The sequence below is a fragment of the Condylostylus longicornis genome, unplaced genomic scaffold (genome assembly GCF_029603195.1).
Source record: "Condylostylus longicornis isolate FDR11 unplaced genomic scaffold, ASM2960319v2 ptg000064l, whole genome shotgun sequence".
Classification (NCBI taxonomy): Eukaryota; Metazoa; Arthropoda; class Insecta; order Diptera; family Dolichopodidae; genus Condylostylus; species Condylostylus longicornis.
The window spans coordinates 2,481,901-2,553,989 of NW_026578032.1; the positions used below are offsets into that span (position 1 = coordinate 2,481,901).

Sequence of the window (72,089 nt, forward strand, 5' to 3'; positions counted from 1 at the left end):
ACTTTAACAATGCGGACACTTTAACTAATTATGTACTGTTCACATTTGATTTTCAAGAAAATTTTGATATCTAATAAGTGAGGTAAATCTCAATTTATATATCCTAATAATTTATATATTGTGCACACATTTGTAAAATAGAGTAGACAAACGTGTATGTGTCTATTTTATAAAATATACCTATACATTCACTATATAAGTCCTGAAAATTCAAAGAAAAATAAAGTGAAATTTGGAATCTGTTTTGTTTCTTTTCTTTAATATTATTTCTTATTTTGGGGGGGGGGTCCAAGAATAAAATCAAAAAACAATTTCAAATTAAAATTTTCCATATCCATAATTTCAGGAAATCTTTTTCATTTTCTACATAATATTATTAATTTTTTTATTAATAGTATGTGAAATTATGTTGGGATTTCGCAAGGACATTTTCAGTTTTTTTTTTTTTTAAAAAACCATACATGAAATCACAATATATTTTATATGTAATATTATTAATGTACAAAAATTTTGTACAATATTACATTTATAGGAAAGAATATACAAGAATTTATGGAAAGATCAAATAAGTGTTTTGAACTGAAAAGGTGGAACCAAAAGCATATTCAGAAAAATATTCGGAAAAATAATAAAATTTTTTTTTTCTTTTCATTTTTTATTCCCATAAGCATCAATATGAAATGAATTAAATCAAGATATTTTTAGAAATTTTGAATAAAAGGAATACACAGCAACACACATACATACATAATTTTTTATTTCTAATTTTTTTTTTCCTTTTACTAGAAATACAATATTCTTTGATAGATATCTATTTCAAAAAAAAATTTGTTTTTTTTTCTTCCTTTGTTGTTTTGTTCTCTTTATTTTTTTTTGTGAGTGTGTGTCTTAATACCCAATAGCATTAGCTAATTATACTATTAAAATTAATTTTATACAAAAAAAAAAAATTAATTTAAGTATATCGAATACATATACATACTTATATTATTATTACTCCTATAATTGTATGTATGTATGTATATGCATGAAAGGATCAAATGAAATTCTACGAAAACGAATAAAATAAAATAATAATTAATGACTTGTAATGTTTATCAAATTTCAAGAAAATTTTTAGAAAAAAAAACAAAAAAAATAATTGAAATTCAATTTTATAATGAAAAGCAACAGTTGAATGAATTTTAGCAGCTCATTTCCCTTGAGAAGGTTTTTAAATTTCAATAAAAAATAATTTTTTTTTTTTTTATTTTTACATCTCCTTATGATATAGCTAGTACTTAATAATGATGTAGACAATATTTTCTTATACAAATTTTTTAATAGATTTGGAAAAACTTATAAAAATAGTATACTAAGAATTCGAATTTTTATTTTCAGATTAAATTTTATGAAGAAAAGGATGTTTTGAGCAGAATTGTTTAAAATAAATGAAGAATTTTAATTTAGGTTTTTAATAGTTTGTTGTCAGTCTGTAATATGCATAGATCCGGAATAAAGAGAAAATGTTATTTTATTTGTTATTAGATTTCACACGCAAGACAATTAATTTAAGAGACATATAGAATTTAAGAGAAATATAGAAAAAACGAGAAAAAAATAGAGTTGTTATCCTATGTGCGAATAACTAATGTGCCATAACTAACTATAGGGCAGACTATGACTTCAAGTTGCCGTAGCATATTAATTTATGCAAAATTTCAGTACTATGTGTTATTCAAAATACTGGTTGTGCCAAACTACTATTGATGTTGTATGGCAGCTACCAGAAAGAGCCAAGAAATTTTAGCGAATTTTATCAAGCACATCGGCCCTACTAATATACTCACTTGTGTGAAATCTCAATGTCACAGCTTTTATAGTTTCTGAGATATAGTCAAATAACTTTTGAAGTTGTATGGCATGTACCAGAAGGAGCCAAGTAATTTCAACGACTTTTATGAGACACATTGGCCCTACTAATATATTCGTTTGTGTGAAATTTCAATACCATAGCTTTAATAGTTTCTGAAATATAGTCAAATAACTTTTGAAGTTGTATGGCAGGTACCAGAAGGAGCCAAGTAATTTGAACGACTTTTACCAGACACATCGGCCCTACTAATATATTCACTTGTGTGAAATCTCAATACCACATCTTTTATAGTTTCTGAGATATAGCCAAATAACTTTTGAAGTTGTATGGCAGGTACCAGAAGGAGCCAAGTAATTTCAACGACTTTTATGGGGCATATTGGCCCTACTAATATATTCGTTTATTTGAAATTTCAATACCATAACTTTTATAGTTTCTGAGATATAGCCAAATAACTTTTGAAGTTGTATGGCAGGTACCAGAAGGAGCCAAGTAATTTGAACGACTTTTACCAGACACATCGGCCCTACTAATATATTCACTTGTGTGAAATCTCAATACCACATCTTTTATAGTTTCTGAGATATAGCCAAATAACTTTTGAAGTTGTATGGCAGGTACCAGAAGGAGCCAAGTAATTTCAACGACTTTTATGGGGCATATTGGCCCTACTAATATATTCGTTTATTTGAAATTTCAATACCATAACTTTTATAGTTTCTGAGATATAGCCAAATAAATTTTGAAGTTGTATGGCAGCTACCCGAACCGGTACCCCGATCATGTCCAATTTAAATAGGGTTCTGGCACTTACTACAATAAATCATTTGTGAAAATTTGGTGTACTTAGCTCAATTAGTTTTTGAGTTATCGTTCGGACGGACGGACGGACGGACGGACGGACGGACGGACGGACGGACGGACAGACAAAGCTAAATCAACTCAGAATTTGACGCTGATCAAAAACATACACTTGAGTCTATATCTAACACCGTTATTTCTTAGCGTTACAAACGGTAAGGCAAATTTAGTATACCCTTCGAACATACGTTCGTACGGGTATAAAAATTGCAATAAAGCTGAAATTTTTAATTTGCCATTAACCCAGAACGTGAAACAAATTCAGTGTAGAAACATTAGTAAAATAAAATGTAAAAGAATAAATAGGATGCAAGTTTCAGTAATTTATTCAGATTTACTTGTGACCAACTAATTATAATATTATTTAAGTAATTATAACGCTTTGAAAATAATGAAAACTACTTAATGAATTATCGCAAAGTCGAGTTGGTATGATATACTCGTAATGCTTAGTTCGGTATGATTCTTCTGTGGAAACTTTATAGTATAAGGAACAAATGGGTAATTATATAGTGGAAATCGTGTTATTTATAAAATCACGCTTATATTTTTAGAAAATCTTAGACTTCTTTTAAGCAATTCCAAATCGTAATGTGATTAAAATGTGATGAAATAAAAAATGTGATGAAGAGCCCTATCTAATCTTCACGAAGTACAAGAAGTACTTCAATTATTTTAATAAAAAATTTCTTACACCAATAAAAAATTCTTAAAATTTTATTGACTACCCATAAAAATATTGGTTTTAGTCAAAAAAATATTTAATAAATTTTAACTATAAACATTTACAAAAAATTTTATATTTATTCAATATAAATAAATTCTTTTCATTGTATAATTATATAAATTAATGTGCGTATAACAATTTTTATACCCTGCACTTCGTGAAGGGTATATTAACTTTGGTATGGAGTTTGTAACTACTTGAAGGAGTCATCTGCGGTATGGACATATATATATATTCTTGCTCAGCGTAAAATTCTGCGTCGATTTAGACATGTCCGTCCGTCCGTCCGTCCGTCCGTCCGTCCGTCCGTCCGTCCGTCCGCCCGATCGCACGATAACTCAAAAACGAATAATGCAATCGACACCAAACTTTCACAAGTTTTTTCTTTTGTGCCAAGGACGAACCCTATTGTTATTGGACTAAGTCGGACAACGGGTTCGGGTAGCTGCCATACAACTCCAAGAGTTTATTTTAAATATTTCAAAAACTAATAAGGCTATAAATATAAAATTTTGTATACATGTGTCCAATTACATTCTACATATGCTCTGAAAATTATAATGGGATAGCTGCACCGGTTCGGGTGGCTGTCATACAACTCCAACAGCAAATTTTTTATATTCGGAAAAATAATAAAGTCAGATTCATGAAACTTGGCAGTCATGTGTCCAATTATAGATCAAATATATTTCTGAAGTTTTAAAGGAATCGCTTGACAGGTTCTGGTACCTGCCATACAACTCCAGAAGCTAATTTTAAATATTTGGAAAAATAATAAAGTCAGATTCATGAAACTTGGCAGTCATGTGTCCAATTATGGCTCAAATATATTTCTGAAGTTTTGGTGGAATTGCTTGACAGGTTCGAGTAGCTCCCATACAAGTCTAAAAGCTTATTTTAAATATTTGGAAAAATAATGAAGTCAAATTCATTAGACTTGGCAGTCGTGTGTCCAATTATAGGTCACACATATTTCTAAAGTTTTGGTGCGATTGCTTGACAGGTTCGGGTACTTGCCATACAACTCCAAAAGCTAATTCTTAACATTTGGAAAAATAATAAAGTCAGATTCATGAAACTTGGCAGTTGTGTGTCCGATTATAGATCAGATATATTTGTGAAGTTTTAGTAGAATTGCTTGACAGGTTCAGGTACTTACCATACAACTCCAAAAGTTAATTTTAAATATTTGGAAAAATTATAAGGTCAGATTCATGAAACTGGGCAGTCGGATGTCCAATTATAGGTCAGACACGTCCGAGAAGTTTCTATAGAATGATTTCAGAGGTTCAAGTAATTGCTACACAATAACGAAAAGTGCAGGGTATAATTCAATCGGTTTATACCGACTGAAACGTTTTTACTTGTTTTGTATTTAATTGAATTCAAAAATTTGTAAAAAAAATTCTATTGTTGTATATACACGCCATAACAATAATTACCCTTAAACTATATCATTTTTATAATATCAATATATTTGTATGTATATATGTGTATTTACACATAGAAATTGATTTTCAATGTTAACTTTTATAATTTGTGTACACTATTAAAAAAAAAAAACAGAAAAATTGATTGAATATCAAATTTCGTTTGGCATTTTATTTTTAATGGCACTAAAATGGCATGTGTGACTGAATATTTTTATTTTTATTACAAATAAACTTGATTTAGTCTGTTGCTTGTAAAGCACACATTGCTTTACAGAACTGATACATATATTATCTATGAGGGTGTTTATAGGACTTATATGGTGTAATATAAAAGAAAAGCTAAAATGTAACATCCATGTATTGATTTTTTATTTTCTCAACTAGACCCATTAATTGACCAGAAATTATTTTCAAAATATCGTGTTAGTAGTGGAATTTTTTTTTATATTCTTCTCTAATTTTATGATAATATAATTAAAGCCTATTAAATATTGAAATTAAAATTTAAATGGGAAATTTTACAGAAATGATCTGGGGAATATAATATTAATGAGGTTATTTTCATCTGGTTTAGTTTCATTTTTTCTTTTAAATGGAATCAGTCGCAATTTTAAAGACTTATTGGAAATATCGTTTACCTAATAGGAATTATGAGGGGGATATTTAAAATAAAATGATGGTAATATTAGCTAATTCGCATGACTTACAATTATGTACCAAGCTACTACTTTTATTTTAATTTTTATCGCTAATGCGACTACTACTACTAATAATACGACGACTGTTTCTGCTACTATATACAACTACTACTATTATTACAACTAAGATTACTAGTGCTACAACTACTACTAATCTACTACAACTTCTACTACTACTCCTACTATTACTTCTAATAATGCTATTACTATTACTACTACTACTGCTATTACTAATGCTACTTTTGCTATTACTACTATTACTAACACTACTACGGCTAGTATTACTACTAGTACTACTGCAACTGCTACTACTACTACTACCAGTACTACTACTACTGCCACTATTATTACTACTAATAATGCTTCTATAATTACTACTGCCGCTACAATTAGTACTATTACTACTGCTATTACAATTTATAATGATATTACAATTATTACTAGCATTGCTGCAACTACTACTACTACTACTAATAATATTACTTCTTCTACTACTACTACTACTACTGCTACTACTATTGTCACTAATAATAATGTTACTACTAATAATGCTACTATAATTACTACTACTACTACTGCTACTACCATTACTAATAATAATGCTACAATTACTACTACTGCTACTACTACTAAAAGTACTACTAGTATTACTACTACTATTAGAACTAATAATAATATTACAAACACTACTACTGCTGTAACTGGTACTACTACTAATAATACTACTTTTACTACTACAACTACTGCTGCTACTAGTTTTTTTTTCATTTCTCAGTTTAATTTCAGTTAAATACGTTATACGTCTCTCTACGAAATATTATTTATTTAATTGCAAATTTAATTTACAATCAATTTTAATTTTTACAAATTATTCAAATTATAAAGTGTCAGACAAATTTAAGTGCCAGACAAAAAACAAAACTACTTTTTACTAAATAATCTTCATTTCAGTGGTTTAGTGCGAATGACTATGCTGTAACTTAAGTTCCACACCATCTCTGTTCATCTTCTCGTATATAGGTACTCATTTATGGCAATAAAATTCAACAATATTGTGTAGTAGTTTTAATTTCTATAATATTTTTGTAAAAAAATTTATATCCTATAGAAAATGAATATCGAAAGTGTATGAAATCTATAAAAAATATGCTTTTTCGGAAAATTGCCGGAAGGAAAATAAAAATAGAAATGAATGTACACAATGTGATGGCAACATTATATAAAACGGGAAAAAAGATGGTTGAGAAGATAAAAAAAAACTAAGTAAACTAAGTTAAATTTTTTTATTCTTTTGGTTGTGATTAGAATTTTTCTATTTGAGTTTTTTTTTTTAATTTTTACGATATACAGTGTTCAAAATATGTTTTTTTTTTCTAATAAAAAGAACTCTAATCTCACTGAGAAAAGAGTTCACTTTTTCCCAAGTGAACTCTTTTCTCAGTGAGAAAACGAGGTGCTCATATGGGAAAACTGACAAAATTTATTTTAGTTGCAATGAAGTTGTCATTCGAAATTGGTTTTACCATTGTCCGGACCTTATAATATTTTTAGTTTTCAATTAACATTAATGTTAATTTTTTACTACTATCACTTGTAAATTGAAATTGAAATGATATTAATAATTTGTAAATTTTTTCCATCTTCTAAATTATGATACTTAATCGAACTCGAAACGGTAATTTATTTAATACAACATCATTTTAAAAAGTGACCGGTAATTGTGTCTATGTTTCAAACATACTTATCATAAACGTGAATATTGCAAAGTAAATCCAATACAATTAAAAAAAAAATCATAAATAAAATGTCGAACCCCCCCAATCAAAATTATTTGATTCAATAGCAATCTAATGTACGTATACGCAGGAGATTTATGATTAGACCACTGACAAACTGAAATTCTTCTTAAAGAGAAAATTGTTGGTATGCTAGTTTAAATCTCTCTCCTCGCTCTTACCACTCATATTTTTAATTCAAAACTGCAAATCACTTAAATCAACAAAAATTTATAAAAATTATCTAATTTTCAATTAACATTAATAATTTTTATCCGACATTGTATATATTATGACGTATATTGTGTAATAATATAATTATAATATTATTATAGTAAATGGTATGATAATAAAATTTTTATGTATACTCATTACTGAATATTTTGATCTCATATTTGTTCAACTAGAAAATGTTCTTTGACATAAAAATGTACATTGTAATACTCTACTTTTGGAGTAGGGTACAAAATACATACATGTCTACATATTTAGTATATATATATGTATATTGTACATGCCAATATCACTTACTCTATAATATATCTATGATAACAAACGATAATGTATGTATATTTCAGAAATTAGATATCGGCACAAGGTTAATAAGAAAAAACTGGCATAACAGAACACAAGAATACCAAAAAAAAAAAAATACAAAAAATACAAACTTAAATCAACAAGAGAAAAAAGAGAGAAAAGCAACAATAGAGAATGGAATAAAAAAAAAACAGAAAATCAAATTTCATGAAAAAAATTTTCGGGCTACAAAAAACAACAACATAAAAAAATAGAAAAGAAAAGAAAGAACGAAAGTGACAAAGGGAGAAATGGAGATAGAAGAAGAAGAAAAAAAAATTATCCTGTAACAACACAAGATTATAATACCATTATCCTTTTGTGATGGCTGCCACGTTTTAAACTTTTTTTCTTTCTTTTTCTTTTTTGTTTTAATTTTTGCTTCTTTTGTTATATTCAAAGTTATCAGTAAAAAATTATCAGAACATTAAAGTTTTTTTTTTTTTTTAATTTTTCTTGTGTTGGTGTTTGTGTTCTTGCATTACTTGTTCTTATATATTTTTTTTGTGTGTGTTCTAACCCTTTTATATCGACTCATTTTTGAAATTAGAAAAAAAAAAAATGTTTAAAACCAAAAACAAGAAAACAACAAAAAAAAAAATAAAGCAGAAAAGGATAAAAAAACATGGAATCCTTTGGATTTGTATTTTATTTTACATTTTGTTTTTTCTTTTCGTGTCTTTCTTATTTTTGGAGTTTTGAAACAGAAGAAGAAAAAAAATTTTTTTTTTTAAAAAAACCTTTCTAAAACAGACAATATTCATCTTTTTATATTGTTTAATATCCTTGAATATACAAGAGTAATGCATATAACATTGCTTTTGTGTGTGGCTTTATATATATATATAAACATATAAAGGATATTCAGAGTATATATAAGAATATTATTATGAATATTAAAACTAATTCTATGAATAGTTCATTTTCCATAATAAAATCTGAAATATGTACACGTAAGCAACGTATATATAACAGTAATTGTTGTTGTTTTAAGTTTTTAGAAGAACAAGTGTTGGGAATAGAGAAAAAAAAACACAATAAGTTAGAAAAGTTTTTGGTGTGGATTAGTTAAAGGTTTTTGGTTGGGATGAAAAAAAAAATCTTGAAATTTTTGAAATGTGCGGTTCTTGTAATATTTAAATTGTTTTATTTTTCATAGATCTTAGATCTTAGAATTAAAAATTCCTTGAAAAAAGTTTTAAATGACATGAAGGACTTATTTTGTCAACGTTATATCGAATTGACTGAATGCTTGCTATCTTTGATAATAATAGATGGTCTATTTAGTCTAATAAATTTTTAATAATCAAATGATTATTAATGTGATATGTAAAGAAGAGATGAAAATGAATCCACCAATTACTGGAATATTATTAACCATTAATACTAGTCTCCCAGTAAGAGGACATTACTTAAATTTAATGTGTCCGTTCATTAGCAATTTATTATAAAACAGTAAATTATTGTGTAGGGCGTAATACCATTACAACTGTAGGCTTCTTAAAATATTTATGATTTTTTCTATTCTCTTCTGCTCCACTACGAGTACAAGAGAAAAATTCTACTATTGTTTTTTCTCTCATATTTGAAATCAGTTTTAATTTTTTTTTTCTTTTATGTTTAATCTCTTTAAAGATAAATTTTTTTCTGATATTGTTTTCAAAAAATTTCATTATAATTTTTTTTTTTCATTTTAATTTTTATAAAATCCTTATTGGTTAGTTGATATCTGAATTTTAGATTAACTTCAAAACAAGCAGTCAAATTTTTTTCAAGTTTACCATACAATAAATGAAAAAGGATATTTTAAGAGAGGAAAAAACTTAATTTTTTTTTTATTTGTGTTTAAATAAAAGAAGATTATCAGCCGAAAATAATTCTAATTGATAAATATTATGGAAAAGACAGTTAAAGATTGTAATTCGTAGTTTGAATACAAGATATTTTATTATGGTATAGTGAAAATATGAGAGAGATAAGTAAAGAAAAATTGGGAGAAAAAAAAAAAAGAAAAACAGACGAGGCGAAATGAAGTTAATCTTAGATAAATATGAGCATGTGATTTGCATTTCTTGATTTGAAAGGTTGAAAAGTGGATTATGAAAATAATAAAAAGTTTTTTTTTTTTTTTTGTTAGAAAAATTATTTTTCTATAATGAAGAGAAGATTAAGTAAAGATTTTAATGGTTTTTGACTTAGTTTTTCCTTATGTGAAACGAATTACTAGTGAAGAAGACAAAGAAGAAGATGGAGAAGAAGAAGAAAAGTAAGAAGCAGAGGAGAAGAAGGAAAAGAATAGGAAGAGGAGAAGAAGAGAAAAAGAAAGAAAAGAAAAAGAAAATGATGAAAAGATGAAGAAGAAGAAGAGGTAGAGGAAGAAAAAGGAAAGCGAAAGAAAAGAAAAGTCGAAAAACGATGGGACCACAAAAAAGAATAAGAAAAATAACATAAAGAGGAAAGAAAGCGTACGAAAAAGAAATTTCAGAAGAAGAAATAAATTCTGAAAGGAAACAAAACAAACAAGAAAAAGTGGAAGGAGAAATATAAGAAGCATTTGAAAAGGAGTGAGGCACTGAAGAAGAACAATGAGAGGGAAATAAATTGCTTTAGGTTTATTTGAAGCTACCAACAGAATAAGATCAAATTACCAAATTGCTAATACAACAAAAGCAAAACCACTCCCTCGCTCTCCCTTAACCATTTGTAAGAGAATTTCTATTCAAATTAGCAAAAGGAAACCATTCTCTGTGCCTGTCTCTGTGCATTTTTATTCCAATAAAACTCAAATTTTCCAAGAGATATCTTTGGTGCTACATTTGTAAATACAGGAATCGGATTAGTTTCTTTGTTCTGCAATTTAATGCAAATAAATTAATTGTGTTTAATACGATTGCTCTGCAATTTAATCCAAATCAATATTCACGATTGATTCAAGCAAATTTTGGATTTTTCAAAATTAATTTTGATAAATTTGTGATTGAAAATTTCTTTACTTTTGTTAAGTATGTTTAGGAATATGAAATTTTTCCAGATTTTTCATTGTAATTTTAAGAAATGCTGGTTTTTTTTTCAGAAGGAAAAATTTGTTACAATCCAAACTTAGAGTTTTTTTCGTATTTAGTGAGAAAACCAGTTCTAAAGTTAATATTATTTTTTTGGAATGAACTCAGTAATAAAGAACGTTACAAAACCGAAATATTTTCTAGTTTCTTCGTATGATTATTGTTTTCTCTTTAGCCTAACCCACAATCTAAATTTTGTGTGTTAGTATATGTAAGTTTCAAAAAAAAAAACAAAAATTTGTTAATAATACGCAAAATAAGAAGAGAAAAAAATTTCTTTTTTTCGTTTGTTCAGAAATCTTCAAGACAAAATGTTGCCTGTGGTCTCGAAAATGATCTAAAGGAAATTTTTGAAATTTTTTTTTTATTTTAAACATGAAAAATGTTTATTTCTTGTTGATACTTGGAATTTCTTTTTTTTTTTTTTGTTCTGCCTCAAGGCTTACCTTTAAAAGCTACTTAAATTATACGTTTTCTTTTTGTTTTTTGTGTTTCTAATTTTTTCTTTTTATTTTTAAGAAAATTAATTTTGATAATATCAATAAGGTATGAGAATTTGAGTGACACAATGAAGGACGATAAAGTATGTGTATAATTGTTGATTCAAGTTGAGTATATCAAGTATTTCGGGAAAAAAAAAATATCATTTTTTTATTATTGAACCCGCGTGGTTGTACTGATCGTTTAGTGTACATGTTTTTGTGATTTTTTATTATTTTTTTTTATAATATTAGGAAAATTTTGATGTTGAGAACATGTTTTTTTTTAAAATATTTTACGTAAAACCTATCATATTATCAATAGGTGAAAGACAATTTAAAGCATTCATAATTTCCAGAATATAATCAGTTCTGAGATTTGAGTACTTCTTATACGCAATTAAGGGAAAGTTGAAAAGTTTTTCCGGGTCTTGAAAGCCTTGGAGAGCCACCATCTTTTATATTTGAAATTTCTGAATTTTAGAGTAAATTTTCATGGCAAGAAATGATCCCCCCAGATATCGATAATTTCAAGTTATTCTAGTTTTCTCTTAAGAATATGTTGATTCAAAGAATTTGTTGGATGCCATAATAAATCATTTTTTAACTACAGTATTATCCTAATTACAAAAGAAAACTTCTTAAATACTCAGATATATTTCAAACTTTTATTTATTTTCTAAAAATTTAAAATTTCAGCATTTCAAGGAATTTACCAAATAAAATGTAAATCAAAAAATTTACTTTAACATGAAAATTTCGAAAACTTTATCATAGATGGAATATGGGGCCTATAAGATTTCTCTACTTCCTATTAGGCTATTCCATAATACTTCCATAATAGTACATGCTTCAGAAAACCTGAAAAATATTAAAAGAAATTCTCTTACAAAAAAAATTAGAATGAAAAAAAAAATTTAAACGCAAGGGTCATTTTTAGTGTGTTACTCTCCGAATAATTCTTTAATATCTATTTTGTTTTTTTTTTCTTCTATTATTTTTATTTTTACTCCTTGCTTTTGTTCTATAATGTTTTTTGTTTTTTGTATTATCTGAATTAAAAATTGTTTGCTACCTTTTATATAATATGCTGTAACATTGTTTTCTTAGATTATAAAACAATATAAGAAAAGGAAACATTATTTTGAATTCTGTATGTAAGTATATATAAAGTTAATAATTATGGTATATAAGATATAAACACACATTTATACGTGTATATTGAAAAATTCTTTGTATCTTTTAATCAGACCCTGACATTGCTTAAATCTGGACCAAAAAAAAAAAGAAAACAAAATAAAAAAGGTGATAAAGAAAATATGCTATATAAGATACTCTTTGTGAATAAGCCCGAAAAGGATAACAATTTCCAGTGACATGCAATAAAAGGAATATGTTATATTAAAGGAAACGGAAAGAAAAAAAACACGTAGGTGACCTTAACATTTTAAGAATATCTACAATATTTTTGTATAATTCAAAAAAAAAATTTTTTTTTTTTCAACAATTTATATTGTTATACAAAACTATTCAAAATAGTTTTTCTTTTATATAAAAAGGTGTACTAAATTTTTATTATGGCAAAACAACATGTACATTATGTATAAGTATAACAATATTATATACAGCCTAGAAATTAATTTTAAGTATTCGATTATTCAGTTCGAACCAAATTAGAATCACATAGCCAATTGAGATTATATTTTAAGTCATTATGCTCTTCCATGTAATCATTTAGCTACTAGGCCTCGTACTTCGAAAATTTTAGTTTTTTTTAGCGTCTTAATATGTAGTTTTGCAATAATCTTTAATATTTCTCATGAAAGTGCAGTATTTTTGCTGGATTAGATTAAATTACATTGCATATTGGCAGGAGCCAACCTCAGACCACCGATATAGCGCCAGTCAGGCTTATAATTTTCACAAAATTATAGTTTCCTCTATGTGTTACCTCGCACAAGTCCGAAGGTACCACCATATATCCGCCCAAATGAACCAATTGTCTCTTAGCCAATGCTTCACAAAAGCAAATAGTAATTATATGGTGGTAAAATCTACACAAACGATCCCCAAGTTGTCTCAATTTCTGCAAATGATAGCCAAGACTACAGTTCCAAGTGAGGAGGTCCACCACAAGCCTGGTTTCGCTCCTTCTAGACCCCAACAGAACAGACCCTGGCCGTTACGGGAGACGGACCAAGAATAAAGAGCCTCCACTGCCTCATTCCCGACGACTGATCCCATCACACTTGTTGTAAGCGACCAATTCGTTGAACCCCATACACTTTCATATGACAGTATTTTTGTTAAGTTTTGCGCTATAAAGTTTTCATATCCAGTTTTGTATTTGAATTTAAATCTTTTATACAATAAAATTAATTGAAAATAGGGTCCATTTAAGTTTAGTGGCTCGAATGTCGCCTGTTTGAACAAATATGATACTAGTCTTCATTTTGGTAGAATTTTCCATATTTCATCAAATTATTAAAATAAATCTTCATCAAATTTCCTATCAGTCGAAATAAGGCAATGCAATCGAAAATGATTAGAATTACAAAATTTTTAAATGTAGATCAATTTCGCTTATGTAGGCGGAAAAAGTTTTTTTTTCTTTTTAAAAAAATATCAAATTTAATATCATTTTACAAAATTCTTTATAATTCCACGTTTTTATTAAAAATTTGACATTTTAATTCAGTTGATTTTAAAATTAAATGTTATAATCAAAAATGGATAATTAAATTGAAAATATTTTTTATTTTGACTCTTAAGTGAATTTAAGGATATTTAAGGCATTTTCGAATAAAACTTTCAAAATAATAAAATTATAAGTGATGATGTTTTTTTGTTTGTGTATATTCGGAAAATAAATTTAATATTTCTGTTATATTGATTTTATTTTTTCGGGACTACACATAATGTGAAGTAAAATTTAATATAAAGTCTTCCTTTTTTCTTCTCGTTTTCACCACCTACATTATTTATGTATATGGTTAAAAAAATATGTGGAGGAAAACGTTTAGAGGAGTAGGTAATAATATTAGAATTGCCTTGAATGTTAAGTGGAAAACGTGGCAGCTGATAAAAAAATTCCCAAAAAATTGTCCTCTGCATATTTTTTTTTTTTCAAAAAAAAAAAATATGTTTTTTTTTGTTTTGTTTAAATGGAATTTTTTTAATTTTATATTTTGTTTTCTTTTTTATTCTATTTTGCTTTTGTGTATGGTTTTCCTGGCAGTAAAATAAGGAGGAATGAATTTTAAATTTAGGAAATGCTTATAAAGTTGAAATGATTAATTTCGGAAGAATAGAGGGAAAACCTAATAAATTATTGATATTTTGGTCAGTTACCATTGGCATGTAAGTCATTGGCATTCAGAAAATAATTCTTGTGAATATTATTTACGACGCGTATAACAATTTGATTCGAATAAATTTTCCAGAATTAAAATTATTTCCTTTAATTACTGATTATTAAAAACATTTTAATCAGAATTAAAATTATCTCTGGAATATCCAGTTGCTTAAGAGAAATTCAATTCAAAACCACGAGCACGGTCGATAAAATAAATTTTCATTTCCGTTCCTTTAAAATATTTTGCTATGAGAGTCGCTCAATATTTGAATAACATAGTCCTGAATATAAGAGAATTCACAACATTCGGGAAAATTACCAAACATAAGTGTTGGTTATCGTTTGTTTGTTTGTTTGTTTATTATTATTATTATTATTATTTTTTTTTGCTCTTTTTCTTTTTCGTAGGTATATCAGTTTTCAAATTACTTCTAAAGATCGTTTAGAGAATTTTTTATTAAGTTAAATAAACTACATGGGTTTCATATATATTACTGTGCATATTATGTTTGTATGTGAAAATATGGTGTACAGAATGAAAACAAAATAAAGAATGGCTAAATCTATAGCTAAAAGGAGTCATGTATGTGTCCATATAATATAAATATGTACACATGTCTGTATAATAGATGATAATGTTATACATACATAGAAATAAACAAAAAATATTCTTGAATTTTAACAAAAAAAAATATTTTCATGTGAATATTTTGTTAAAAATTTGAAAAATAAGTGCTTACGCCCATCCGTCGACCCGACCATGGAGCAGTTTACAAAGCTTTTACACCCCTTTTACCGTAGGAAAAGATTTTTATGTATCTCCCCTGTTCCAAAAGTTATAAAGCACCTAAAGAACCGAAAAGTTCGAATTTTTTTGGCTATTTATTATGACGACACCAAAAACATTTTTTAAATTCTTTAAACGCAAAAAGGTAGTGGCTAGTTTCTTCTACCTTTTATACCATATTAATAATTATTTTTGCATATTAATAAGTTATTTTATTAGAAGAAGATTTTGTTTTTATTTCCACCCTCTCTTAAATTATTGCCATTACAAATTTTGTCATATTTGAATTTTTCTTAGCTTACGCAATAATTAACCCGTGAATTCGAGGATTTTGCTAACGTTTCATTTAATTTTTCTTCGCTTCATCCTAAATGTATGCAATTTTGGAAATATTTTAGTTTATAAATGAAAGTAACTTTAATTATGTAGTAGATTGCTTTTAGAAGCCTTATTTCACTTGATTCACTCATCTTTACAAATCATTGATTTAACCCAACTTTATTTTTCTTGTTCTTAGTTCTATACTTGCTATTGTTACTTTTTTGATATACTATTGTTGTAGCACAGTAATTCTACACTTTCAATCTACATAATATGTATATACAAATATAACGCCATTTGTATAAATGTAAATATTTAAGTGTATGTATGTAATAGTAACTGTTATACTGTCATTTAAGTTCCATTTTGTAAGAAAAATTTTGATTTAAAATTCTATGAAATATTTTCAAACACAAAAAAAAAAATAAAAATAAATTTATTTGAATAATTTTTTTTTCTGTTTTGTTTGTTTCCCTTAAATTTTTAACTCTTTTAAAAAGACCAAAAATGCCTTAGTTTAATAGAATTTTTACGTGTTATTAGATCCTTTCAAGATAATTTTGAATTTTATTTTAGTTTTTTTTTTTTTTTTTGTTTTCTATATATTGTGTGTTCAGTCATGAAGATACTGAATCAAAGGGATTCATCTAATAAATTGCATAATATTCTAAGAATTTTTTTTTTCTTCATATTACATAATATTTTCGGTATTTTTAAGTTATATACATACGTATACATGTGTTAGGTCAAAAAAATATCTATTTTTTAATTTATTTTAAGGGGAAAAACAGAGAAAAAATTCAATAGTCCTGGAAAAAAAAAAATATTTAATTTTGTGTCCTTTTAATATGAATAAATGCTTGTGTATAACATTATGAAAATCTTCAGCTTTTTCTCTACCATGTTATTATTGTTATACAATGAAGATGTGCACCTTTATTATATAAGATCAAATTATTTTTATTTCATTTTACAAAAAAACAAATTACCAAAATTTTTGTGTACGAAATTATTATTATAAATGAGGTGGTAAGAATTTCGTTTTGCATGAAAAAAATTTTATGAAGTTTATTCCAAATTTAAATTTAAAGAATTTTTAATCAAATTAAATAACAAAACTGTTGAAAATATTTTCGGAATGTAATTTTTTCTTATTTCTTCGATTTTTAATATGTTACCCCTAAAAGTATGCAATCTACGCATTATGAAAATTTTTGTTCTTTTAATATTTTTGCTATTTTCTTATACATAGAGCTTTAAATTGGTCTATATACGAAACAAGTAATGAATTTTTAATTTAAAATTGAAAAAATTCAAGTAGTTTTGTTAATAGAGTGTGTAATAATAAATTAATAAAAAATTTAATTATAGAAAACTGAAATTGTTGTACAGCCTACATATAAGGGTCACGGATTCTTGATCATCATGATATTATTTTGTAATTTGGCATATAAGAATTATGAATGCCAAAAATAATATTAATTTTCCTAAAACTGCACTATTAATTTTAAAGTTCTCATGCTGATTAGCTTTTCTGTAATGATATCAGAATATAAAGAAAAAAGGATTCTATATTTTCTAATTAATTTAAATATTTTAAAGGTATTAAATATAAAAAACATTTATATTTATTAAGAATTCATTATATAAAATAAGGATAATAAAAGAAAATAAAAATTACACGTACATTCAATCATAATATTTTTTCTACCAATGCTTTTATATTATGCATTCAATGAAAATCAATGCGTAGGAGTATGAATACAAGTTTCGAAATCATATTAAAATTCTCTGCTATAATAAACATATAGATATCACAAAAAGTTACTTACATTTTAAAAATTTAAAATAAATGTATGTATTTTAACATGGTGTGAATCCATTTTAGTCATGGAAAACATACCCAGGAGATGTTTTAATGCTACTTTATAGATTTTTGATCGATTCGCTGGTATGCTAGTAAAAATATCAACAATTATATTGTAATAATTGCCAACAATCACGCCTTAATATTGTTGATCTAATCAATGATGCAGTGATTATGGCGCCAGTCTTTTAATCGAACGGTTTCGGATTCAAACTCTGGTCAGATCACTCTAATAATATTATACTTAACATTATATAACTTAGTTTATAATATTATAAAATAAAATAAAATGTTAATATAAAAAATAATTAGCCATATGTCCTTAATATTCGATATTAAGAATATATCAATAACCTTCAATATTTAATATAAAGAAAACACTACGGTAGGCTGGTCACCGCCTAATTAACTCAATAATCTGTAAAACTTAAGCTTGATTTCAAAATCAAATGGAAGGTCCTAATGCTTCCAAATGGAATAAGGGAACAAAAAAAAGTCACGTCTTCAAGTCTATGAAGTTTTATAATTGTGATTATTAAGGCAGGATGGGTATACTTTGTATTGAGTTGAACAAAATGTGTTAAAGAACCATAAATGGTTCTTGAAAGGCTTTTACATTTTTTTTGTAGCAGACATGTAGGAAATCTCCTAGTCCAATCCCTGTGTCTATTAGCATGCAAATTTATTCAGTTCGCTAATATCCGGAATTTCTTTCTACAAAAGAATAGTAACTCCGGGGGGGGGAGGGGGGTTTTTAGTAAGAGCCCAATTTGGAACTGAATCAAATTAATATTTGATTTCGATTGATTCGAAAATTTAGTCTTATATTATCATAGCCTCATTCTATTGATGGCCACAGCTAATCTGAAGAATATTAATTTAATTCTTATCATATTGTGTGTGTTATAATTGTTAAGAATATTTTCCTTAGATCAAGAACATTAGCAAAAGTCTATATGGGTATAAATATGTTATTCACAATATGTAGATGTTTTTGAATTTGAAATTATTTCATGTCATTTTGAATGAATTTAATTTATTATATAAGTAAAAGGAATTGCTGCTTTTCTTTTTGTTGTTCTTCATTCGAAATATCTCTCACGCATAGTAAGCAACATTAATTTTTATCAAAATAATAATAAAAAGAGCAAAAAAGAAAAAAAAACATAAAAAAGTTTTTCAACCCGAACTTTGAATTTCATTTACTTTCGTTTTTCTTTTTTTCATATTTTGGCATTCTGAACAAAAAAAACAGAGAGCCATGCACGAAGAATGTCCTCAAAGGGAATAAAAAGATATTATTTTTTTTCTTTTCTTTTTGAATATTTTTTCATTTTACAAATTTAATTTTGTTGTAACCTCAAACCTACGCGATTTTCTGTTCTGTTTTTTTTCTTAAATCTCAATTTTGTTCTTACCACGTCGTATATTACACATACCATATACTCGTATTTGACCTTATTCACGTATGTGGATGCTATTTGAGAGTAATAATAAAAAGAGACTTTAAACATAAACTAATTTACGAAATGAATAAAAAGAAAAAAAAAATCCTTTCATTTTTACTGGAATTCATATATTGTACCTATTTACTGGTTATGTACACGTCATGTAAGCATGGGAATGTATATTGTGGTATATTTAGGGAAAAAAAAAAACATTTTCTTTTTTTAAAGTTTAACATTCTACGTGGTGTATGGTTTAAGAAAGATTTAATAGCAAAAATTTAAATATGATCGTGATATTAGTGTAATAATACAAAATTGTAAATAATGTTATACATTATAGGCTGGCTCCCTTTAGGTATTTTTAATGAAATATTTTAATTAGCTAGCTACTATCAGGATATTTTTTGTTTTTGTATAAGTAAAGTGCAAATTTAATTAAAATAGTAAATGTTTTAAGATCATATACGCAACGACAATAATCTTATTATTTTATTGTTTGTAATAAAAACTATTTTTGTAAAATAACTTATGTAACATTTTGTAAAAAAGTCTGATTCCAATGATCTCATACATTTTTTGTATGGAAGGAAGTGAAAATTTAATGACTTTGAAGAGGAATTTCAAGAAACAAAATCTAATAAGCGAATGTCAATTTCATGGACACTAGTAAGCTTTTAGTTAACATTCCTCGAAAAATGTAAATTTGGCTCTAAGTAGAGTTTCGCTTTGTGCTACACGAGTTCTCTGAAAAATTTAATAGTTATTTCAGGTAGCAAACAGAATTCAAATATTAAATTTCAAGAAAATTCAACAATTATTTTCGAAGATACGATAAATAAAGTTGGGTCAAACCAATGGTTTGTATTGTAGCACTTTTCCCTTCAACAAGTGAAAATTCTGCTTTTAAATATAGTCTATGTATACCTATCACACTATTAAAATTATTTTCGTTCATATACAAAGCTATTTCTAGGATTGCATATATTTAGGATGACCGATTTATGCAGTATTTGAAATAGAGCAAAAATTAATATAAAGAGGGGTTAACATAATGCTCGATTTTAAGGGTTAATTGTGTGAGTTAAGAAAAATAATTATATTTTTTAATGACATGGAATTTGTCGCTAGCTTTTTGTGTTTATAGAAATTTGAAAACGTTTGCGGTTTCGAAAATATAAGGCGCCAAAAATTCAAATTTTACAAATTTCAAGAGGCGATAACTTGAGAAGGGATGGAGATGGAAAAAAATTTTCTTCTAACGAAACTACTATTAATATCTATAAGCCCCTAAAATTTCAAGCTTCTATAGGCTGGGGTCTAGAAGAAACACGAAATCAAAAATTTGAAAAAAAAGCCTTTAGATAACGGTAAATTTGAACGGCTATTTTGTTTTTCTAAAGTTTAAATATAGTATACCGTGCTAGGGGAAGCAAGCCGCTGCCTTTCTGCGTTTGCAAAATTTCAAAAATGCTTATGGTTTCATTGCAACAAATAATTAAAAAAGGCCATTTTTAAGGTTTTGGGGGGGTTTAACTTCTAGAGGGGGTGAGATAGGTAAAAATTTTGTTCTACGGAAATAAGTTTCTAGTAAAGATCTATTTACATGCAAAATTTTAGCTTTCTATCTTCAAGGGTGTAGAAGTTTTGTAAACCAACACACGGACAGACAGACGGACGGACGGACAGAGTGAAACTAATAAGCACTTTTTTTCAAAATTTTTTTGGAAAAGTGCTAAAAATATAAAATCGGCCCCTAGTTCGCTTTCTGAACCCTGAGCTTTCCAAAAAATTTATAGGTTCACTGCTTTAACGCTTCAAATAAATCCGCAAGAAGTTCCATAATGGCCGGGTATATTCCAAAAGTTGATAAATTTTGGCATAGCCGAAATAAACTCACATAAAATTTCATCTAGATCGCACATATAGACTGATAGTCAAACTGCCAGTTTGTATTTCCGCTTCCCCACTATGAAGACCTCTAATGTCTGCACAGAATTTCTCTTATTGCCTGAAGAAAAGAGAGTCAAGTAACAGCAGTTCAGTGTTTTTAAGTAAAATAATATTATTTAATACAATTACATAATTTATTTCTGGTTTTTTACTCCAATTTCCTTAATATTCCAGAATCATCATAATTATAATGCAAACACTTAAATGTATCATATCAAATCACTTATATTATTATAAAAGTTATAACACATTAAATTACTATTAAATAAATTTAATATGATTTTCTTAGAAAAAGAGAAAAATAGTGAAAAAAAAATATACCCAATAGCTCATACCACACACCCTAATGTGCGTGATAACAACATATGAATTCACATAACAATTAAATTGTATATTGATAGTTTTATGTCTGTATGACAAACTTAAAATTGTTATACTTATTAATAATATACAAAATAGAATATATTATTAAAAACACAAGGTGATAAAAAAAACGTGGCAGTATTAAAAAAAACGATTTGTCTATACATGAATTTTGTATATAAATTATGTTTTCCACCATGTCACATGAATATAAAAATTAAATTTTCTGAATAGTATTTTCGAATTGGGTTTCGAATTACATTTCGGATTGCATTTGTTATTTTAGTAAATTTATAATTTATTTATTAAAATAGTTTCTTCGGATTTGTTGTGCTAAAACCGTTCTATTTTCATGTAAGCTGCTTTTTTATTACATGATTTAGAATTAAATGTATTAGAATTAAATGTATATAGAAACAATGTAGAATAAGCAACACTTGAAGCAATAACACGAAATATATTTTCTAGAATATCTTTATATTGAATAAAACGCAGAAACAACTAGAAATTTTTTAGTGTCCAAACTGATTTTTTGATGCAGTATTAACTAATAATCCGAAAATTTCAAAATAAGAACATAATAGACCTGGTTCCACTAAAATAACAATTCGTATAACAGAATAATTTAACATTTTAATCGATTTTTTTTTTAATTTATTCTATAATGTATACTTCATCATAGCTCAAATACTTTATTCAGCAGAACAGCGCTTTTAATTCTATAAAATCACGTTATGCCAGAAAATTTATGTTATCCCAAAATTTCCACTTCGAAAACAATTAAATATAAATTTAACTATTATAAAATTCCTAAAATAATTATTCTCACAATAGCATAGAAATTTTTAAAATCCTATTTTCTATTAAAAAATTTTCACTAAAAAGTTTTCTGTCCAACCTCAACATATTTTGTATAACATTTTAAAATACAATTTAATTATATTGATTTTTTTAAATTTAAATCATTTTAAGCCCCATAATTGCTTTTACCACTAAAATTACATGTTTTTGACTATATGTATATAGGTTATATTTGATTTTATAGATATCCCTTTAATATTTAAGGTATGTATAAGAAATGTGGGTGTTGTCATACAAAATTTACGAGCCTATAATTTTTAATCAATATTTACATAAGCGATACAAACCTGTTAATAATTACAGTTTAACTACCATGTTATATATATTAATAAATATAGAAAGGAAGAATAAATATTGATGTTTTTAACCTTGTGTTATTTAACTATAAAATGACTGTACGTGTGTTGTTCTTACGCATAGCTATGTCTATAAATTATGACATAAATTATTATAACACGTTAAAGATTTATATCGAAGATTAAATAATAATTGTAATTTTTTCGAATATTGAATGACATTGAGCATATTAAAATATTGTATATAGGATAAGTATCAGGAAATAAATTTTTTTTTTGAATAATATTATGGTATTATTAATGTACGTGCACGTATGTATGCATTGATATCTACATACTTACTATAATATATTTTATAAGTCTAGAATACTTTATTTTCAGAAAATTTGTGTTCTGATTGATAGCATTAAATTATATTGGAATTATTATGTTGTTGATATTTAAAAAAATTTTATTATAGGTTACATGATTGCTAAAGATATAAAAGGTAAAATTAAGAATTGATAAAAATGACTGTAATCGTTGAACCAAAATTATATTGTACAATTATTAGTGAACATTAAATATTCAAGAATAGATGGCATACAAGGACATGCTACAGTTTATATTATTTAAAAACATTATCATAAAAGATTATCGCGTATTCCAATTATTAGCGTTATTCCATCAAATTATTCTAACATTTTTTAATAAATTTAATTGAATAATTAGGCTTAATAAGATAATTTTCTAATAATAGTTTTAAAGGAATTTTCATTTGTTTCATATGGTTTGATTTTATTTTAAAAACATGTGCAATTTACTTTGAAATTTAAAGGATATTATAAGACATTTTCTACTTAATTACGCTTATTTAGAAAATTTTTATTTCCTATTTTTATTATCCTTGTTGAAATTTTCAATAGAAGAATGTTAATTTTTTATGGTAATAGAATACATGGTCTACTGATTACGCTCTTCTACTGAATACATTATGGTACTACAATAATTTACTAATGATTTATTTTCAAAATTATGAAATATTCAAATAGATGCAACTATAAAATTTAAAATGCTTAAATAATAAATCAATTTTTAACTATGATAAAAAAGTTTGCTTATTGTTTTTTATCAAATATGCCTACTGCATTAATTAATAATGTTACACAATAAGAGTTTAACACGAATAATGCACAATATTTGTATTTTATGAAATTTCTTTTCAAATTCAAATATGCATTCTAGAAACTTGTATATCTTGCCATTTACAAATATATTTAAAATAATTGCAAATATTTAAAACAAATACCATTGTTTGAATGAAAATTTCATTCACTATAATCTTTATAAATTAATTAGATAATTATTGCATTTAAATATTTTAAGATTGGTAAATAGCCTATAATAATATTTTAAATGAATACTTAATTCCCTGCTGTTTACAAACACATAACATGCTTCATCACAATAGTCATCAGCATGACATTAAAATTGAATAAAGGAAGAAATAATAAATTCATCACACAATTATAAAATTAAAAATGGTAGATTTTATTAAAATATTTTCAAAAATGTTGTCATAAAATTGTAGGTCTATACAGAAAAATGTAGAGACAATCATAATGACTTCAAATATAAGTGGTCATATTATTGTATGTCTGTTTTATAAATTATGATTTTAATAAAAATTGCAAAATTTTAAAAAAGATTTTAAGTATTATTGTAATTTTGTAAAAATTGTATAAAATTGCATATTTGTAGGGGTTTGATACTAGTATAATTTTAATAAAAAAATTTTAAGTGTTTTACAAAATGTTCTAATTTCAATTTTTCATTATTACGATAATCGATCAGAAATCCTGATTTTGTTAAAAATTCCTGCCCCTTTTTAAAAATTATTTAAAATTTAAATGTATCAGAGTAATTTTATTTCAGATTTTTTCTTTGAGAAATTTCTGTTGAATATTCGTCTCTAATTTTTAGCAATTTTCAGTTGACATAATTGAGGACAAAGCCGAAATTTCGTAATTTCGACACAAGTTTGAATATAAAGTTTAATGACATAAGTATACATTACATGTGTTTTACCAATCTGTACAACAAAATTGCATATCATACAAAATGTTTGAAACATCAGTATAAAAAAGTTTGAGGGTAAACTTATTGTCTGTAATAAATCTTTGTATTTGAGATTCTTTTTTTAATATTTCTATTGTTTGTAATTTTTTTGAAACAAAAAGTTAATTACATAATATTAAATAACATAATCAAATAATTAAATTGTAAATTATTTTTAACTTTTTACATAAAGCTAAAAATATAAAGGAAAGTAAAAGGGGGAGAGCAAACAAATAAAGTTATTTTTAAAAAAATTTTTTTCTTTTTCGTCCTTTGATGTATAAGAGCTCGTATAGATGAATATTTAATTGTTATAAACTTTTATTTATATAGAAATGATTTCACATCCTTAGGAAAAATTTATTTTTCCATTTTTTAATTTTTATTTCACAAGGCTTAAGAGAACGTCATTACAATAGCGCAACCAACCAAAAATTTAAGGAATTTTTTGTTTTATTTAATTTTGACAATAATAATAAAATTAAAAACAATATCGATATTATGTATGTTTGTAATAATGTTAAACACGTGTATGCATAAATGTATGAATGAATTTGTAAATAGGGGAGTGAATGATTTTTGACATTTTCTTTTGTTCTCATATAGAAAATTTAATTATTTAAAAATTCAAAGCATATATTTTAAATGGATTTTTTAAAAGTTACATTATTATAAGGATACGCGTGGATGTACAATAAGTATTACAAAAATAATATTAAATTGTTTTATAAAGAGACACAAATTCTTGTATTAATGTTTGTTTTAAAAATTATTTTTAAATGTCATACAGATTCGTTTTTGAATTTCAAAATTTATTGATCGTATATTTCAAAATTTTTTGCCGATTAATACAGAATTATAAGCATCCTGTTTTGAAGTACTGAAACGGAAGTTAAGGTAGGCTGATCTTAATTTTTATTTATTAATACTCAATTATATTTTCAAGGTGAGCACTAACTCTATAGTGCACTAACTCTATATTTTAATTCAAAATTTTTGCTTACCCTAGCTACCCATATCGTAATTATGAGTGAGAAAAACAACGACATTATACAATTACGATATTCAAAGATAAGGTTAATCACACTTTCTCTGGGGTTATACTTAACCTACAGGATATTGAAACAATACGAAAAAAAAAATAATTCATAAAATTTCATTTAAAAAATGGCGACAACAAAAATAATCAAAATTGTGTTATACCAGCATAAATCTAATTTTAAACAAAATATTTAAATCTAATATAATAAAAAAAATATAGATTTTAAGACTCGTATACTATACTCATATCTGCATAGAATATAATATTTGCTATTACATATGTATACATGTATGTACATATGTCATTACAATATAATACGTGATTTAATATATGAAAATATTATATAGAATCTCTTTTGTTGTTATTTTTATTTTGAATGGCGCGATATATTTTTAGAAAAATTTTTGTATACATATTGTGTTATACGAATATCCTATAACAATATAACATTATTATACAAGTATTTCTCAAAGGACTTTAAAATATGCATTCCAGCTGTTTGAATAGATACCGTGTATGAATATGTATGGTACTGTTGAAGTTTAATGAAGGAATGAGAAAGAAAAAATCAATATAAGATTATTCCAGATGGAATATATACTCGTATATTCATGAGTATTGCAGGAAGCACATGTAAAATAATATTTATTTTACAAATTTAGATAAATTTCATTTAAAATACCATATTGATTGTATGTATATATATATATATATGAATGTGTTAGTTATAGTATGGGTAAAAATTTTGCAAATTTTTTTATGGATTTTACGTTTTTTTATAGTTATTTTTAGATCTCGTAAATTTAAGTTCAATGAATTTGTTACTCATATGCACAGAATTAAGTGTAATATTCTTTTACGTCATCCATAATAAAGAAGATTTTTTCTTTGACGTCATTTTAGTATAACAGTTTATTTTTTCGTTTTATCCTCGCACTCGGAGTAAAGGGGAATGAAGTCGATTACAAAGTCTTAAATTTCTCCCGGGATTAAAGTATACTTACAGTAGAATGAACAATATCGAATGTATGTTACCGCCTTATATGATATAAAATGGTTCAAAAATTTATTAAAGTTTGTAAATATTGTATACAATTAACTACGAGTACTGTTCCTTTAGCAATCCAATCTATATAGTGAGCAATATTATGCGGGCATATGAATATAAAATTAATTAAATGACATTGTTCTAAAATAAAATATAAAATTTATTGAATTTTAATTATGATGTGGTCAAAATGGTGTAAAATTTAATTGACATAATATAATATTACTATTAGCTGTGTATGAAATGCTATTGGATGATTAACAGATATGATTGTTGAGCTTGAACATTAACAACAGCGGAAGAACATTTGAAAAAAAAAATTATTCGTAAAATTCTTGGTATTAGGTGCTCAAATACAATTAGGTCTAATGCGAAGATAAATGACTTTTTAAAGGGAGAGAACGTTGTGCGTTTTTCTAAAGCTCAAAGGCTCTGATGAGCTACGTAGCACGTAGGAGGAATGTATGAAAACATGATGCAATATAAAATTTCCAACACCATGCCTTATATGAGTGGAGCACGAGATAGACCTAAAACGAGGTGGGCCGACAACATCAAGAGGGATTCTGGAAAACTTAATATCATTAGCTGGAAAACGGCTGCCCAAGATAGAGAAATGTGGAAGAATATAGTGAGGAAGGCCAAGACTCACCTCGAATTGTTTCTAATTTGTTAATTCTAATTGTGATATTCTAATAAAATGCAAAATTTAAAGAATGGAAAATATTTCAAGATTTCCGCTTGAGATACTGAAAATAGCATTGAATTTGGATTTAATTTGAATTTGTAATATTATTTTGAGTAAATTCTAAAAATTTTCTTATAAAATACAAACATCATGTATAATAAATTTAGGTAATTTTTAGCAATAATTAAAAATGAAAATCAAAATCCGATTCTTCCATATTTCATGCACTTTTTAAATTACTATATATAAGTAAATTAACTAATTAGACCCAATTTTTAACAACAACTCACAAAAAAATTTTTTTTATTTAATTAATATCAATTAAACTCATGTTATTTTGTGTACACTCAGAAAAAATAAATAATGACAATTTTCCCACAATTTTAAATAAGTATATTTTTCGAAATTAAATACAATTTATATATAAATATACATAATAAATTTTAAATTTGCCGTATCATCTCAATTTCACTTGTGAGTATTTTAATTATTGTAATTGAATGTTAAATGTAAAATAATTTAAAAATGACTCTTCAATTAAATTGGTGGTAGTTTATTTTTGTATTTTTGATGTGAAAGATGTCGTAAATATCACCTTAAATTGCAATATAAAAATACAATTTTTCTTTTTTATTCTTTATGCGAATTTTTTTTTTTTTTAATTTAAATAATATAAAATGAATGAATAACAAATTGTAAAATGAATTCATTCATTTATGGTGGAAAAACATTGTGTATTTTGTAATAATTGTTCATTAAATGTGTGTATACAGGGGGTTCTCTCAACTAAATGCACTATATACTATTGTATAGGCTCTGATGAGTAGACAAAATTTTCATATGGAGACGATGTTCACGTCTCAAATGGTTCGGAGTTACAGAGGCTTAAAATCAATCTCGAACATAAATAAGGGCTCCTACATTTTACAAACTTCAGAATAAGGACTTTTTTATAAATTTCATCTGTTCAGATTTCGGAATAATATTATTTCAAAACTCGGAAAAATTTAAAATTTGAAATTTTCATTTTTAAAAAATATTAATTTTCTAGATGGCGTAACATTTGAGTTTTCTCTCATTTTAGCACAGTTAGAAAGCTGGGTAACTGAGCTTTAATCTAGTATGTGAGTCATCATGCTATCTGATCTGGTTTAAGAGTTGTTGAGAATTACCGTTAAAAATGGTATCTCTCTTTTATTACGCAAACGTTCAACCGAATTTTCCTTAAATTATTCTAAAAATTATTGGCCCTTGAAAATATCATATGATTTGATTTTCATAGATACAGCCCTGTATATCAGTTTTGATTTCATAGTAATTTTGTCATATTATAGTAGTATCATTTTCTGATATGAGACACCCTGTATATGCTTATAAAAAGAATACGTATATATTAATGTTATAAAAAAATTAAAATTAATGAATAATAAATTTGTTGAAGATTAATTGAATTTGATTTCCGTTCGAAATTGCATACTTACATTACATGCAGTTATCATTTTTACGCAGTTAAGCGTACAATTTCTGATTTATTAATGATTTTCAATTTAATGAATTCAATTATATTATATGAACAAGTACTTTTACAATACGCATACATATCATTGTGTTTATAGTCCTTTTAGTCACGTTCAATTGAAATTTACATCAATTATTCTTACAATTTTAAAAAATAATTTACTCGAAATTTTCAGGTTTTTTTTTTTCTTTGTTAAAAAAATTTTTCTACATTTTTACCATCAATATGGTTTTATCGTTTTTTAAAAAAATATTTTTTTTTAATTTTAAATTGGCAATTAACAATCGGAATTCATGTAATAAAATACTGAATTGATATTGTTGATATTGTGTATGAAAAATTTATCATTGTAATTTTAAAAATTTTCACCAATTTTAAAATATTTTAAAAATATTCTTTATTGTTAATAAATTATTGCATTTTGAACAATAAAAATTTTTTAAAGGGAAGAAATTATTTTGAAATAGTAAAATTCTCTTTGAAATTTATTAGAGCATTTAATAATAATGAGAATTAACTATGAAATGATTAATTAATAAAATATTATCGTAAATGAGAGAGAGTGAGAGAAAATCCGTTGCAGGGGTAATTATTTTTTATTGTATTTTTACTGTACAATGAAAACACTGTTAATTATTGAAGAGAAGAATTTACTACTATGATGATTATTATGATAATATTATGAGTTTTGTCATAACAATTCTAAAACGACAACATAATACGACAACATAAAGAGGAAATGTTTTGACCATTTTGCTATTTCATTCTCTGTAACAAAAATATTATTGCTGCCAATTAACTGATAAGAGAATATTAGATTTTTCTCTTCTTAGTACATTGAGTAACGTATATAATTATAATTAGAGTGATAGAGAGATACAGAAATATATAAAGCTTAAAATTTATTTCTAAAGCCTTGAATTTTTTAATCTAACATTTTTAATCAGAAGTTATTGTCAACTTCTAAATCTCTAATAATTGTTATTTAAATTTAATTTCCATTATTCTTTTGAAATATTCCTATTTTAATTTTAGAAAAGAATTTTAGAAGTTTAACAAAAAAAATTTTTTTTAAATTTAAAAATTCTTAAGCAACGTTATTCCATTCCACACGACAAAAACTTCAGCGGAATGAAAAAATTAATTTTTGTATAAAATTTTTTCCAGTTAGATAAGGACTTATAAGGATGTATAATATAAGGATATAAATTACTTTTAAGTGTTTATTTTATACATTTTAAATTGCATACATCACCTAATTTTCAACATAAAAAATAATAATGGAGGACATGTTTTTCGAAAAAAAAACAAAAATTAAATAAAAATTTTTTTTTCCATTGTAAATTTAAAAAAAAAAATTTGAAGCACTTTGTTTTTGTTTCTCTTATAATTTTAATTTTACCTTCTTTTTTGTTATTTTTTTTTTATAAATAATGAATGAAAATATCTTAACATTGAAAAATATGAAAAAGAATTGAAGAAAAAGAAAAGAAGAGAAGAGAAAAAATTGTTAAGAAAATATGGAGAAAATGATTTTAAATTTTTATGTTTTCATTGTCTTAACACACGCATAACAAACTGTTCTATTTTGGTTATATAACAAAAATTTTTTATTTCGATTATAATGTTAAAATTAGATTGCTAACAAATAAACCTACATAATGCCTGTGTGTACCTTTTTTTCAATAATATAGGGGACTGTTGTTTTAATATATTTCAACTAGTAAGCAAACACTATTACCACTATTGTTATACATTTTGAGAGTACAGTTTTAGTAGTTATAAACATATATGTAACACAATGAATATTATACTTTTTAACTCAACGGAGTTTAGAATAAAATTAAGTTCCAGGACGGAATTATATCTTGTATAACAGTTTTATAAAAATCTTTGTATAACAGTTGAGATGTATTTTTATAATAAAATCATGACACCACATTTATTTCAAGTAATATGTGTACTTAACATTTTTTTTGCTTTCGGGAGTAGCATAGGGCTGTTGCATGATATAGTATACGAATCATAAATCAGATTCTTGCTTCCTTGAGTTTTATTAGATAGTTGACGAGCCTATCACATATTTTTTTTGTTTTATGTTAAAAATTTACGATTATCGATATTTTATTGTTCTATTTTGGTATGGTATTTTTAATATTGGATATAATCGAAATAGTAACCTGAACAGGCTTTGAACGTCAGACTCTTCAGTTTAAGGACCAGCGCAATAACCACTGCACCATTGGCCAGATTAAATGATATTATATTTAGTTACTGTTTTTCTGTAACAGCAAATTATTTTGAGATAGCAATTTTTCTATAACGAATATCTTAAAGTTGGTCATTATAATACATTTCCTTTATTCGTGTCTCCCTCAAATCCTATACTTTGGATACCCATATACACATATTTTTCATTCTTCTTGCAAATCTCTAAATATTTATCTTATTGTTGTTTTAACATGTTAGAATTATTTTTATATGTTAAGATTTTTTTTGCTGTTTTTGTGTTTATTATTCCAGAAGGATTTTTTAGTTGAACCACTTGAATTGAAAACCTTTCTTGAATAATAATGATTTCGTTTTGTATTTAAATATCTAATACTATACATACATATTATATAATATGCAAAAGGTTAAAAGAAACGAATTGTTAATTTAAGGATTTTATGCTCTTTATATTTTTTTTTGTATATGAAAGCAAAAATGGGGTAAAAAAACTTTATGGAAATATTTATATAAAATTATTTGTTTTATTTATAAAATGGTGTTTGTGAATTTATTTTTATAGTAACGTTGACCTCATTTAAATTATAAGTAATATATAAATAAATACAGATGTATTACATTTAAGAGAAGTATGAATGTTAAATAAATAAATAAAAATATTTTGCATACAAAACAGAGACCTTAATTGTTAAATGCACTTTATAAAATTGAAAATTTATGAAAAAAATTGAAGAAAAAGTAAAAATTTTTGTTAATAAATTTTTAAATCTTGTAAAAAAAATTTATATATTTTTTGATCATAAATGTTAAATTTAGTTGAAATATTGTGAATGACATTTTGTTTCTAATGTGACATTATTTTTCTATGACTGATTTATTGTTATACTATCTGTCTCTTCTCTACATATTATATAAAAAGCAGTCTTACATATTATTTAATTGGAAAACTTTCAAAATTTTAATACAATAATAAATTTGTAAGTCTTCTTCTTATTTGCTTTACAGCCCGGCGTGGGCCAATGCATCCTGTGCAATATGATGCCAATTGAATCTGTTGTGAGCGGCCCGGTTATATTAAGCCACTTCAATTGTTAGTACGTTTTCCAACACGGAGTTTAACCATATTTTTCTCGGGTGTTCACGATTTCTTCTGATTTGATTATTTTTGAAGATCTTTTTTACGATTGCCTCATCTGGCATCCTTATGACGTGATCTAGTCATCATATTCTTTCAGCTTTGAAGAATCTTCTTATGTAACACCCATTGATTAGTTGATCGAGTTTGTAGTTAAATCTTGCATAGTATCTTCCATCGTTTTCGAGTACTGGTCAAAATATTGTAAACTACTATCATATATTAATAATTATATGGAATTATGGTGATACACATAACATTACGCTGTTTTTTCATTGGTTATTGAAGTATAAATAACAGTACTAGGAGAATAAATTTTTATTATTGCAAATCAGAACTTCAGAGTGACGATAAATCTTTTAATACATAATGCAGGCGAAATCCGCAGAGATTACAAAATAAATTATTCTTATTAATAGCAAAAATTTTGCAAAAAATTTATCAAACGTAATTCCCGAACATTATTTTGCTACCAGAATTATGGAGGCACAAATATTGCTAAAAAATGAGCACTATTTCGATTTCTACCAGTTCTTATGTGGGAAATGTAGCAATATTTTTTTTTTGAGTATAGTTAAATAAAAAATTTAAAATTTGTTAAATTATATAAATTTTATTTAAAATTCTAAATCAAATTACAAATTTATAATTTTAAGTATAAAATATCAATTTTAAATCATATGCAAATTTTATACATCAGGATTTATTTTTATATCCTTCGATTTTATACACGAAAACATGTTTAAAGGACATTAATATTATAATTGAATATTTAAGTTGAAAATAAAAAGAATTTCGACTCTCTTTTTCTTATTTGGAAATTCACAAAAATCTTGGTGAAAAACTAAGAATATAAGAGATTTTTTTTTATTCATAAAATATTCTCGGTCTTCTTTTAAACATTTTAATTTTTTATACATTCATATAACGCACTCTTTACTTTTTTAAGTATAACATTAATATTTAAAGTATATTATTATATTTTTATATTGTTCTTTTGAAAAAAATCGACAAGAAATAAATCGCTTGTATTTATTTAGAATAAATAAAACATAAAGAGGAACATATAAATACATTCGGTTAATAAAGAGGCTGGCTCTTGTATATGGGATAAAATTATATTTATAACGCTCGCGTGCCTACATATTACATAAATAATACAATAAACTATTCAAAGAAAGGACCTTAATTAATTTCCATTCAATATTTTAATATTGCATACACATAATATTGATATCGTCAATAGAAAATTTAAATTTACACTGTAAAAAAATTTTTCTTAAGCATATTACTACAAAATTATTGTTACCATATAACGCGAATAACTACTAATGTGCTACACTAGGTGCATTTAACAATTAAGAAATGTGCTACTCTAAAACGGCCATTTTTTACAAACTATACTTTGAATGGCCAAGCTCTTAGCCGAGTTGATTCAATAATGGCCAAATTAATTGACCTACCCACACTGGGTGTAAGACGTGACGTCGCGGATTTGTTATTCATTTTTCAGCTTATGAAAACTGACTTAATCTCCCCCGACATTTTAAATAAAATTGTGTTTAACTTCAACCCTAGGTCTCGTTCCCCGGATCTTTTCATGGTTCCTTTTCTTAGGACCACTTATGGAAAACATGAACCTGTCAGGAGAATGTTGCGTTTATGCAACAAACACAGACTTGACTTTTCACTGAAGAAAGACACGATGAGTTAGTATTTATAGTTAAGTATGAGCCTTTGCTTTATTTTAACAAATTCTTGTTTTAGCTTTTCATTGTCTATATTCATATTTAATGGAATATTATTACTAATAAGTTTTATATTGTATAATTTTTAAATTTAATTTTTAAGTCAAAAATTTGTTCTGTTCAAAAAATATTTATCTGTATATTCATTCTTCAATTTTGAGTTATGTAAAATGTTTGAGCTAAACATAAATAAATAAATAACAGAGTAGAATAACGCTAGCTGTATACGTTTTACATGCTTGCAAGTCTTAGCCACTAAGAAGTTCGAATAAAATTAATTTACATACAAAATTTCAATTAATATTAGACAAATATTATAGTTTTGTGGAAAAATTAAGGTATTGTGTAAACAAAATAGTTTTTTTTTTTGGTAAACTTACTCTGAAGACGGGTCAAAACAAGCCGCCGAATTTGAATTTTGAGCAATTATTTAGTTCTTTAAAATAATTTTTTGCAGTGTACAGGAATATTGTAAAATTTATAAATATTTTAAAAAAAAATTAATGATTAATGTAGATTTGAAAAAATTCTGACCTAAACATAAAAGGAAAAGAAAATATTGATAGGTAATGTTAATTTTCAAGGTTATTATCGATTTGCGTTCTGTTAACAGGATATTATACTTTACATCTCTCTTTGATCTTACATTCTCTGTAATCATTAAAAATTTTATTTTTGTTCACTTAAAATAAGAATCGGATAGTGTAATTTACCTTCTTTAATTCAAAACGAATCAAGTTACAAAAATTTTTTTTTGAAATTATTTGTTAATATTTTGAGTAATTTAATACTTGTTCCAAATTATTATTTCCAAAATTTAAAATTTCCATGAAAATGAGATTAAACTCACAAAATACAATATAAAAACCTACTTAGGTCGAAAAAGTAGCGAATCGAATTTTGTTTAATCATAATTATGTAGTTTTTAATACCGACCGCATTTCATACAATAAGGGAGGTTAATTGATGGTATCAAAATTCGGATGTCGAATTTGCGGTGAGAACGTATTGCTCCATGGTATCGAAGCATAAATAAACTATTTTAACCAAATGACCTCCCTCTGTACCGGTTTGTCGGATTGCCGGTCTATTAATCTGTCGCTCTGTCTATTGACCCGTTGGTGAACGTATACACGTGTGTATCCCAAATTCATCTAAATCGATTTTAATGAAATTTTATTTATGAGTTTGCTTCAACTATTTCACGAATTGGTCAACTTTTGGAATATGTTGAACATCGAGAACTGAAACCTTTCTATGAGCCATCTTACATTTTGGAGTATTTTAAAGAGAACATTCAACAGATCAATAATCATATAAGCTTCGTCTGACCTTATGACAAATTCGTAATTATTTCACAGAGATCGGGTGTCAGCAACTGAATGTTTACCATTGGTGAACTTTAAATTTTTCGCACCTTGAGATTTAATTTCAGGGTGTTAACACAATTAATTTACAAATTTTTTTTTTGGAATACAGGGTTTAGCAAACAAACTGGAGCCGATTTTATATATTTTACTATATGGAGCCGAATTAATTGACGGAATTTGATTAAAATTTTGAAATTAAATATTTGACTTTAGTTTGCTACAGGGAGAGGTATGTTAATTAAAAGCTTGCTAGTGAGAGAAATGTTTAAAAGGCATTTCCATAATCTTGTGCAAAACTTTTGTTAAAATAGACAATAAACCCTTTTTGGTCAGTTATGTGCCGGCTACATCTGATTTTTTATTTAAATATTTTTTTAATTGATATTTTCAATCGATTTAAATCAATGAATATTATTTATTATACTCTCATATGCCCACTATACCATACCATATAATTTATTCTAGTCACTAAAAAAAATTTCAGTGCGTGATCTAAATATTTAAAAAATTTAATTTGCTAATTTCAATTTATTTTTATTTATAATTTTAAATTTAATTTAAAAGCAACAAAAAAAATTTTTGAAATAAATTTAATATTGCAAAAATGCCTACGTATTTTATTTAATTGGAAAATTCATAATTTCCAATGATACGAGTAATATTAATTTTCATTTAAAATTCAATTTAAATAAAATAAAAATTTATAATTAAAATTCTGTGCAAGTTTATAAAAATTTTAATTTTTTTTTTCAGATATAAATAGTAATTTTTGCATATAATTTATATTTTCGTTATTTACGAAAAATTTTCCTAGAAGAGAAGAGTAAATAAAAAAGGATAATGCAAGTTTTAATTTCAATATTCCTAAAGGTTGATGCACATATTGACTAGCATTATTTTTATAGAAAATCTCGATTGAAAACAATGAGCAAATTTCCTATTGATTTCGAATAATTAAGATGGTTCTCGTGGTTTAAATAAGTAGAAGAACGAAAAGTGGAAATGAGCCTAAATCATTTATATTTAAGGAATTACGAGTTCGATTGCTAGTTATTATAAAGTAACACAACACTCTGGCGTGTTACGTACCACAGAAATTGGATAAAAACTAATTTGCACGGAAAAAAAATCATGTGTCTTGTAATTATCATGTATTATCCAATTTTTATCACAGACTCAATTGGCATCAACCATTCTATGAACATATAAATGCTTAACTATTTCAAAACATTTCATTTTCATTGAAAAACAAAAAAATTTTACAAAAACAGAAATTTTTGACTTCCTTTTGTGTTTTTTATTTAAAAATTTTCGACATTTCAATTAGTAAAGAATCGGATTTTTTTTTTTTTTTTGTATTAATTTTTTTTTTGTCAGAAATGGTTTGTTTGTCGCCTATACTTTGATTTTTTTATTTGTCCATTTCAATGATCATGTTTTTTTTTATTTTCATTTTGGTATAGGTATTTTTATGGAAATGCAATTGTTTTCTATTGTTTCTGAATGTAGAAGAAGGAACGTTCTGAAATAAATTCCAAGGATAATACGTAGGAAATTGAAAATATATGATAAAATTAAATCTTTTTGTTTTTGAATGAAATGTGGCAAAATTGGTAAAATGTTTCGATGTCAGGGTGATAATTATACCTAAGTAATAATTATAATGACCAGGTTCTAAGAAAACATGTTTATCTTTACAGATGGTAATTAGTTAATCATGTAACTTGTATAAGTTTTGTTCATAATTATTTCAAAGTACATTGAATTTTCCTGATATCTAACAAAAACATTTGGTATATAACACAATCCCAAAAGTGGTCAGGATAAGAAATATATTGTATTGAATGTGTTGCAAATTAATCACTATCATAACTTTAAATATCCTTCCATTACCATCTCATTATTTGCCTACCGCCTGGCATAAGTCTTAAGCTAAGAAATATTGGTATGTATGTACGTATTTCTTCAAAATGAAAAATTTTTTAAATATTTTGTGAAATCTAATATAGGAAAATGCAATTTTGATTTCAAGACAATACGGAAATTCTACTAACAATAATAGTCTTTATGCAACACACAATTTGCATAAAGAATAAATTCATTTGTAACAGAAAAATTTAGGTACCAACAATATTTTTTGGGGTAAATTATTAGTTTCAATAATTTCAGATCAAAATAAGGATTTGCAGGGTAGCAAATTTCACTACCGCAAGTGAAAACACTTTTTCTTCTACAAAAAAAATTAGTTGAATTCTCATTACTATCTGATAAATTATTTAATATTGCATATTTTTAGGGGTGAGCAAAATATTAATAAAATCATAATTGAAAAGGATTAGAATTTAAATATTATTAATTTATTGACGATGTGGTTATAATGGGATAAAATCCAAAATAAATGTACTTTTTCAAAACTTTACTATTTTTTTCACATAATGTACGTTATGTATGAGACTTGCTTTTGCTAAAGAGAACTCAAGACTCCAATTTAGGTAAACTTCTCTGTAAATATATTAAAACAAATTATGTTTTCTTAAATCTCAAAATGAATGAATTGCTGTTTGAAATATCAATGCTATTTTTAATAAAACTGAAAATGTTTTGCTTTAGCTTCATTCATAAAATTTGAAATTTCATCGTGCATCATGCATTCGTTGAAAATATTTCAACTTCCAACAGTTTTGGAGCTTCTATTTCAAATACTTCAATTCTTAATACTCATTGTCTTACCAAAATTTCTTCGAATTTAATAATAATTTAAAAATTTATTTTCAATTGTCATAGTTTTTATGTTTCTATTTTGAATAACTTTTTGGTTTTTTTCTGTTATAAGTTACGATTTCTGTTCTAACAGATTTCATTGTATTTTGTTTCAATTTTTTTTTCTTTAAAAAAATCAAAACAGTATGCTTGAGAAAAACAACGATTTTTTCATAGTTTTATGATTTTCCCTTGTTTTTGTCAAAAAAAAAAATGTAAAAATAAATTTTAGGAAAACATGCTTATATTGAAATATGCTGCAGCACAGGCAATGACACTAATTTTGTGTCTTCTAAAATAAAATGGGAAGTATTCAACGAAATTTTTGAACAAAAACTTAAATTTTTATACTATAATTCTATAGGAATCCGAGATGAGTGAATAATTCATCTTGGATTCCTATTATAATTTTTATGTAGATTAGGTCCGCGACCTAAAAGATTTATTGCACGGGAATCCCCTTCTCCAGCGCCTAGTATCATAGAGCATCATCTGGAGAACATCCATATTTGTGATGAGTCCGAGCAAATCTTTCGGGAGAAAAATTCCGCAACGCATATGTCCACCAGAGAAGGTGTGCGTCCAAGCTGTCCCTTCTATTATGGATCAATTTTCCAAACTCATTGAGAAGTTGATATTTTTAATGTAATAAAGAATTCCAGGGTATAATAGACAAATTTTCATGAGAATAACTCAATTCTTTTAAAGTTATATAATTTAGACTATATAGTCGGATATGCATTGTGTTTTAATATTGCTACAATGAGACGAAAACGAAAAGACAAGATGAAAAAAAAGTGAGTATGCAAGAGTTTGAAATACCAAAAAATAAAAGACTAATATAAACAAACCTATTGTTTTTCCGGAAAAACAAAAAATAAACTTGTGGCACAGTGAATTTTTTTATTATTCCAAAGAACGTATACTAAATTGTACGGCAGTGTCTGTATCATATTTAAAGTTGATGAATTTTCATTTTAAAAAGTGGAAAGCAGCAAAAATAAAACTAAATAAATTGTTTTTTTTTTTTTTGTTTATAAAACTACAACCAGAACAAAAATAGCATAATAACAAAAAATTATTCAGAAAATTTTGAAAAAAAAAAACCAATCGGAAAACCTGAGGGTAACATAGTAGAATTTTTGCACATGTTGCACAAATTATAAATAATTCGTGTATTGCTTATGCTTTTTTTTTTTTGAATTTATTAAATATTTTGTTTTTTTGCAAATTTCCGAACTAGATGGAAGAATAGATTTTTTTTTTTTGAACACGTATGTATTTTTCAACTATACAAACAAAATATGATGGCGTATTTGAAAATAATATTTTCAAAAAAAAGAATTCCCATAAAGTCACTAATACAATATTGTCATATTTTTGATGTTTTTGTTGATAATTTTGTAATGAAAGTCTTATGAACAGTACAATGTTCAATGTTATTATAAGACAAACAATGTTTTTAAAATAATATACATGGGATCTGAAGTCAAAATTTAGTGTTATCCTTTTATGATTTTTCGAGTAAAATAACGTGTTTGTTCGCTATCAAATGGTATATGATTTTGTTCTTAGTGATAATAATGAATTTTAGGAAATTTTTATACGGCAGTCTTTTAGTTTAAGTTTCAGTATCAAATAATAAAAGTTGTAGCAAAATAGTTTAGTAGCAAAGTTTCAATGAGTCTTCTGTGTTATTTTTCGCGTAAATAAATTGCTTTAAATTTTACTTTTGTAATAATTTAAAAATGTTACAAGTGACGAAAGAGCTCTGTCCTTCTGCTATGAGCGAGATCATCACACTTACCTAGAAGGTGTACCGAGGATGCTCCCTATAATCACCACAGAATCTGAAAATGTCACCACTTTCCCGGTCAAGTCGATTGAAGTGTGCTCTAAATTTGGAGTGCTCGACAAGACAAGACCCTGGTGAAAATTCTCACCTGATTCTTGTCCATTCCTACAATTTTCTTAAATAGCTTCTGGTCTAAATCTCCTAGGAGCTCCTTGGTCTGCCGCAACCGAGGAAAATTTCTCTAGCGCTTCGACAGCCTTCTCTCTGATTCCTTTCTTAGTCCCCAACGAATACGTATGAGGTCCGATTCGGCAGAACGGTCTGCTCCAAAAAGAGGTATGTTTACCCCTCTCCTCGCCAAAAATACCACAGACTCGATACTGAATATTTAAGAAAAGGATGAGAATTAGCATTTCTATAGTCTGGTTGTTTGGTTTTCTTAATCATGCAGTCTCTTGTTACTCTCTCTCTCTCTCTCTCTCTGTCTCTGTGTCTCTTTGTCTCTCTGTCATAAGTACAATAATTTTATATACAAATTTTAAGAAATTGAAGACTATAAGTTTTTATTAAAAATGTTACTCATTCAAGTTTTCTCATTCTAAAAAATCCCAAATAAATTTTAAAACTCTTTCAGTCGGAGAACCTCACACTCTAATTTTATAATCTACAATAATAATATCATTTTAATTTATTCGAGCGACCATTTATTTAATTTTCAACAAAATTTATTTCCTTTTCATATTAAATTGCTTTTTCCTCAAAGATACAAAAAAAAAAAAATAATTTAAAGAAAATTTTAACAAATTAAATAATTTATTCTTATTTCCTTTAATAATATAAGTAATTCATTTTCATTAAAACTTTTCGACTGGCAAAAAAAAAAAAACCACACAAATTACAAATTTATTAGATTAACTTTAAAAAAAAATTTCAATATTTTTTATAGAAAATTTCTAGAGTGCTATAATTATTATTGTATAGGTTAAACTTGTATGTAAGTGTAGGATTTAAGGGAAACCTAGAAGGTATTTAATACTTAATAAATACGAGGAACTTTTCATAGTACTTTGTACAAAAAATTCTATGAATTTGAAAGTGTGCTTTCATACAACCCACAATCAGGAAATTCAGAAAAAATAGTTTTTTTTTTGTCTTAACTTTGAAATGAATTTTTTACTTATGGTTGTTATTAAATTTTTTAGATTTATTTAAGTTTGTAGAATTCTTCCAAAAATCTCCAGGGGTAAAATTTAAGTTTCCGAAATAATTAAATGAAGACACTTAATATTTACTGGAAAAAGCCGTTTGGCTGAGCAAACCCTTAACCAAATTGAATTTTAATTTTCGTTTCTTATGTAGGTTTGTGTCTCTGATGTTTTTTTTAATACTGAACCTGAAATGATCATCTTCTATAGGAGAAATATTAACTTTCATCTATGAATTTAAGAATCAATTAGCCTTGGTAGTTAAGTTATTTTAATGACTCTTTAAAATTCTAATTTTTAATTTCGTTCTTTTAGACTCTTTATCTCCGAAATTGCTATATTAAAATATTTTTGTGCCATCACAGTCTATATGATGTCACGAACTATACGAAGAGAATATACAGAATATATTAACATTCTGTACAAATTCCGAATATCTTGATTTCCTATAGTTATTAGATCCTTATTCACTTAAATTTTCGAGAAAATAAAATTATACAACGCAAATTGTACAACAATAAAGCTTTATAGTTTCATGAATATTCTGTATTTGATTTAATTTATTTTTTATTTATATATAAAAGCTATTATATAAATATTCTAATATACATACGCACACACATATCAAGGAAATAATATACAATTTCATTAGGAAAGGACGTCAAAAAATAAAAAGAAATATGTTGCCCGGCGGCAATATTATTTCAGAATTCTTTTAATATTTAAATTATAATTAATAAAAATCTACATTTATTATATATTTTTTTTCTTCAACAAGTTCATTTACATTTTCCTATTATCTTCGGTATCTAAGTATGTCTATATACTGTCATAATTCTGAATAATGTTTGATTTCCGTACGGTTTTTATTGCTCTACTGTACATGTAGAACATAATATCGAATATATTATAATTTCTTGTACTGTTATATTAATAATTCTGGTATAAAGCAATTATACATTGTAATATAACAGTATTAAAAATTGATTTTTTTTTAACCTTAAATGGGTGTGAATTATTAACCAAAATAAAAAATAAAATTTGGTTGTATGTATGGCAAGAATAAAGGGCTAAACACCAAAATTATTTGTTTAAGTAACGAAAATTTTATATAGGTTAGTATACGTATAGGTTAGTAAATTGTATATGTTCTGAATGTACATAATATATTATAATTTTCCAGATGTTCCATTAAGAATTTTATGACAATCACAACAATAAGTATTTTTAATGAAGCCAATCCAAAAAAAAAAAAAAAAACAAGGAGGAAAAGCAAAATACAAACAAACTTATTCTCTTTGTGTATCCTTCCTTATATTACTGATAGTCGTATATGTATATGATGACATAAATAGGGTACATACAGTGTGCTTTACAATAATATTACTCATGCCTTTTGAAAAATCAATTTAACTCTTCGGTTACCCATTGGGCGCCATCAAATCGAAATATCATATTGGGAACCAAAATTTCAATAATGTTATCTTAGTTTCCGCCTCTGCCAAGTACTCTATGAAGCACATTTGCAACACAAAATTGCCATAAAATATGTTTAGTACTTTCACTATATTCGTCTGTTCGTTTGCTTGTTTACAAAATATCTACAGAAACATATGATTGCAAACATTAAAATAAAGTGTTTTGAGAAATCTATTTGTATATAGATTGAAATTATCACCTATTTCCAAGTTACTGGCCCTCAATATTCAATCTATTCTCGAAGCCAAAATAGCTCTGTTTCTAAAATTTTAATATAATGGTCTATTACCCATTATCTTACTTATAAATATACGTGTATCTTTATATCACCAACTATACATTAACTATATACTACATATATTTAAAGCACATTTCTATTTAAGAGTATATTCCAAAGATATTTTCTATTATACATACATTAACCCAATTTAACTTTTACCCCAATTGTCATTTTGTTACATATATTTTTTAATACTGCCTACAAATCTACATATACAGTCATTTATGAATATTTTATTTACTTATTATAATATAAATATAAAGATACAAAATAGTAAATAAGAAAATATATAATATTTTGACTTCAAAAACCGGAAAAAGACTTTAAAATAAAACCATCATCATCATTTTCATCATCATCATCATCATCATCATCATATTACACGAGTACATACTTAAGTTGGTAAAAGTTATATTAAAAACCAAAACATAAGAAAAACAAGAATAATATAAGAACTAAATAGAAAATAGAAAATATTAATAGAAAAGAAAATATAAAATATATATTTTTTTTATATACTAATATAGTTATACATAATATAAAATGTCTGTGACTATATCGGCTTAATATAATAAATAATAAAGGACCAGAGGCAATTTGAATTTAATAAAATATTTACATACAATATTGTACTATATAGCCGTATATAATAAAAATTCGCGAATCCTTTGACTACAACATATTGAGTAATTTCATTTATATTATACACATAGCCACATTTATATTATATCAGTACAATACACACTTTTCTAAGAATCCTTTCAAAGTAATTCCTTTTTCTTCCCTATATTATTTGACTAGGTTATTTTTATTTTTAAATTATTATTTTATTCCTTTCTTTCTTGAATATCCTTTTTTTGTTCCTCTCTTTTTTTTGTATATCACTTTAATATAACAACAATAATCATTTACCATGTTCATAAAAGGCATAACCTTAAGCAAAATGACGATACACATATTATATAGAAGATGATGAGAGCAAAAAAGAAAAAGAAAAAATAATAATGTAGAATTGTCGAAATATTTTTATACTTTTGAATTGTAATACCTACCCTATATCCTTATAATAAATATAACGGGAAAGAAACAAAATGAAAGGCTACGGACAGCTTAATAAAAAAAATATACACACAAAAAAAAATAATAAGTAGGCATAATAGAATATTGTGAATGATTGAAAAAAAAAAGTTAAGATTGAAAAAAGAAAGTAGTCCTCCAATGTACTTAAGAAAATATTTTATTATATTTTCTAATAAACAAAATTGTCTAAGAGAGGAAAAATGAAACAAGAAGAACTAGGAGTATAAAAGAAATAATGAAAAAGAAAATGAGAATAATAAAAAAAAAAATACCTAATTTTTAAAGATGAAAACGTGGAAAATATTTTGGAATTCAATATCCTTTTGATTATTTTGAAAAATAAAAAATATTATACAAGTTGTACAATATATGAATGAAACGGTAAAACTTAGGCGGGAAACGTGCTTCTTCTTATAGAATCCAAAATAATATTTAATACTTTACCCTGTTACCCAAAAAATATTTCTGATTTAATAACAGGTTCAAGGGATATTTTGCTTTGTTTCGGGATAGAGTGGTACTCAATGTTAGGGCTGATTGATATTTGGTTTCAGTATCTCTAATGATGTTAATTTACTGGTAGCATTATCTCGTATTCAATGCAAATTTTCAATTTCAGAGAAATTTATTTTTGAAATTAAAATTCGTAAAATTCTTAATTTATGAAAATTTTTTTAATAATTTATTCGGTTCTATAAGGAAGCGTGTAATTGAGACGTGTTTTATTTTAAGTTTCAGAGGACAGGAAAATAATTTTAAATATAATTAACAATAAGTAAAAATTAGAATAAATGTAATCCTGTTAGCTCAACTTTTTATTTCAATATTGAATTTTACACTGACAAAAAAAATCATACTAAAACTTTTAAAACAGTAGCCTTCTAGGAGACAATAAAAGACCTTGTTCTACGAAATAAATTCAATTTTCTTAAAAATTTGGGGCCAATGAATCCTTCAATCACCTTAAATACTTTACACTTCATTTACTTGTTTCCGCGTAATCAATTTTCAACAATATTTCATAGAAACCCCTATATAAAAACGAATTTTAATTTTCTTAAAAACAGTCATAAAATATATCGAAAACATCCTGTAATTTTCTTACAATATCAGTATATTATGATGATAATAATGATTGAATGAATTCACTATACAAAAGAAAATAAAAACAATCTTTATATTATATAAGATTTAATAAAATTATATAAAAATTTGTTTCAATTCAGAACTAAATTGCTAATAATACGGCATTTAATTCAATTTCTTGAAATTTTATTTACTTAAGTGAAATTAAATTATAGAAAAATGGTCTACAATATTATTAATATTTATAATATGTGTGTAGGTATGTATATAATGTATAAATCAAAGTAATATAGTCGATATACTTAAATAGCAGATTTAAATAAGTGAATTTTAATTGGTAGACAAGCATGGAAGTTTTTCAAAATGGAATGAATTTCAATAAAGAAGAAGGTCTACTTAAAATATATTTTAAATTTTAATTTTAGTTTAAAAGTGGTTTTGCAATGGAGAACTGGTTTTTATTAATACGCCCTGGTGAAGGTTAGGAAACGAATATTTGTTTTCTCTTACAAAGCCTAATATATTTAAAAAACTATTAATATATTACCATGCTCCCGCCTATAAAGCGATAGGTCACTGGTTCAAGTCCCGCTCGAGAAGAAAAATTTTTTAATTTTCCCGGCTTGACTTGTTCATTTGATTACGAAGAAAGGAATTTTCGTAAAGTATTATATTCTTAAACCAAGAAATTTTTTGTTATTTCGAAAGTAAAATAAAGATTTCTGAAATTTTTTTAATCAAAAATTGATTTTTTGAATTAACTATTTAGCTATAAATAGCGCTATATATTCTTATATTGCCAAATTCACGGGGGTCTATATACAAATACGAAAATCTTCAACACCCATTTCAAATTTAGTACCTTAAAAAAATAGCACGTTATTATACAAAGCCTTGTATTGAATAAATTTTTACTCATTTTCAAAATCCTTTCTAACATGAAATTTTATTGTGAATACTACCCTAAATTTCGGTAACTATTTGCTTCCGGTGTATAGTATAACACATACCCATTTCAAAGTTTCTTTGCCATTAATTTAATTGTATATAATTACACATTTAATAGGATCAATACAAAGGTATGTGTATTACATACATAATAGAATATTATTATTAAATTTATCATTTAATGTAATTTTCATTTATAAAAATAAATCCTTTTACTAATATGAATTTAAATTTTCTATACCAATTTTTCCAAAGATTAAAAAAATTTTTGAATAAAATTTAATATTGTCATTTTTTAAACTATATAAGTATGCTGAATTCATTTGCATTTCCTTAAATCCTCCAAGTATATTTTGTAATGGAAAGTCCCCATTTTTAATGGCCTCAGGAAATAAGGAAAGAAAAATCTCTCAAACCATAATGTTGGGATTAAAATAAAAAAAATTCTATATGATTTTGATTTCATTTTTTATTACTACTATTCCGAGATCAAGAATTCAACGAACTGGAAAAATATAAAAAAAAAATTTTTAATGGAAATGAAAACAGCAAGAAATGAAAATGAATTATGAAAAAAAAAAAGTGAGGAGCAAATAATATGGCAACCATTTTGAATTAAAAAAATTAATATTATAAAATTTTCTTATAAAAAGCAAAAATTTCCTGATAATTAAATATAAAAAAAAAAATTTTTTAATAACGGAATAATTAAAATATAATTTATTTTTTTCGTATTCGGTATTAATTACGAGATTATTATTATTATGCTAGTAGGTATCTGCAACACTGTAAAGAACACTCAAGCTCGGTTCTAATATGTTCGGCGCCCTATATTGATTACAATAAGTGCGATATCTCACTTTGCAATATGAAGCAAAGCGAGAAGGCGCACTGAAACTTTGAATAACATACAATTAACATTCCATATAATTGCGTATAATAAATGCGCCCCTGTTTTCTAGGGCTCATTGCATATGCTTACTTTCCATATATAGCACATACATGGAAAGCACTAGCAATATTCTTATACTTCTCTCTACTTTGTATAAAAAACATATATCGAATAATTTATAAAAGAATAAATTTTTCTGTATTTTCCGATCAATCATAAAGTTATTATAAAATGCAATTACGTCAACGTCAAATTGCTACGCTAACTGCTCACTCATAAAGATATGAGCCGGGACATTAAATCCGATGCAAGACATTTTTTCATTTCTGTCCGTGAAAAAATAAAAGACACACGGACAGAATATTAAAAATATTTTATTTTAATATTCAGAAACAAAATACTAGTCATATAGGCTTAGATAGCGGGGAATGACAAAAAAAAAAATGATTTTATTATATTCAGCTCAATAAAATTTTTTTTCCAAATCAAAATATCGTAAAAAAAAGAACAAAAAATATAAATTAAAATGAACCTACTGCGGTACCTAGCCATAGATATAGGCAATAGATTCATAAAAATTTAAGAAACCTTTCATTTCAATCAATTTCAATTTACAGAATCAATTCTCCTTTTCCATCAATCTCTTCCATATTTTAAGGTGATTTACGAAAAGAAAATATTAAATTTCCAATTGGAAAATTTATTTTATTTTTTCTCATTTTTCCTCTATATTTTTTCTGATAAGAAAATGGCAACATAAAAACAAAAACTTTATTAAACAAATGAAAAAAAAAAAAATTTTACCGCAACCATACAATAATAAAAAATTAAAAAAACAAAATGCAGTAGGTACGAAATAATTCAATAAAATTGAGTAAAAATGTACCAAGCTAGGTAGATATTTAAAGTCCTTGAAGATTTGAACGGTTAAAAACAATAATATGGAAAAAGGAAGAAGGAATGGGGACAATTTTTCCCCCCATCTTTGTACCAAAACAAAAAGCCTCGTTTATTTTTCGACAATTTGTTAATTTTTATTGTTTTATTCGATCTGAATTTGCTTTTCTCTTACCCAAAAACATAAAGAGTAAAAAAATAATATTCTTAAAGAATAAGTGCTTTTTTATATGAGGGAAGAAAAAAAAAAACTTTTTCTACCTTCTCATTTCGCAAATAACGTAATTTGGGAAAAACGGGTAAAATTTTTTGTAACTAAACATAGAAAAAAATTTGAAATGAAATGAAAATTCGGTTATAAATTATTATTGCAAGTGATGATGAAAAGTTTAACAAGCAAACAAAGAGAACAGTAAAAAAAAAAGAAAAATAAATAAACATCATAAAAAAAGTAAGTAAATCGCGAAAATTGTTAAACGAAAAAAAAAATAGAAAGAGAAAAACAGAGAAAAAATGGAAAATTTTTTATTTTTCTTTGCAAATATTGTCAAAAACATAAAAATTCTGTAACCATATTTACAAAACTAGAATATTTGAGTGAGTGTTTTATGACTAATTGAATAATAGGATACGTTAGAGCTACCTGAAATGTCGTAAATAATTTTTGTTATAATTTAAAATTAAAAGAATCTAAATCTGAATGCAAAAGGAAATGGGTAATTCTGGAATAGCTATTATGATCGATTAATTAACCCGATATACTATTGCTCTCTCAATTTCAATTTTCGTTCAAATGGAAAAACTCCTACTATAGCTTTCGATTCGAAACAATAAAACTCTCAATTTAGATTCGATTTTTGAATATAATTCATTACCCTTTTACCAATTATAGAGCTAGAAATTTAATTAATATAATTTTCCATATAAAAGCAATTTGAGTTTTCAGATCTGTCCATGGTTAGTATTGTATTGATTCTTTCACAAACAGATTTTTCGTTATAATGACTTTAACAGCACCAGAAGTAAGGAAAGGGCTATTGGGTTCATAAAATAAAGGCAATTATTCAGGATGACTAGGAAGTCATTAATTAATATATAATTTATTAAAAACTTTTTAAATATAAAGGGTATTTCCCGTTTAAGAATAATTACTTGCAACTAATAACATGCCTACTAGGTATCGCTTGTGTCGTAAACGTAATAAACACCATATAATATGTTTTTTTCTTATAATATCAGAAACTATAACAGTTGAACACTATACACCAATATAAAAATCTCAAACTATAGTTTAATTTCAATTAAAAATAAAGCAAAGAGTAAAAGAATATTTCGTTCTTATACTCGTAGTTGTTATGAAAGTTTTTCAAAAAAAACTGTAAAAATCCTTTAATCACCTATAAGCTTTTACAATTTTGTATCAAACTTGTATTTATGTATTCCAATATTTATACATATATATTTATATTAATATAAAATACAATCTTACATATTTATTTTCAAATCAAATTCCTGTCTTCTTTTTTCTATTAAATAAAGTGACCAGCATAACTATTCAATATCTAGTGAAATATTAGATTTTTTTTTTAAATAACTTTCAGTTAAAAATTTTCAGTTTTGTCAGTACAGTTCATTTCGTCCGTCTGTACGTCGCATTAATCACATGCGTTCAGTTTGTACCGTCTTTCGTTTCCGTGCGACACCTTGTGCTTATTGTCTGTCCCATCTTGCATTTATTTCTATACCATTTATCTAAAATAATTTTATAAACAAAATGAGTCTCGATTAGAAATCCATTGCTAAAAGAAAACTTTTATTTTTCAAGTATCGCAAACGAAAAATATTTTGACTCTATTTTCCTTTTGAATGTAAAAGCATAAATATAAAAATTGCTGTATCGAAATTGGCACTGGCTTGCAACTTATTATTGAACATGTAAAAGTATGACAGAGGAAATCATTGCTTTTTGAAAACTGAGTGGAAACGTGGGAGATATATTGAAAGAGATATGGGATTTTTAAAATTGTAGGTACATTTTTTATTTTACAGCATGTTTTGCGTTGTTTAGAGTACGTCCGAAAATCCTTGTGAAGGGTGTCCTAAAATTCACGGAAAAAGTGATAGAAAACACAGATTTATAATTAAAAATTGTAAATTATTTATTGATTTATGTAGTATACAGTATAGGGTTATGTATGGAACAGCATATCGGGTAAATTGTCTCAACGACTTTGCTGGCACATACGCACACTCTTTATTGAAATTTTCTATGATTATTTTACATAAATATTGCTGAATTCCTTTGATAAAGCGCTCAATTTCCCTCTTAAAGGCGTGAGTGATCGTGGAATTATTGACATCAACCCTAGACTTCAAAATACTCCAAAGACTCACTTACTTTTTAATAGGGTAACATGTTATAGAATCGGAATCGATTTTATATATAAGCAAAAAATCTTCGAAAACTCCAAAAGAGGTATGTACATATTTTAATTAATTTTATATACAGTTTTCTATTCAAATGGTAACATTATTATTTCAAAACTGTTATATTGATTTAAAATCAAATTTAGATGGGTTTTAGACTATGTTGTATTGAAAAATTCAATATTTTAATAAAAATAAGGATGCCGATATTAAAGTATGTATGTATATGAGGTACCTGTGTTGTGTTATACAAAATATTAATGATATATGTATACAGTATAACATATTCTATGTCAAGTTTGGTAACGATGTAAATTAGTTTTCTTTTCGTTTTTTGTGTTTGATTTAAATCAAGAAAAAACACTTTATTAAAACTTTCTGCTTTGCTTTTCTTTTTTCGTTTTTCTTGTTTATTTTTTAACAATTTTTTATTTTATTCACTTTTGCCCCATACTTTTTTATAAAAATATTTTTCCATATTGAAAATGAAAAAAAATTTTCTTTTCGATTTTTCTTTGTGTGCTTTTTGTTTTTGATTCTATAAGTTTGCTAAAGCAATAATTTTACTTTTTTGCTCGTTTCTCTGGCGTATATACAAAAAAACATCGGTGTTCAGTTTCAATTACAAAAAAAAAAACTTTGATAAATTGTAAAAAAATAAAATAAAACAAAAGAGGAAAATAAAAAAGAGTTTTTTGGTAAAAATTGATAAGTGAGTATTGGGGTCTGACAAAGACAAAAAATTTTTTTGTTTTGGCAAGGATATTGAAAACTGAAATAATAAAATCAATACATAGGAAAGGATAAAGGAAAAAATATTGAAGAGACAAAGAAAAAAAAGAGAAAGTTTTAAACAATTTTGTTTTTTATTTTTCTCTTTCTCTTCTCTCTTTTTATTTTTAGCTTAATATTTTAGCAAAATAAGTGAGTAAGTGAAATAACTACCCACTTACTTACTTAACTATTCGTTTAATAACAATCATCGTAAAGCTTATTGATTTTCTGTTTTACTCTTATTTTTGTTCTTTTCGGTGGGTATTATCGATGAAAGGTAATGTAGCTACATAGGTATAACATATATAAAAAATTTTTGTAATAAATTGTAATGTTAAACTTTTTTCTAAAATTTTCTCTTTTATCTTTACGGCACTCTTTATATATATACAGTAGACGGGATGGGCATGTATAGAAATCTATGTTTGTATGTAGTTTATAGTGATTTTAATAAAAATTTGTTTTAAAAATTCTATTTTTATTTAAAATGTTTGATTAACATGACACTGTAGTTGATCTTTTCTTTTAAAAAAATTTATTTCAATTTAAGTAGTAACTAGAGTCAGTAGTGTTGACTATGATGGTGTAACTTTTGTACAAGTGTTACGTAAGTTTTATTGAAACATTGGTTAAAATTTAATAGTAAGTTAAGCCGAGATTCACTTTCGAAAGTAGCATGGAATCGTAAACATAAATACACGGATTGTAATAGAAATTGATAAGTTTTCAGGTCAATACCTTTTGGGTCTTTAAATATACAATATTGTAATACAAATAGTGTAAGAGTCTAAGAGAAATTTCAAGTTATCGAAATTTTAATTCCAGTTATAAATATTATAATGAAAATAATATAAAATTGAATACGAAATAAAATTAATTGAATTATAGACGAAAAATGAAAATTTCATTTACTTATACAGATTTATTTCAAGATAGTTCAGCGGTCTACTCTGGACAGTTTGGCGTGGAGATTTCCTTTCGTCTGCGGGATCACTGCAACGTCTTTCAGGCAGAGGTGGTTGCAATAGGTAAAGGTATTCTGTAAAGAAATCATTATCTTCACCGACAGCCAGGCAGCAATAAAGGTGTTGGATTCTGAAACATCTTCTTCTAGAACGGTCCGGAACTGCAAGTTCCTTCTCAACGAGTTGGCGGATCATTTCGAAATTAACCTGGTTTGGTTTCCAACACACAGCGGAATCCAAGGAAATTGTAGGGCAGATAAGCTCGCGAGGCATGGGATGACTCTTGGGGTTCTACCTGAAAAGGAGAAGCTTGGTATGTACAAGTTACATATTCAGTTATACAACCGGATAAAGTTGTAATTCTACCCGTTACTTCCACTTAATTTAAACAAACAATTTTTTTTCCTTTTAAAATATTTTTTTTATTCTTTCTACTAAATTAAATTCAAATTCTAAAATAAATAATCACATCAGCATTTTTACCTGTTATACTTTTGCGCGTGTAAAAATCATGCTATGTAAAAATGCTTAATTAACAAATTTCATTTAAACTACCTTACTATGTGATGTTTCTTATAATTATTAAGCTTTAATCAGTCGTTAGCCGTAAAAGTAAAAACATCAGTTATTTTATATATTATAGTAATTGTCATATATTACCTGTAAAAGAAAGAAAAGCTATCTTTGTAAGAAAATTAAATCGAATTAAATTGCCATATAAATTTTAAATTAAAAATAATAAATCATAAGAAAATCAAATTGAATAAAATTGTCATATAAGAAAATTGTGAATTATAAATAACAAATAATAAATTTAAATTGTTAAAATTAAAAATAATAAATCATAAGAAAATCAAATTGAATAAAATTGTCATATAAGAAAATTGTGAATTATAAATAATAAATAATAAATTTAAATTGTGAGAATTTAATTGTGAGAATTTTAAATAAAAAAAGATAAGAATAAAAATTCAAATAAATAAAATAAAGTTGTTTTAAATTCATAAACAAAATATAACTCTTTATTTATTTTTCCTTTAAAAAAAAAAAAAGAAAATATAAAACACAAAACTGGCGCAGTCGGTAGGATTGCCCAGCTAGTGTAAATTAATATTAATTATTAAAATAAAAAGAAAAATAACTAGTTTCAAGACTGTAACAGTTATCAAGGAATTTTAGTGCAAATTAGTGCTTAACACAAATTTCAAAACAGTGACAGTTATCAAGAAAACATTTTTCTGAAACATTAGCTTTCTTTTTAAAGAATTAATGGGTGAACCTAGAATAAAATAAATAAAAAAAAAAAAAAAAAAAAAAAAAAAAAAAATTTTTTTTATATAAAATAAAGGAAAAATATATTTTGTGCGAATAACAAAATAACAAAAATTTTAACAACAAATTTCAATTTTATTTTTAACAATATCACATAAAATCCTTAACAATAAATTATAAGTAAAATAAAAACAAAAAAAAACAAAAAAAAAAAAAAAAGAAAGGTAATTATGGCAAATACAATTACTATTCGCGATCTCATAACCGAAGCTAGATCGTTACCCAACTTCAAAGGTAACAGGGACTACGATCTCAGCTCATTTATAAGAGATGCAGAAACGTTTATAAACCTAGCACCGGATCAAGGATCAAAAGAATACATCATATCAATCATCACCAACAAGTTACAAGGACCGGCGGCTGATTCAATCAGAAAAATTAATACCACCACGGATTGGGATAGCATAAAACGGCAACTAAAAAGGACGTTTGGAGTCCAGGAAAGTTATTTAAAGCTTAAAGAAATGGCAGATTTAATCAAATATAACAATGTAAGTCAATTTTATATAGATCTAAATGAAATATTAAATAAACTAAATTTTAAATATAACCTTGATGATAATAAACCAATAGAATTTAGCCCGAGTAACAATGAGGCTAGTATTTTAGAAAAATTTTTAAATAAGTTACCGCGTTCAGATAGTATGTTTTTGCGAGCGAAAGACGTCACCACTTTAGATGACGCTTTTCATGAAATTTTACAAACTTTGGGTCCCAATCATTCCGGCTATTACAACCAAAATAACAATAACTCTAAAAGACAAAATAATCCTTCGAATAATAATCGTAACAATAACTATAACAACAATAACAACAACAGATCACATAATTTTAATAATAACAACAACTCGCGTAATTTTAATAATAATAACAACCCGCGTAATTTTAATAATAATAATAACAATCCGCGTAATTTTTATAATAATAATAATAATAATAACAGAAATTTTTCAAATTTTAACAGAAATAGTGGAAATTTTAGAAATTATAATGATAATTATAGTGCAAGGAATAGAAATTATAATAACAATAATACATCAAATAATCGTCCTTCCGAACCAATGGAAGTTGACGTAAACCACGGCGAGGATAACCAAGAAAATTTTCGGTTAGAGCCTCGCAATCAAATAATTTACCAATAGTAGAATTTACTATTGATAACACTAAAATTAATTGCTTAATAGATACGGGATCTACTACCTCTATAATTAATAAAAATATATTGCCTCATATTAAACCTAATAAATTAGAAAAACCAATTAAAATTAACACCTTATTTGGAAACAATAATATTTTGTTTGAAAAACTCACAAATGTTCCAATAGAATTTAACCATAGTGCGAAAATTCTTTGGAAAATTGTAAACATTAATAATAGGAACTTCGACGCTATCTTAGGGCAAAACATATTAAATGCGGTTGGTGCAAAAATAGACTTAGAGAATCAGGAAATAGAGATTAGGGGCAAAGTTACAAAATTTAAAAATGCTTGCCCATTTAGAGAAACACACGAACTATATTCAATAAATTTGAGTCCGAGTGAAATCTATAATCATATCAAGGACGAAAATTTGAATATAGAAGAGTGTAAAAACTTAAAAAATATTATATATGAAAATAGGGATTTGTTTTATCAGGAAGGTCAACAATTAACCTGTGTTGACTCTGTGAAGCATTCAATAATAACTAAACACTCCCGGCCGATATATTCCAAAATATATCGATTTCCAAAAATTCATGAATTTGAAGTAGAAAAACAAATAGCAGAAATGTTAGACCAAAATATTATAAAACATAGTAATTCACCTTATAACTCCCCAATTTGGGTAGTTCCCAAAAAAATTGATAGTTCAGGTAAAAGAAAATGGCGAATAGTCGTGGATTATAGAAAACTTAACGAAATCACTATCGACGATAAGTTCCCAATCCCTAACATCGATTCTCTTTTTGATAAACTTGGTCGAGCCCAATATTTTAGCACAATAGATCTTGCAAAGGGATTTCATCAAATACTCGTTGATGAAAATGACCAAGCAAAAACCGCGTTTTCGACCCCACAAGGTCACTACGAATTCATCAGGATGCCATTCGGGTTAAAGAATGCTCCTGCAACTTTTCAACGCATGATGAATCATGTGTTACGCGAATTCATTAATATATGTTGTGTCGTATATCTAGACGACATATTAATCTTTAGCACGTCCTTGCAGGAACATGTTGAAGCTATTTCAAAAATTTTCAATAAATTACGGGAACATAATTTAAAAATTCAAATCGATAAGTGTAGATTTTTTTTAAAAGAATCAGAATATCTTGGCCATTTGCTAACCGATAAAGGCATTAAACCGAATCCTTCCAAAATTAATGTAATAAAAAATTTGAAACTTCCAACCACGCGAAAAGCAATAAAAAGCTTCCTGGGAATTACGGGATATTACCGTAAATTCATTAAAGACTATGCCAAAATAGCACAACCGTTAACCCATTGCCTTAAGAAAAATAATAAAATAGATACCAATAATTTAAAATATATAGAAGCGTTTAACAAACTTAAGGACATAATTAGTAAGGACCCAATTTTAAAATATCCAAATTTCAACCAAAAATTTGTACTAACTACTGACGCAAGCCAATATGCAATTGGAGCTGTTTTATCACAAAATGGCCACCCAATTTCTTATGCCAGTAGAACGCTCAACGAACATGAGATAAGATATAGTACAATTGAAAAGGAATTGTTGGCAATAATTTGGTCAACTAAATATTTTCGACCATATCTTTATGGCATAAAATTTACTATTAGAACAGACCACAAACCTTTGGTCTGGTTACACTCTTTAAAAGAGCCTAGTTCCAAACTTCAGCGTTGGAAAATTAAACTCAACGAATTCGATTTTGACATCGAATATGTTAAAGGTAGAGGTAATAAGGTAGCAGATTTTTTAAGTAGATTAGATAATGAAAAAAATGAAATAAATGCTATGGAAATCGATAATAATAAAAATTTGGATAGAGAAAGTGAAATGGCTACAATTCATAGTGGCATCGAAAATTTGGATGACCACATTCCGATTGTAGACAACATTATTAATAAATATCTAACACAAATACATTTAGTAAAAAATAAAACAAAAGAAATTGAGATTAAATATAATAGATATAGGAAAATTTTCATAAGTGAAAAAGATTTATCAGATCAAAATTATTTAAATAATGTATTAAGACGTTATATCAAAACAGGCGTTACAGCCATATTTTCGGAATTAGAAGAAAGTAAATATGCAAAATTGCAAGAAAAATTGATAGAATTATTTAGTAACTGTAGAAAAATTAAATTTGTTAAATGCACCAAATTTGCCAAGGAAATTGATAGCGAAGAAGAAATCATTGAAATTATTAAGCAAAACCACGAAGATACAAACCATCGTGGCATATTAGAAAATTTTAACGAATTAAAAGATAAATACTATATTCCGAAACTTAAAGATTTTATATACAAATATATAAATAACTGTGATGCTTGCAATTTAGCCAAGTATGACAGAAATCCAATTCAGTATAAATTCGAAATATCCGAAAGTCCGTCTGAACCTAACGAGATCGTCCATGTTGATACCTTTTATATAAAAAAGGAAGTATTTCTAACAGCTATAGACAAAATGTCAAAACACCTTTCTATGATAAAGTTACCTGATCGAAACAGCGTAACAATAGTTCAAACACTAAAATTACGGAACTCACTATTCGGTAAACCCAAAAAATTCGTATTTGATAACGAATTTAACAGTATCAATTTAAAAGATTTCTGTAGAGTTGAAAATATCGCAATTCACTTCACTTCTCCAAGAAGTCATACCGGGAACTCAGATATCGAACGGGCTCACGGTACCATAACCGAACATATTAGAATTCTAAATTTAACGGAACCTGATCTCGACACAGAAAGTAAAGTTCTTAAAGCCGTAGAAGCTTATAATAAAACAATCCATTCTGCAACTCAAAGAAAACCCATCGATTTTGTTAACGGGAAAGTAACCGATTTCGAAAAAATAAAAAATAAGATTCAAAATAATAAAGAAAAAATAATTAATAAAGTAAACAAAAATAAAAGACATTTTAAACCTCCCGAAACCGGAGAAATTTTAATAAATAATCCCGCGATAGTGCGATATAAGGAATTACCTAAATATAAAAAAATTAAAATTACTAATAAAAATAATAAAATCTTTGATAATAAAAATTATAATATTCATCCGACCCGCATTAAAAGAAAATTTAAATTTACAGGAAAAAATAATAACGCTAATAATAATACTAACATCAATGATAATCCCGTGTAACTCAACTATAATAGACGTAAATAAAATTGATACCGAAGCTGGATTTACTATAACGCAACATCAAAACATCGATATAATTGTAAGCTATGATAAAATAATTCATATAATTAACTTAACAGAAATCCAAACATTAATAAATATAATAGAAAACCAAATAAATACTTTACCTTTCGTTAATAATTCTAATAAAAACCTATATAATATGCTGAAAAATAAAATTAACAAGACTAACCATTCCTTCAAAACAATCTTACCATTAAGATTTAAAAGGGCTTTAATTAATGTTGGAGGATCCTTTCTCAAATGGATCTTTGGAACATTAGAACAAGAAGATAAAATTGAGTTAGAAAACCATTTAAAAACTGTAGAGCAAAATAATAATAATATAGCTGGCAACGTTAATAATCAGATAAAAATCAATTCGATATTTCAAGAAAATATCAATTCTCTTAAAACCAATATCGAACAAAATCAAATAATAATAGATAGAATTTCAAACTATGTTTCAGTCGACCACAAAAACGTTGTCAATCAATTACAATATCTTCAAATTTTAACCAATATAAATCTTCTAAACGAAGAAATCGAAAAGATTCAGGAAAATATAATGTTTGCAAAATACCAAACAATGGCAAGATCACTACTTAGTCCTGAAGAAATCGATGAATACGAAATTGATTTATCTAAAATTCAAAATCTAAAAAATGCAGTTGCCATTCGTAATAATTCATTAATTTTCATTCTTCAAATTCCCAAAATTAGTAAACAAAAAGCAAACCATTTTAAAATAATTCCAATACCTAACTCAAAGTTTGAAAAAGTTTCAATAGATATAACTGACGTCATAGTCTTTCGTAATAAAACATATTATCTGAATGAAGAAAAATACATTAATAAATTAAAACCAACATCAAATTGTTTAGCAAATCTTATTCATAATTCATATAAAAATTGTTTTAAAATTCAGGAAAGTAAACTAAAAATAATAGAAATTGAAGTTGGTATGGTACTAGTTACTAATGCAAATAATATAAAGTTGACTCATGATTGTAATAAAATAAATTATTTTCTAAATAAAAATCATATTATATTTTTTAACAATTGTACTATCGAAATTAATAATTCAAAATTTTCAAATAAAATCAGTGAATATAACCAAAACATTATAATACCCAATTATTCAATATTAAATAATTTAAATTTTTCCATTAATTTAGAAGCTATTCACTTGAAACAAATAGAAAACATAGAAAAAATTGAACAAATTTCCTATGAAAAAAATAAAAACAAAGTAATAGTTTATTTCAATACAACTTTTATTTCAATCTTTTTAATAATTACGATAAGCATATTTTTGTATATCAAGAAAGATCACATAGAATGTTTTAAAAAGAGTAAAGATAAATATGTTGTCCAGGAGAACAACAATCTTAAGGAGGGGGAAGTTACATATTCAGTTATACAACCGGATAAAGTTGTAATTCTACCCGTTACTTCCACTTAATTTAAACAAACAATTTTTTTTCCTTTTAAAATATTTTTTTTATTCTTTCTACTAAATTAAATTCAAATTCTAAAATAAATAATCACATCAGCATTTTTACCTGTTATACTTTTGCGCGTGTAAAAATCATGCTATGTAAAAATGCTTAATTAACAAATTTCATTTAAACTACCTTACTATGTGATGTTTCTTATAATTATTAAGCTTTAATCAGTCGTTAGCCGTAAAAGTAAAAACATCAGTTATTTTATATATTATAGTAATTGTCATATATTACCTGTAAAAGAAAGAAAAGCTATCTTTGTAAGAAAATTAAATCGAATTAAATTGCCATATAAATTTTAAATTAAAAATAATAAATCATAAGAAAATCAAATTGAATAAAATTGTCATATAAGAAAATTGTGAATTATAAATAACAAATAATAAATTTAAATTGTTAAAATTAAAAATAATAAATCATAAGAAAATCAAATTGAATAAAATTGTCATATAAGAAAATTGTGAATTATAAATAATAAATAATAAATTTAAATTGTGAGAATTTAATTGTGAGAATTTTAAATAAAAAAAGATAAGAATAAAAATTCAAATAAATAAAATAAAGTTGTTTTAAATTCATAAACAAAATATAACTCTTTATTTATTTTTCCTTTAAAAAAAAAAAAAAGAAAATATAAAACACAAAACTTACACGCTCCTATGTACACGTATCTGGGTATGTACACGCTCCTGCTACGCGACGCGGTAATTAAGCAAGCCAATCAAAAATGGGAAAACAGAAGCACGTGCAACGCAACCAGGGACCTGTGGCCAAGACTGGATCTGCTTCGCACCAGAGACATTGGATCTGTGATAGGGGTCATGACGGGCCATTGTCTTATCTCCGCCTTCAAAGCAATGAACAATAAGGTATAAGTGCTGAATGCAAGATTAGAATTAAAGCCTGCAGTTAGTATGTACATGTAATAAAGTCAATTTAGCTGGAAATAGAAAGAAATAGCATTTAAGTTTTCAACGGCGGCCATCGCAAATGCCTACCTTGCATATATGGTAGATCCGCCGCTTCGTATAACATGTTATTTGCTTGAATAAATTGAAATAATTTGAAAAAGGTATAAATTCATATGGTATGCAAACGCAGCGCCTTCGGATTTCGCACAAATAGGTAAAAGTGATCTTTCCAGGCTTTTATTAACATAATACCATAATATGCTTGCTAAAATTAGAAATCAGTTTCTCTACCTCTCTCTGGCCTTGTTTTAATATATGAGAAAAAATTTAGTTGGAAAAATGTAAAGGTCATTATAATGTCCTACGTTCACAAAATTTACACCTGATCATTTTACTAAAATATTGTTTTTTTTTTTTTTTATAGAATTTCGAATTCTTTAAAAAGTTATTGATAAGATATTGGGGCGGAAATATGGGGTAAATTACGTAACAACATTATTGTAATAATAAATTATGAGTAAAAATATGAGAAAATATTATTAAAATCTAATATAAATCAAGGTTAATCTGTTAAATATTTTCTCAACAACATTTTTTTTTTTACAAAATTATCATCATAAAATATTTTAAAAGAAAGAGAAAAAGAAATTAAGAACTTTTATAGAATATATGTATATGTAGGTATGTATGTGTGTAGTTTGTTAGGTATATTATGTGTATAGCATTTAAACATATTTTTATATTATGCATGTTTAGTCCCTCTCTCTGACATTTTAACTGTTTTTCTTTTTATGATTGTTTATTCTTCAAAACAGATTAAATTTAATAAATATTTACACTGAAAAAAATTTAATTTGATGACAAGATAAATTTTATATTTAAAGTTGTGTGTATTCGTGTTCATTTATGGATGGATTTTTGTATATTTGTATGTATATAAGGTTAAATAAATAATAAAATAAAATTTGGGTATATATTTAAAATATTTTTTAATATAATTTCATTATTTACGTTGCGCTTCACAACTTGAAAGTGGTTAAAAGCCTGAAACAACAATGGCCCGAAACAACAATTAAAGGACAGTGATCCGAAACATACGACCCTTATTGTCAAAGAATGGTTGCTGTACAAGCCATCCATATAATTATCATCTTCCCCAGTGCCCAAACTTTAACCCTATTGAGCATTTGTGGGATTATTTGGATAAAAACATTAAAAAAAAAGAAATTAGTAACGAGCAAGAGTTGAAGCAAGTAATTTTAGTAAAATGGCGAAAAACACCTTTTGAATTAACAGAAACACTGGCTAAATCTATGTCTAGGAGATTAAACGCAGTATTTAAAGCAAAAAAAATGCATTTAAAACAAATCCAAATATTAACTTACGTTGTTTTTAAAAAAATTAAAACATTTTTTGTAACTGAGCGGTTTTTTTGACGCGTAAAAACCGCTGTATTTTTGAATTTGTTTAATTTTGGTTTTGATATTGTTTTTTTTTTTAATTTTATTTTTTTCATAAATTTTCTTAATAATTGAGTGAACTTTCAATTTTGTAAATTTATTTTTAAATTGCATTAATAAAATAAAAGATTTTAAGAGTTAAACAAAAAAGATTCTACTGAGCGGTTTTTTTTAACACTCACTGTATATATATATAAAAACATACTATTGTATATTATATCAATAGAAAATGAGTTCAGTAGTATAGACAGAATTTAATTAGAATTTATTTGAAATTCCTTTCTCAATCCTGTGCTTAGTTTTCACCCAGTAAATCAAGTATAAGAACCTTAAAAAATATTGACATGGAACTTTTATTGTCTATTCTTGTAGCACTTTAAAAGTTAACCAGTACACTTGGAACCTTATAAATGGATAAGGTTCACATTAAGGCAGGTTTTTGTAAAACACTTTTTCTTCTAAAGTAGTGTCATTCTGAATCGACAACACTAAGGCAGTTTGTGTTATCTACATACACTTAAAGTGAATAAATTTTAAGTGGAACTAATTCCTCCCGCGATTATTTCATTAATTTCTTGAAAAGTAGTCGTGCTATACTATACCGTAAAATACAGTTCAAATATGTAAAAATTCTCATCATATAGGCGATGGAGCTTCGATTTCACTGATTTGATCTTCTAAATCTTTAAATAAAAGTCAAAATAGAAAAGATAGTCATGAGACAAGGTATAGTCACAGTGAAATATCGTTTTGTGTTTAACATTTTATCATTGTCACGTGCAATTTCTCTTGAAAATTTCATATTGCAACAATATGGTTTTACTGGGAAGCAATTCTTATTAAGGTATGTTATATGTAACCTATTACTGAAAGATTCTATAACAGAACTTTAATTGTGTATATACACTTACATTTTGTTTATATTAGAATTAATTTTATCTTACTTTAACGATTTATTCACTATTATTATAAATAATTATTTTCAGCCAGAACTATTTTACAGAACATCTGTATTATTGATCTCATTCAAAAGCAATAGTTAATAATTAAAATAGCTATTCGAAAATGCGAAAAAATTACAAAATATTGAAAATTAAATTTAAATTAAAAATAAACATAAGGCTTATGTATGTGTGCCGATGTCAATAAATTTAAAATAAATTAAAAATAAACTAGCTATAGCTAGCTATTAGAATTACGAGAAATAATTTGAAAAATATTTTTCAATTACATTTAATAATCAAAAATTATTAATAATAATTTTTTTTCTTATTTCTTTTTTTGGTTTTTTTGAGTTTTTCATGAAAATTAATTACAAAATAGCTGCTATACGAGTACCGAACTTTATGGAATTTTAATAATATAAGGAAATATTTTTTGTTTGTAATGTTCATCATACCGTAAATTTATTAACGCATTCATTGATGTATAAAATTTCCAAATTAATTATAAAAGTATGATAGATTCGAGGAATTTTATTATAGATAGTATACAGACTATAAGAGAAATGCATCTTGCAATAGATTACTAGAATTTTCTTGTAAACCAATATTTAAATTGTCAATAAATTATTATTAATCCTCGATGACTCTCACTCTTTTTTTTTCCGCGACGCAGTAATTATTGTCCATATATGTATGTAATTGATTCAAAAATTTTATGACACAGTTACTGTATATAATGATGGCATTGCACCCATAACTCTTTTCTTTTACATTTACTTCGAACAATTTACTCAGCGGAATATTATTGAAATTCATTTTTTAGATTACAGATGAAAGACTAAAACAAATTGGAATGTTTTTTCTTTGTTATACGTTTGAGTAGAATACACTTTGATAACTTTCATGTAGGTACTTATAGCTCACTAAATTAATGATAACAACACATTGTTCATAAAAGTTTTTCACTGTAGATAGTAGACCTTATGGTAAATTTTAACAAGCAAGTACACATTTTTTAAATATCCTTTAACAACAATATTAACAAATATTTTTCATTTATAAAAATCATTTTATTTTTAGAACTAATTTCATTTTATTAATTCAACAATGGCCTTGAACTTAACAACATACTTACACACATTATAATAGTTAATAAAATTTTAATACTCGTAATCATAAAGTTTTCATAATTTTTTGGATACAGAAATTTTTTTGACTCATAACATACTCAAGATTTAGCATTTTATATCTAGATAAATTGCACGGTAACACAGAAAAATTTATTATTGAGTTTAGTCAATTATGATAGCATAGCATTGCTTTATAGACGTACAATTAATATATGTATAAGAGTTTTTGTCAAGTACATTTTTATCATTATTAATTTATTGATATGTCAATAAAAGATTATATGCGATTATGTGGTTTCATTTTTGATATTAAATCGCTGCTAAGCCTTTTATTCAAGCAATTTTCATTGGGTTTTTTTTTTTTTTTGGAAAAATCTCTAAAAACAGTTCAATATGAAATTGCTTTATTAAGAAAAGTCCTTGAACTAGTTGGATTTTTTTTTCGACTGTTTAAATTTTTGGCATTGTTCGAATAATTCCAATGAAAAAAGAATTAATTTTTTTCTTTTGCTTTACAATTTTTGTTTTGTAAAAGTATCACATGAGTGCTTAAATTGTAAAGCAGCAAAATAAAATTAATTTGAACTTGAATAATCACTTTAATCTGCCAGTCGGTATTCATGTTACGCGTTTACTATCCTATTATAGACAGGCAGTACAAAAAAATAAATAAAAGATCAAGTTCTAAGCGATTGTATCGAATTATACAAATTCAAGTTTGACAGCTCTTTTTATAAAAAATGTGAAGATTCTGTCTATTGGCTGGTATAGTTTTACCGGTTTACTTCTATTTTTGGCTCTATTGTTCACACCCATACTGACCACTTTTTATGATTTCATAAAGGTGATTTGCAAATTCGCAACTGTTTTAATACTATGTAGCAAAATCGAATCGCAAAAGCTTTAAACTGGCAGCATTTTTTAAAATTTTATGTTTTTAGCATTTCTAACACTTTTTTCAAAATAAACATTTGAATTATTTTAAAATAGTTACACATTTAAACTTACACATTTATCAAAGAGTCGATTATTGTCAGTTTTTTTAAAAAGCATAGCTTGTAAAAGATTTTTAGCAGGTGAGTTAAGATGGCGGTATTGCTCTTGTTCATCAAACCATTTCACTTTATATAACCGAAGTTTGTTAGATTATTGAGAAAAAATTAAGCCCCTTAAAAATAAAACTGGAATGGAGCATTTTCACTAAAATTGAAACAAATTTGGAATAACGCATGAATTTCACTATTATTGTGAACTGAGATGGTCTTGTATAATTATATTTTTGACCTATAATTATAATTATTGATTACAAAACAGTAACGAAATTATTTGATGCGAAAATCATTCAGCGAAAGTGGCACTACAAATAGAAGGCAATCTTATTGAATTATTTTAACTAGAGAAAATCAAATAACAAATATTTCAAAAGTGGAACTCTGATGACAATTTGAAATCCAATTCAAATTAAAAATTTCTATATACTCGTATAATTAAAAGAAAAAACTGTCATAACTTACCTCTCATCGTATTCAATACTCCTGGGAAACAATTATAATTAAATTTTCAATATTAAATGATTTCACTTGAATAATTTTTTAAATTTAAATATATAATTTTATTAACTATTATATATTATTGCTCTTATTATACTATATTTCTTCCACTATTATATTTCATTATTTTATTGATAGAAACTTTTAAAACAAATTTATTATAATATATAGAAATTATTTTTTCTTAATTTTTATTAAATAGAAAAATTTTCTTTTAACTTTATGAGTTTAATAATAATTACGAGTAGTTCTTAAATAATATTTTGTATATCTGAAATTTAACAAAAAAAAAATTAAATTTTACTAAAATATAATTTTATTTATTTTTCTAAAAGTATTAATGCAGTCCTACGATTCGCAGATCTGTTACAATGTATTTCTGGTAATAGTATGTAAAATTACTGAATTTCATTTTATTCAAATATTTATTTTCAATATAACAGTTTTGTGATAAAGTCTAAATATCATTGCTCTTAATAATAATATTGTATAACATTTTAAAATTATATACACACACATTACAAGCATATACAAAATATATAAGTTTAATTATTTACGAACAACTTTAAAACTAACTAAGTATATTAGATTTTCTTATTTTCAGAATTTATATCGATTTTTTAATTATTATCTAGTTTTCAATAAAATTATATAATATAGCCATTATGTAATAGAATTCTATATAACTATATAAATTATCTGAGATAATTAATAAATTTATTATATTATTGTATATACACAAGATGTACTTATTGTATAACATGTACTTGTGTTTTTAGTGTTATACTCTTCCGTGGATAATATTGAAAGATTAAAATTTATGACATAACTAAAATATAATAATAATTTAATCCATTATACAATTTTATAACTTTTAAAACAATAACTATCAATTATAATAATTAATTTCAAGTCTTAATATAATATACAAAATGTCTGTTACATTAATCCAATTATATAACATTAATCTAGAAGAATAAGCAGAAGAAGAAGAAGAAAATATTAAAATTATATTTTATTAATCATAAATAATGTAATTTCTAATAATTTATTATATTTAATAAATTTTACTGCTTTTAAGGACATTCCCAAGAAAATCGAAAAAAAAATATTATTTTTTGTTTCACTCCGTGTGTCTGTTTATGTGTGTCATTTTATAAAATTTCTACATTTTTTTATATTGAACAAAAAATTCATTATTAATAGTAAATTGGTAGAATAAAATTTTTTGCACTTCTTATAAATTCCCAATATCTTTGACTAATTTTCGGCACTTTATTCGAAACAACAAAAGATTAACAATAAATGTCCTACCAAGATTAACAAAAACTGATATACATAATATACTTTAATAATATAAATATGCACTAACATTAGTAGCTTAACTTATGTACTAGCATGAAAACACGTTGTTCCAGAGAAATGTGCTATTTTACAAGCCACAGGTTTAATCCAAATTTATTGAATAAATATGTGCATATTGTTATACATGTAATATATAAGTATATAATTCTTTTCTAAGAATAATAATTATAATGAATTAATTAAATAAGAATATTTCCAGAGATCTACTCATTTAAAAATATTAATTTAAGATTTTTCATTAAATTTTGAGATAATTGCCTATATAATATGGAAAAAATATAAAATGTAATAAAATATTATTTAAGTAGTTGTTGAATTTTTATGATAAATTTTATGTCCAATTCAAATATGAAGCATCTTGATGTTGTTGTGGTATACGCACGGAAAAATTGCGTGTCACTAAATGATTTTTGAATTAGTAGTACCTTTCTATTGTTACAAAATATCTAGTAGAAGTTGATGAGAGTTGTTCGTTAGCTAAAGCCATGAAATGTTCCATAAATTTTTGAAAAGCTACCTGGGGGAATAGAGTGTAGCTTCAAAAATTCCCCCGTCTTTTAAAAGGAAGCAACAAGATATATATATATATATAAAAGAATGGTAATTTATAATTCTAATTCCAGTTCAAGTGATGAATTATTTCCATACTGTCCTGATAATTATTATATAAATCAATATTAAATTCAAAAACAAACGAATACTTTCGTATAAATACGAAGTGTTGCTATTTTGGAATTGGTTTTATAGTTATTTACAGTACACTAGCCTTCGTACTTGTAAGAGAAAATACCTGAATTCATTCCATATGGTATTGTAAAATTTTTCAGAAATACCTCGCTCTCATTGTGTGATTATTCACAATTTTTATTAAATTTAGTAAACCAGAAATTCTTCTGTTATTACGTAAAAATATTAGCAATAAAATTCAGGTTATAATCACTGTTATAAAATAGTTATACAAAATTGTAACAAAAACTCGCCATTTTTCATAACACTTATTTTATTATTTATACCGTAATTCGAATTTCCATGAAAATTAATTTGATTCTACAATATTAATTTATTGTTATAATAAAATAATTATATAGTAAAAATTTTAAAGTATACAAAAATTCAATAAAATTTCTGATATTTTCCAGTTCTTATAACAAAATATTTTTACAAACTTAAGTTTATTGTCGCATGTTATACAATTATACAAATTCATACATCAAATATACGAACATATACACTTATGAATAGTGAAAATTTTATGAATCAAGAAATCATTTAAATTGTAATAAAAAATATTATGAATTTTATCACTTTATTTTTCAACATTGTAAATTGGAAATATTCTAAAATATTTACTTAATTAATAATAATTTTGTATAAATCCATGAAATATAAAATTAAATTATTCAAGTGAATGAATTCTAAAATTTATTGGTTTCAGAAACCGCATTCAATATATTTTTTATTTTTTTGTGTTCGAATATTATGAAGAGATTGAAGCTGACTGAATAAAATTTTCATTGTAAATTCTTCAGTATACTCTTATAATATATATAATAATATTCTAGCGTATTTATTTTTATATAGATTTATATGAGACACTAGAAAAATCCTTCTCTATATTACAGTGTATAGTAACCAGAAACATTTTTGATCCCAGCGAAGAAATCAAAGAAAATTTTTTAATGATTACAGCATGTTTTATACTAATATTGTATATTTGGAAATTTACCTAAATTAAAATCCTTAAAAAGAGTAAACTAACCAGAAAAAATTAAATTTTTTATAGCAACCTCTTAAGTCTATTAATTATACAATATTATGTATGAGCATAATTTATGTTAAAAACAATAATAAAATAAATAATTTTGAAAATTTATTACAAAGTTTAATGTAAACTCTACTTTTAATAACCATATTAAGTATATTTAAGTTTTAAAACAATTCACACATACATCCATAATTATATCGTATGATCTCAAAGTTTAAAACATATTTTTAGGTATTATAAACACTGTATATGTAAATCATAAAATAACTTTATTACCTAAAACATATGAAATATGTGAAATTTTAAGAGATTATAACCATTATTTTGTTTGGGTATATGCCTCAAATGTAATAAATTGTACCTCTGCTTTGCGATAGTAGTACTTATAGGTATCCTTTTTTGGTTAAATTTTATTCATTATTTCATACTCCTTTAAGTTTTTTCCCCAAAATTATTGAGGATAAGCTTTCATTATTTGAGTATTCTTTAATAAAATTTTCATAATAAGTAGAAATATAATTGTGCTTGTATATATTGTGTTATACCATTTTGATAGTAAATTTTTGAATAAATTTTCTTGAGTTTATAGCAATTACCTTATAAAATTCATGATTTTAAAGCATCTTAAAGCGTATTCGATTGTAATTTTGTTTGCAGTCGAAATTTAAACCGGTCGTAATCTAGTACACATGCATACGTATTATGTACTGGAATATTGTTTTATAAATTCAAAGATTTAAGAATTAATCACATTGTATCATGAAATTATTTTAAAGAATCTAATTTATAACCAAACATTATTTATAATAATTATTTCTAATTATATTGTATTATAATTTCTAAAATTACTATCTTTTATTAATGTAGATGGGTACTCTATAAGAACTTCGGATCTTATATACATATATAGCTTTTAACTTATATACAAAATTTATTTATAGTTAAAGTCAAAGCAGATTTACAAATTCTTTGTTTTCTTTCATAACATTCTTTCAATGACTTCAACAATATTATTGCTTACATATATAGAAAATAGTTTATTGTGAAAATATGCGTCATATACTTCACTCTCAATTACATATCACAATATTATCATTTAAAGGACATTAACTTCTAGGATAAGCAGTAAAAATAAAAAAAATGACAAGAACATTTTCAATGCTTTTTATTTCGATTAATTTTTGTTATTCTTATCATTTTTATTTTTACATTTTCTTATTGTCCATTGTTAAAATTATTTTACATACATACATACATACATATGTATAAAGAAATTGGAAATTTTCTATACTTATTTTTCTTCTTGTCATATACGTGACAATTAAACGTAAACAATTTTTTACATTTTTATTGTAAACAAAAGAAAATCTATTCTATATTAGTAAAAAGTATGTGTACATTTAAGCAGTAGGTGTGTATTTATTTATTATTATTATTATTATTATTGTATTTGTATTGACAATTTTTATATAATGTACCTGTCATGAACAATAAATTTGTAAAGGATAAAAATATAATAATAAAAAGCAAGTTAAATTAGTTTGTTTATTAACTTTATTTTATATATTTTATATGTCAATTAGTTTACCAAATAAAAAATTTTTGATTAGAACCAGGTATATTCTTATGAATCCGAATATATGAAATAATATTGAACAATAAATTTGACGAAATTTTAGTACTAATTAATCGCAATAAAAAATAACAAATTATGCAAAGCGTACATGTCATACGTAAAACTGTTTGGATAAAGTTCTTAAAAAAAAAACAAAAACAGATTCAGAAGCTCAATACCCTGAAGGATAAAGTGAATTAAGAAAACCTTCATTAAATACCCAATATTTATGGTCAGGATCTGAAAATCACAGTTATATCGTTTACAATATCGTAAAAAAGTATTTAGTTCAGGTTTTGTTGTGAAACAAATTTTTTGTTTTTAAATTATACTAAGCAGCTCTCTTGAATGAAGTGTTTCATCTTATAAAATAAACCACTTGCATTGTATTTTGGGATTCTGTGTTGTTAATGTTATACTAAATTAACAAAAACATCAATTCATAAGAATTCACAATTTAAATCCCTTACCAGAATTTTACCGATTTAGTCATAAGTATTAATGAATGGTTTTCATTTCATCGGCAAAAAAAACTTGTTCTAATCTTATTAATTATAAAGACCTTTCAAGATAATCAACACATTTGTAAAGCCTTTAATACCATTGTAAATGGAACCAGCTAACAATAAGAATATTACAAAGTAACTTTAAAATTTATAATTCTACACTTCCACACTCCAAAAACGTGGAACAAATGAAAATAATTTCGAATTTTTCCAATTTTTTTCAGATTTCTAGAAGTTAATAAGGTTTCTTTAATTCTCCTGCATTCAGTCGAGAGAGTTAAAAGTCTTATATTTTTAAAATTATGTATAACAATTAAAAGATTAAGCTTTACATTTAATATTGTTGTTTAAAAATAAATTCTAAACTATAATCAATAAGTAGTTATGTAGTTCTATTTTACAAAATCTTTATCTTTTTACCCAAATATTTCAATAATTGTTACTGGAATATGTGATATAAAGAGAGTATCTTTAAATAAAACAAAGTGATATTTCTAAATTGAGATAAATGGTATTGTTTGTACAAGAAATATATTTTTACTGAGAAATTATAATGATCTTAATATTCTAACATTATTATTTATAGATATTTATATGAAAGTTGCTGATTGTCATTTAATTTTTTGTATATTTTCTTCCTTGAACACAAAAATATAAATTACGATCATTGTAATGAAAAATATTATTCTATACGTTTCTTGTCCAACTAGAATCTAATTTAAAAAGAAAAAAATCCTATATAAAAGAAGTTAAAAAATGCCCATAAACTTTCATTAAGTTCTTAGAATCTCATATTTAAATATAATCTTTAAATTATTATAGAAGTAATCCTAACAAAGTACACGAAAAAAAGAAAAAAAAAAAAATGATAAATTCTCTCTTTTTCATTAACTTTAATCCTTAATACATAAGTAAATTTTTCTTATTTAGAGGTAATTTCATTTTTTTCTCTAAAATATACGATATGTAATTATTCTGCACCGCCTAACAGTAATCAAGGTGAATGAAGGAATAATACGGTATAATATAATGGTACATAATATTCTAGTATATTCTATATAGGAGCTTCAGTTTATCTAAGTATATGTTGACATTTTGACAATATAAATTTTCCACTCAGTTTTCTATTGATTAAAGACTCAAGTTAAAATTTTGCTCTTCTTCTATTGCTTGCTCATCCCCTTAAATTATAAATATTTTTTTTTTTATATTTATCTTATTTTTTTAGGTAAAAAACAAATAACAGAAAAGGAAAATTACAAAACAAACAGTTTTTTTTTTTTCTTTTCTCTTTAAATAGCTGCTGATAAAGGACTTTTCTCTAAAAACATGATATAGAAAATTTTTCGGATCGAAAACACAAACAGAATGAAAAACAAAAAAAAAAAAATAATTTTTTTTTTCTTTACTGCCTTCATTTCTGCTATTGTTTCTATGTTTTTTAAGA

General features: G+C 25.3%; 1 protein-coding gene across 1 annotated transcript; it reads right to left on the reverse strand.

Annotated features, from left to right (window-relative positions):
- Positions 1-5,611: 5,611 nt before the first annotated feature.
- On the reverse strand, positions 5,612-52,373 carry LOC129612246 (uncharacterized protein DDB_G0271670-like). Its single transcript, XM_055525787.1, has 4 exons — positions 52,163-52,373; positions 6,067-6,381; positions 6,020-6,023; positions 5,612-5,978 (listed from the first exon to the last, which is right to left on the reverse strand). Exons 1-4 carry the CDS (start codon positions 52,371-52,373, stop codon positions 5,612-5,614), a joined length of 897 nt encoding a protein of 298 aa, XP_055381762.1.
- Positions 52,374-72,089: the final 19,716 nt, after the last annotated feature.

Coding starts and splice junctions, on each gene's coding strand:
- LOC129612246 (XM_055525787.1), bottom strand. CDS start 52,373: ATGATCCGCCAACTCGTTGAGAAGGAACTTGCAGTTCCGGACCGTTCT. Junction 6,382..52,162: donor TCCACGCCAAACTGTCCAGA/GTAGACCGCTGA, acceptor AATATTTCGTAG/AGAGACGTATAACGTATTTA.